Here is a 63,721-nt window from a genome sequence, read left to right on the forward strand (position 1 = left end):
TACTCATAAAAAATGCCCAATGAGTAATAGCTCAAATGTCATAGTCTCCCCATACTCAATTAAAAAGTTGCGGGTTCGAGTCTTCTATTTTTGGTAAAAAAAAAAAAGTACTCATAAAGAATGAAAGGTAAGGTTTAAAATGAGATCTAAATTTTATGCTTTTAATTCCTTATACATGATTACGTGTAAAATTTATATACGTAATTTAGAGTTGAGATGAAGAACAAACAAATTTTTATGTTTATATACGTAATTTAGAGTTGAGATGAAGAACAAACAAATTTTTATGTAACCACTTGCAACGTCTTATATTTTCGTGGCCAAATTTTGTGAAGTTTTTGGACGATTTTGTTTGTTTGTGGCTAACTTGAGATCAGACTCAATGATTATCGTGGCAAAATTGAACGATTTTCACTTCAAAATTTCGCGCTTAATTTGATTTTTTTCCTTGTCACTCTCGAAATATTTGTATGCGGTTTATACTTTTTCCAAATTTAAACCCTAACCTAAGATAAATTCAATTTACCAGGGTGCAGACTTTTCCAATTCTTTAATTGTTGGTTTCTTCTCCCTCCTTTTGAGTGCTGCCACTGTAACATTAATAAAGTATTATTCTTAAATTCGATCATATTTTTGAATCATGTGTTTTTTTTACTTAGTACTAACTATGCGCTAATTTGATTAATTTCTCCTATTTGATTTAACAGTAGTTTTTTAATGCGGTTCTGTTATTCATTACTTGTATAAAAATAAGATTGTAATGCAACCAAGGAGACTAAATTGTATACATACAATTTTAATATTTATATTTTTTAGTTACATTTCTTTGTGCGTGTTCTTTTTGGTCAAATACAGTTTTGTATCCAATTTTACCCCTATACATTAATTTATAGGCTTTGGTGATAGAATAAAATGATTCAACTAAAATTGAATGTTAAAATTATAAAAAGAGTACAAAAAAATACAAAGAGTATATTTTTATCTTTGATAAAATAACTCTAACTAATTTTAGAAAGTAAAGAATACTAACTATCATTGATTGAAATAATAACTAATTTAATTACTCATTATTTAATTACTAACTATTACTCAGAATATTAGTTTTATACTTATATTTTATTAATTTAATTTAAAAAATAAATTAAAATTAATTTTATGAGAGTTTATTTTTTAACTATGTACACATTTTTTTTAATTTAAAGGTATCAAATTCTTAAATTTTAAGTTTATTTATTTTAATTTTTACTGATGTCATTTTTTTAAATTCAACGAGTAAAAATTCTAAATTCTAATTAGTATGTGAAATTTTTGAAATATAGTTTAAAGTTATAAATTTTACAATTTAATATTTTTTATTAAAATTAAGTTTTACTCTAAATTAGAAAGTGATAGTTACTTCACTAAACAAAATTTAAATTAACATCTATAATAAGATGAATGAAATTTTGAGCGGCAATGTTAAGCGCAACTTTTATTTAGTAGTCCACTCATCCGGTCTTAACAATAACTCCCTCCCATTGTTCCCCAAATCCCTGTTTGTTAGCTCCTGCAATTGATTCAAGTTTGATAACATGCAGCCAACCCCTCTTGCTAATAACATTTTCTTCAGCTTCTCCAGATCGTAATTTCTTAGCTCCTGCACTTAGATCAAGCCAGCTAACCTTCAGAGCAAATCCGTTTAGCTCAAGACGTTTCTGTTTAGGTTATGGGTAAGATCACACCGGACGTTTTGTGAAAGAGTAGGGACCATAATTTGCAGTTCGAGTACCGCCTAATTTGAGTCGCCGAAGAAGCAAGCAAAATCAGTGGAATCGGATTCTATCGGTAAACCGAATCGCGAACAAGATTTTCATGGCATCATTTTGCTTTTTATATTTCTTTTCAACAATGAAAGTTAATTTTAGACTTTTTTTTTTGTTATTCTAACATGCATTCTTTCTTTTGTGACTGATTACAGATAGATTCTAAATTACCAATTGGTATTTTGAAAGATGTTATGCAATTAACAATTGAAGCCTGCAAAGCAGCTACAAATTACATCCGAAAAGTAAGTATTGTACCTTAATTTTTTTATCATCTTCGAAGGAGTCAAATCATGCCTTATTAATTTTTTTTAACTTAATTCTTGATCTCTATTTTGCTTAGCAGATTTGATTGGAGTACACAAAGCAACTAGAGTATCGAGGCGGGGTGTATAATTCTGTAACATAATAGAGTTTGTTTTTTGTATAGCTGTCAAGTTGGTTAGTTTGTTAGACATAATTATAGCACTATTAGTTAGTAATTTATTTTCCCTTTTGCTATATATATTGTAATTGGTACTCAATACTCTGTGGTGGTTCTTTTAATCAATTATTCTCTCTTTTCACTTCTTTCTAATTCTTCTTCCATTACTTTAAATTTCAATGACCTGAGAGTACATCACCAACCTTCTTATTTTCTTATAATTATTTTTGTAATTCACTTGAATTTTAAGCTTGGTATCATTTTACATGGTATCAGAGCGAGAAGATCCAACTATGGCAGATAATTTAGCTAATCCGAATGCAAGCCCTTCATCAAATTTCGCTGCAGATTTTGAGAATTTCACCGCTTTCATGCGTCAATTCTCTCAATTCCAGGCACATCTTGGCAGATCTAGTTCCTCTTCTGCAATTTCTGATCCGATTAGCCCTTATTTTCTTCATCCAGGAGAAAGTCCTGGTTTGGCTCTAATTTCGCTTAAATTGACACTTCAAAATTATTATCAGTGGTCGCACGATATGTGGAGAGCACTCAGATCGAAGAATAAGGTGAAATTCCTCGATGGATCCATTCTAAAACCAGGTGAAGGTGATCTTAATTTTGAAGCATGGGATAGGTGTAACAATTTTCTCCTCTCCTGGATCAACCTCTCTCTCAGCCCTGAAATCGCTAAGAGCGTGATGTGGATTAGCTCAGCTCCAGACTTGTGGAATGATTTAAAACGTCGTTACTCACAGGGAGATGTCTTTCGAGTTGGTGCGTTAAAAGAAGAATTTTATGTATTCAAACAATGTGATCTTACTGTTACCTCTTACTTTGCTATGTTGAAAGCTATTTGGGAAGAATTAGAAAATTTACGTGCTATTCCTAGTTGTGTTGCTTGTGTTAATGGATGTTCATGTGGATCACGAATTGTTCGAGACTATGCTTCTGAGGAATATGTTGTCAAATTCTTAAAAGGATTGAATGAGCAATATTCAAATGTTAAATCACAAATCATACTAATGAAGCCGTTACCTGAAATCAACACAGTACTATCTATGTTAACCCAACAAGAGCAAGAATTGAATTGTGACCCGTCAAATAGCAACATAGTGACTAACTCTTTAGAGGTGCAAACCTCAACTGGAAGCGGTTCATTTTCTGGAAGAGGCAGAGGCCGTGGACGAAATTCAGGCAGACGAAGAAATCAAAAATCTTATAGTCGAGGCTACACTTCAAAGTTTTGTAGCTACTGTAATCGAATTGATCATTTAGCAGAGACATGCTATAAGAAAAATGGCTTTCCTACTCACCAAAAGCAGCGAGTAGCCAATCAACTTAGCACTGACGAGATAGTTGAAAATTCTAGTGCTGAGATTGCTGATTCTAACCAGGATAAAAAGAGCGATGATACAGTACTTGTGTTGACTCCAGATCAGAAGGAAACCTTACTAGCACTCCTTCAACAACCACGCATGCCAACTTCAAATAGTGTAAACCACATTACTTCTTCCGCCACCCTTACTCAACCAAAAGGTAGGCATTGCTTGAGTGTATCATCAAATTTTACTAAAACTTCTTGGATACTTGACAGTGGAGCTACTGATCATGCATCCTATATTCAAGAGTCTTTCAAAACTTTTCATTATATGAGATCAGTTTTGGTAAATCTACCTGATGGTTCTACCACTACAACAAACATTTGTGGCACTGTGCAACTCTCTAAACATTTGATTCTTACCAATGTTTTATTCATACCTCACTTTAAATATAATTTGATTTCAGTGTCTAAACTCACAAAGTCATTACATTGTGAATTAAAATTTACTGATTCTTTTTGTGAGATACAGGTACTCCCATCATTGAAGATGATTGGACAAGCTAAAGTCATTGGTGATCTTTATGTGATGGATGTTCAACCTTGGAAACTAACTACACCAGAAGTTAACACACATTCTGTAAATGTCACAGTGCAGCAAGATTTAGGAACTCTATGGCATGCTAGACTAGGTCATTTACCATCCAAAAGAATGTCAATCATGAAAAATACATTTCCATTTATTGAATGCATTTCATCATCTCATGTTTGTGATTCTTACCACTTGGCTAGACAAAAGAAATTGTCTTTTCCCATTAGTAATACACAATCAGAATATATTTTTGATTTGTTACATATAGATATTTGGGGACCACTCTCACTTTTATCTACTGCTGGCCATAAATATTTTCTTACAATTGTGGAAGATAAAACGAGGTTTACTTGGATTTATTGCATGAAACTAAAATCCGAAACTAGAGTGTTAGTAGAAAATTTTGTTCAAATGGTGCAAACTCAATTTCATAAAGTTGTGAAACAAATTAGAACAGATAATGGGATGGAATTTAAAATGAACTCTTTCTATAACTCAAAAGGAATATTACATCAAACATCTTGTGTTGAAACTCCTCAACAAAATGGAATTGTTGAGAGGAAGCATCAACATATACTGAATATTGCAAGAGCACTTTTGTTTCATTCTAATGTGCCAAAATGTTTTTGGCACTATGCTATGCACCATTCAGTACATTTAATAAATAGACTACCAAGCACCTTCTTGAATCATCAAACGCCTTATGAGGCACTTTTCAAGAATAAACTAGATTTGACTCATCTCAAGGTGTTTGGTTGTCTTGTTTTTGCTACCGCTTTGAGTACTAATAGAAGAAAATTAGATCCTAGAGCTAGAAAATGTATTTTTCTTGGTTATCAATCAGGAACAAAATGGTCCATTTTGTTTGATTTAAAATCCAAAGAAATTTTTATATCAAGAAACACTGAATTTTATGAACACTATTTCCCATTCAAACAAATACCAAGCACTGATTTTTCTATAGATCAACCTTCAATTGAATCATTCAATTTTGACCCTTTTGCATTCTTTTATAATAACTCTGCACATACTTCTTCATATGAGCATACTCATGGCATAATTGCACCTCACACCATACACACTACACCTGATTTATCTGCCACTTCTACATCACCCATGGCATCTCTTCATGATATAACAGATTCTGCATCACCCGCCACCTTAGACTCAGCATCTGCATTGGCACCATTGGAACATTCATCCATTCATATTGAGTCACAATCTGCTGCACCAGTTTTGAGAAGGTCTGAACGAGAAAGAAAAACACCCTCTTATCTTAAAGATTTTCATTGTTTCCATATTTCATTACATAGAGATCCAATCAATGCGGCCCAATTACCTTCAACATGTAAGTATCCCCTTTCTCACCATTTGTCATATTCATTGTTTACTCCCAAGCACCAGGCCTTCACTTTTGCTCTCATAAATAACTCGGACCCCAAACACTATTCTGAGGCTGTTATGCATGATTGTTGGAGGAAGGCTATTGAGGCAGAACTCACTGCTCTTGAGCAAAACAAAACCTAGATCATCACTTCTCTTCCTCCTGGAAAGAATGCAGTTGGTTGTAAGTGGATTTTTCGCACAAAATTCCACCCAGATGGCACTATCGAGAGGCATAAGGCACGTCTTGTTGCCCAAGGTTTCACTCAAATTCCTGGAGTCGATTACATTGACACCTTTAGTCCCGTTGTGAAAATGAGCACTGTGCGTGTTCTTCTTACCGTTGCAGCAGCAAAGAATTGGCATCTTCATCAACTTGATGTGAATACAGCTTTTCTCCATGGAGACCTACATGAGGACGTTTATATGAAACTTCCAAAGGGGTTACAGTGTTCCAATCCAAACTTAGTCTGCAAGTTGACAAAATCTTTGTACGGTTTGAAACAAACTAGTCGCCAATGGAACATCAAGTTGTCTGCTGCACTTGCTGATCTGGGGTTTACTCCATCTGAAAATGATCACTCGCTTTTTACCAAATCCACAGGTACAACTTTCACAGCTATTCTTGTTTATGTTGATGATCTTGTGTTAGCTGGAGATGATTTGAGTGAAATTCAAGCTGTCAAAATATTTTTGGATGATAAGTTAAAATTAAAGACCTTGGCCTTCTTAAGTTCTTTATTGGGATGGAGGTAGCACGAAGCAATGCTGGTATTGCACTGTATCAAAGAAAGTATGCATTGGATTTGATCACAGACTGCGGTTTGCTTGGTGCAAAACCAGCATCTACTCCTATGGAGTACACTACTTCTCTGTCTAAGGCTTCAGGCTCCCCTCTTCCTGATGCAACCATCTATCGTAGATTGGTGGGCAGACTTCTGTACCTTACTAACACAAGACCAGATCTCAGCTACTCTGTTGGATGCCTATCTCAGTTCATGGATTCACCAACTGATGCCCACTTGAAGGCTGCCTATATGATCATCCGGTATCTAAAACAATCACCAGCTTATTTTTCTCTGTCAACAATTCTTTCACACTATCTGATTACACTGATTCTGATTGGGGGCTTGTAAAGACACTCGAAAATCCATCAGTGGTTATTGTTTCTTCTTTGACCAAACTCTTATTTCTTGGAAGAGTAAGAAGCAGGCTACAGTTTCAAGGTCGTCCTCAGACAGAATATCGCGCCCTTGTTAATGGCACTTGTGAACTCGTTTGGTTACTCAAACTACTAAAGGAATTCAACATTCTTCCTCCTCTTCCGGTTGATATCTTCTGTGATAATAAATCAGCTATCTATATTGCTTCAAATCCTGTCTTTCATGAAAGAACCAAGCATGTTGAGGTTGATTGTCATGTGGCTCGAAACAAGTTCAAAGAAGGGGTTTCTAATCTTAGGCACGTTGTCTCCGGTGAACAACCGGCTGATCTATTCACTAAATCCCTTCCTCCAGGACCATTCTCTCATTTGCTTTCCAAGCTGGGATTACTTGATTTGCACAAACCACGTAATACCAGCTTGCGGGGGATGTAACATAATAGAGTTTATTTTTTGTATAGCTGTCAAGTTGGTTAGTTTGTTAGACATAATTATAGCACTATTAGTTAGTAATTTATTTTTCCTTTTGCTATATATATTGTAATTGGTACTCAGTACTCTGTGGTGGTTCTTTTAATCAATTATTCTCTCTTTTCACTTCTTTCTAATTCTTCTTCCATTACTTTAAATTTCAATGACCTGAGAGTACATCACCAACCTTCTTATTTTCTTATAATTATTTTTGTAATTCACTTGAATTTTAAGCTTGGTATCATTTTACAAATTCAGTGGTGTATAATTTAGTGGCGGAAGTTATGTGTATTTTTTGCTATTTATCTGAAAATATTTTTGCATGTGGATTGTCCGTGTAACAAGAAATGAAGAGCTTGATAAATTCATTATTTTGGTACTTTCAAGATTTCAGTTTTCTGAATCATTTTAGCAAAGTTTGATATTTATTTTGTAATAGTTTTATTTGGATAGTTTTTTAACATTAAATCCATTAATCTAGGATATTTGCTTTTCAATACTAAGTATTTGTTAATTTTATATTTTTATACTATGGATAATACGTATATGAATGTGATTAATTTTTTTAATATTATATGATGTAATTTTATATTAAAAAATATTTTTATTATAATTTTTTTAATTTAACTTTTATCATTAGCCACGGAAAAAGTGTAGCAAAAAAGTCCGGCCTGGTCAATTTTGTCACAGATAAAGTGTGGCATGCATCATTTTATTTTGCCACGAAAAAGAGTATGTCTAAACGTGCTAAAGTTGTGGCTAACAAAATGTTTCCACGGATATTAAAACCGTGGCTATTGGAGTAAAAAAGTGGCTAATTAAAAACGTGTCGTCCCCTTTAGCCACAAATGTTCATTTGTTACCAAAGCATAATTGCCATAGTTATTTGGAGTTTAGCCACGGATTTTTTCCATGACTAAACCCCTTGTTTTTGGTAGTGATATACGTGAGAGCGGTGAATGAAATGCAGAATATTAAAGATTGAGATAAAGTATGCCCCTGATAATAACATGTGTTACATACTTACATATTTGACTATATCTAACCATTTATTGTATAAATATTATGACATCCAACTCACTTGTGGTATCAGACAAATTAAACCTCATATATAAAATCATCTCTATTATTTTTTTCATAAATTACATTATCTTAAAATATTGCTTTATGATAATTCTTGAGTAATATGCTTTCAAAATTATGTTTACTTAATTTATAATTTAAAATTTTAAAAAAATATATAATAATTACTAAATACAATCTAATTTATTTTTAAATACTTTTTATTTTTATTTTTATATTTTAAAAAAATGCATATAGATTTATTATTAATTAATAAATTTAAATAATTTTTTAATTTTAATATTTTTTATTGTTCATATATTTTTTTAATTTGTCCTAAAACTTAAATATTTAGTTTTATTGATTATTGTTGTATATTATTGTTAAATAACTGCATTATCATACATAGCAATTAAAAATAAAAATAAAAACATAAACATTTTATGTTCTTTTAAGAACTTAATACTAAAAATTATATAATTTATTAGAAGAATTAAAATTTAAAAAATATATAATTTAAAAGAACTAAAACTTATTTAATTTAATAGAATATTTTTAATATTTATTATTAAATAATTGCACTTTGATTGCATATAATAAGATATGCATAACATAATTTATTATACACTGTTGGAGTACTACTCTTTTATTTTAATTTTTAAGGTTAAAAGGCAAGTACTCATCAAGAATAATAGGTAAGGTTTAAAATGGGATCTAAATTCTATGTTTTCATTCTTTATACATAATTACGTGCAAAATTTATATTGATTGAATGACAGTTGCTCGTTTGAGAGAATGACACAGACGTGATTTAGAGTTGAGATGAAGAACAAGCTGTGATAAAAACCAGCTATTTATAATTTAGTAACACATATACGTCAGAGTAACGAGCAGTGAGTGAAAATTGTCAACAGAATATTAAAGATTGAGATGAAGTATGCCCCTGATAATAACAACATGTGTTACATACTTACATATTTGACTATATCTGACTATTTATTATACAAATACTATGACATCCAACTCACGGCTAACTCACCTGTCGTATCAGACAAATTAAACCTTACATATATGAAATCAACTCAATTGTTTTTTTTTTTTCATAAATTACATTATCCTAAAATATTATTATAAAATTTTAACTTTGAATATATTTTATAAAAAATTACTATTGAGTACACGAGTGAATCAGTAAATATTTTAAAAGTTAGAAAATTTTATTAAAAAAAATGTAAAAAAAATATTTATTGATTTTAAAATAGATGTCCAAAACTAATACTCATATATAAAATTAAAAATAATAAAAGTTAATCATTTTTGTTTAATTATCACAATTTAATTAATGTAACATAAAAAAAATTAGTTGATTTAAATAGATTTAACACCATTAAAAATAATCTCTATTAAAACCTTTACATTATACTACTAATTTTAAATAGTTGATAATAAAAAATATTTTTGTCCATGTATATAATTATTTAGGATATATAATTATTTAGCGTATATAATTGTTCTCGTTAAATTTGTATTTGGGTATCAAAAATTATTAAATGTTAATATTAGTTATTAGTTTTAATAGAATAAGTATAGTCAAATATTTTTATTTTTCTCGTAAAATATCATATAAGAATCTTATGTGAGTTAATCTATATATGCCTACATGTTGTACTAAAGTTAAATATCTCATTATTCTTGCTAATAATAATTAGTTTTTCTCATACAATCATAGTGTTAGGTAAAAAAACATTGAAACTATTGTCATGAGCTAGTTTTCACTCTAAGTAACAATACAAAAATCTCCAGATTAATTAATCACCATTTTTTTCAATGAGATTTAGGATGTCTTCTCTCTCAACTTGGGTATATATTTTGTCTTTCATTATCCATTTTTTAAATAATATATATTGTGAGATTGTTGAACTTTTATTGGAGAAAAGTAAACTAAACTAGTTATGTTGTATTAATTAGATGGTATAAGATAAAAAAGAATTAGGTAAAAGGAAAAATGATTGCTGTATTAAAAATGGTAGAAAAAAAAAAGTAACTTACAAGATTTTTTAAGTAAGGATTTTAGAAGTTCTAAATTTCAAAGGACTCTCCGAACAAATTATAAATAGCAACATTTTTTGTAAGAAATCATGCCATCAACACTTTTTCAAGTTTTATCATTATAGTACACTCTCTTTTTCTTTGTTTTTATTATTCTTCTACTCTTTCATATTTTGTTCATACTCACTCATTTACTACTCATCATCATTTACTACTCTTTGATAGATGATGATCGTTTCGGTAATGTTTTTTAAAATCCTTATTTTAAATGTATTTTTTAGAAATTAATTTTCTCTTTTTATTGTATCATATAGAGAAGCCTAAAACTTATTTTTTATTATTGTAATAACTGTTTCATTCATTTAAATGTTGAGTATTTAAGTATTAAAATAATAAATAAAAAAAGTGATTTGTAGATAAATTAAAAATAAATAACTGTTATTTATTTATTTTAAATTCCTTTTTTCAAGTTTAAAATAAACCGAATTTTTTACTATTCTCGTTATTTTATATTGATCTTAGTGCATTCCTATCTATATTAAACTTTGTTTTTTTCAAAAAAAAGGGAAATATAACGGTTAGATAGTGTGGGTAACTATGTCGGTTTTTTTTTTTAAATTATTTTTTTAGTTATTAGTTTATTCTAAAATTACAGGGAATGATGAAGAAGAAAAGATGGCACCCATAGATGAGAAAGAACTTGCGTTGGACCGTGGATTTGTGGTGCCACATTTCAACTCATTTGGCCACAGATTTCGGTTCACTTCTTCATATAATTATAATTATAATCATTATTGTTATTTTCACTGTTTGTGCGCGATTCACCCATTATAATTTATAGCCATCAAGGATCATATTAATCAGAGTACCAGATATTAAACTTAATATTCTTTTATAAAATATTTGGAATTTTAACATATTATAGGAACAATTTTCAGTCACCAAAAAAATATTATAGGAACAATAGTTTTAATATTTATGTTCTCAAAGATGCTTTGTCCAAATTCTTTTAGTTAAATTAAATTTAAATTGACACACAAAAAAGTGTTAAATTGACTCTCTACTTTAACATTTTCTTTTATATTTCTCAATATGTATTTTTTGGGCCAATTTTGTTTTTTCAATAAGGGATTAAACTTTTTAGTCTTTCGTTAGGCCAATTATTCATTTGTTAATATTTAGCCCAGGCCCATCAAATCACAAATTTTGGAATTCTTATATGATATATAGAATTGTGTTTTGTGTACATAAAAAAATGATTGTGGAAATGAAAAACATTCCAAACAAATTAAAAATAAAGTTGTGAATCAAAGAAAAGAAAAAAAATGTGAAAGCTAAAAGGAAAAAAGAAATCATAAATTGGTGCCTTCTTGAGGCCTGACAAGTATTTTTTGTATCATTTTATCACAATTATAAAGTAAATAAAAGGGTACAAATATTAAATTGAAACTTCAGTCTTTTAATTTAATTGTTGTAGAATAACGCCATGGTAGTTGGTACGCCCCCAATTTCATTTGCACTTGGTACACATAAAATAAATCATATTTTTGGCTCTTAGAAGGTCTAAACATGGTTAAATTATTATTATTATTATTATTATTATTATTATTATGTACAAAGTATGAGACAAGAAGGAGTGGAGAACTTCTACAGAAAAAACCATACTTATTGTTACCCTAGGTAACCAGAGATTAATGGGCTGGATGGCGTTGGTTGGCCCAATCGTTTGGGGGAGGAAGCCTTTGAGAGGGTCTGCACCTTGAAGGCCTCCGTCCGACTTGTGAGTATGGATGAATGGGGGGTGGTACCTGCAAGGACACTCCGATGCCTAAGTCAGCAAGAGTGTTAGCAGGTCTAGAGAGTATTGGGACTTAGAGATACCTGAAAGGTGTCAGTGTATTTATAGTGGTGATCCAATAACCACCGTTGGAGTAGTGCCACTTTTCTAGGGTGTTAACCGTCCCTTTATCTTAGGGAAGTTAAGATATGACTCGTGGAAGTGGTTAGAGAGATTCTAGGGGCAGTTACTCATTCAAATGAGTGCTTATCTGCCAGCTAACCCTCGTTCCCGACTTCTTTAGAGCAAGTCGAGACGGGTACCAACTTCGTAGTGGCTGATCTGGTGAAAGGTGAGGTCAACCCTTTGGGTTGGGCCTTTTTACTTGGACCCTGGGTCTTAATCGTTGGGCCAGGATATGAACAGTGCCCCACTCGAGCCCAATTTCTCTTTAAGATTTGGGTTCGAGTATACTACTCGGGGTTGTGACCGACGTGATGTTTCGAAACCGACGTGACTTTTGTGACCTTTTGGTTCTGACAGTTACGTCTAATCAAGCGTCGTGTCTGTTAGGGATGTGCGTAGGGATTGATGGTCTTGGTAACGGTGCATTTTCATTAATGACTGCCCTGTTTTTACCATTGTGCCCCTAACGTACTTATAAATACTTTCCCTCTCTTTCATTGTTTCGTTTCTGCGATTTTTCAAATTTCCCCTTCATTCGTTCGTGCTGCATTTTTGCATTTTCGAAGGCTTTCGTTTTCTCCAACCCTCATTTTCGGATAAAGGTTAGTTCTTTTCGTAACATGCTTTTCTATTTGCATGCCTTCATTTTGTAGATAGGTTGGTTTGTAGACTTCAGTTCCGTATTTCCTCCTTTAGAGACCGTGTTTTTTATTTTCTTTTTCTTTTTCCCTTGTAGGTTTTTTGCTACCTTTTTAAGAAAAAGAAATGGCTTCCGTAGATATCCTTTTTCAATGGGTTGATGTCACGGTCCTAGGGGAGGAACCCTCGGTCGATACTAAGTTTATCACCAACCTTCGCACTCACTACAGAATTTGTACTTCTGAGGATGACGAGCCGAAGTATGAATTGGTAGTCCCGGGTCCTGAAGACCGGGTTTGCTTTGGGAGGGTCAATGAGGCAGCCCCTCATTTTTTCTTTATGTATGAGTGTATGATCACCCGTTTGGGTGTTTTTCTTCCTTTTTCAAACTTTGAGATATCTGTTTTGCATCACTGCCGAGTTGCCCCTACCCAGCTTCACCCCAACTCTTGGGGTTTTTTGAAAATTTATCAATTTATTAGCCAAGCTTTGGAGTTCTCGACTTCTTTGAAGATTTTTTTCTATCTCTTCCATATGACCAAACCCTTCAGTGGGCTAAACAATAAGCAACAATGGGTGTCTTTCCGAGCCATATAGGGTCGGAGAGTTTTTACCCTTTTTGACGAATCCTTCCATGACTTTAAAAATTATTTTTTCAAAGTTCAAGCCGTAGAGGGTCACCATCCCTTTTTTCTGGATGATAATTCTTCTCCCCGATTTCCTTTATACTGGCTGGAGGCCTTCCCCTGCGAGAAATATGGTCTGGATGACCTGGATGAGGTAGAAGCAGCCATTGTGGGGTTCCTCCGAGAAGTGTGGGGGAGGGCCCCATACTTGGACACAAAAAAGTTTCTCCAGGGGTCTCCGACCTTTGTCTAGGCACAGCTAGGTAGCTTTTATTTGTTTGTTAGATTTCCGACTTGTTTGACTGACCTTTCCAACTTGTCTGATCTATCTGTTATTGTCTTTTCAGAGATGGCAAAGGCAAACGCTCAGGAGTCTTACCAAAGGGTCCAGGAGGCTAAAGCAAGGTCTCGCGCCAGGACTGGTGGCGCCAGGGCGGTTATCTATCCTCCTCCTCCTCCTCGGAACGTTGGGACTCCCTCTCAGCCCATTGTGATTTCTTCTTCAACTTTCTCTCAGCCGCCCCCCTCTGCCCGACCTTCTCCTGAGCCAGAGAATAAGAAGCGCAAGACCTTAGAGTCTGACTCTTCTGGTGAGGTGAAGGCGGATGCTCTTGCATTCGTCCGAAACAACATCTACCCCCAAGCTCGTATAAGCATGGATGATGTGTCTGTTCGTCACCACCTTACCACTCTGATTGAAGAGAGTCTCAAGGCGGCGGGAGTTTGTGGCAAACTCTTGGATATTTTTGAGAAGGCTCCTCTCAGCTCTTTAGGGATGACCTCGAGGGTCGAGGAGCTGGAAGGAAGGCTTCGTATATATCAAGAGCATGAGAGGGAGTTGAAGGAGGAAGTCGCCAAGCTGAAGGAGGAGAGAGATAACCTCCGGGAGAAGGGGAGGAAGTTGCAAGCCCAATGCAACATGGAGGTGGACTTGAGGAAAACAGCGCAGGGCAGCTATCAAAAGTTATTTGAAGATCTTGTGGCTGCGAAGAATGATCTGCTGAATTCTCGGAAGGCCTATGCCGAGTTGGAGGACTCTATCGCTGATGGCGCCGAGGAGGCTTGGAGGGTCTTTAAGGAGCAGGTCGGAGTCATTGCTCCTGACTTGGACCTTTCTCCTTTAGATCCCGACAAAGTCGTCATCGACGGTGCCATTGTGGATCCTCCTACCCCTATGATTGTTTCCGAGTCAGAATTGAAGACTCGGGGGCAGAGGATCATAGAGTCCCCTCCTCGTCCTAAGGACGCTCCGAGCTCTTCTACTGTTCCTCCGACTTCCTCTCCTATGGATGCCTCTCTTCCTGGTCCTGGCGGCGTTCTTCCCGACTCTGGTGGTGGTGATCCGTCTACTCTTCTTTCTAAAAAGTAATTTGTTGGCTATTTTGGGGGCCCGGCCTGTGGGTCCCCCCTTTTTTAAACTTCTTTATTTGTGTTGGTGGTGATGTTTTGAACAATTTGCTTTTGGCCTTATAAGGCCGTAAACAAAACATTTAAAATATTCCTTTTTTAATAAGGGTTTAAGTTAAAAATAAGTACCCTTTTTGGATGAGGATTTAAGTTACTTTATACGTGCATGCTTTTCTGATTTCGTTTTTTTTTTTTTTCGAATTCCCCTTGATCTTTTCTGGAAAACCTTTTCTTTGGCTTGTCTGTCTTTCTGAACCTTTTAGTTTCAAGGATCTTTAGAACAGCCTTTTAATTTTTCTTGGGTTTTTTCCTATCTCTTTCGTTATTCCTAGTACTCAATTTTGTTTTATTGAGTTTTTATGACTTATGTTATTTTTGCGATTCGTTTTCTGTTTCTACTCGGTCTTTTCATTCCGACTTGTGAGTCGGAACGTTTCTGAGTTTCTTACGATCACCTTTTATAACCTCTTTACACCGACTTGTACCTCGTCGTTTTATCCTGACGACCATCTAGGTCGGTTCATGGGATTTTCATGTTTTGTCGAGCTTAAGTCGGCGCGTTTCGTAGAAAGAGAAAACAACAAAGGAATTTAAGAGATATTTGTAAGATAAAAAGATCTTTATTAATTGGGGAGGTGCTTTATTGCTACTAAGGGTTTTTGACAGTCTATTTCCCTTAGCCTCTACTATGATGCCTCGTTAAAAACCCTTCTCTAGAAAAAACCCTTTGGTTTTGGGAAAAAATCATGAAGTTGGGAAAAGAGTACATCAGGGAGTAGAGTTCGCTTTTAGCTATAGTGCCTTTTCATATTACAAGCATGCCACGACCTTGGTAACTCGGTGTCGTCCAAGTCGGTTACTTTATAATAGCCCTTTCCTAAGACCTCATTGATTTTGTATGGTCCTTTCCAGTTTGCAGCGAGCTTTCCTTCTCCTGATTTGTTGACTCCAATGTCGTTTCTGATCAAGACTAAGTCACTTGGGGTGAATGCTCTTCGAATGGCTTTTTTGTTGTATCTTGTAGTCATCCTTTGTTTTAACGCTGCTTCTCTTATCTGGGCTTCTTCTCGAACCTCGGGAAGCAAGTCGAGCTCCTCTTTATGCCCCTGTATATTTCCGATCTCGTCATGGAGAATCACTCTTGGGCTTTGTTCGTTGACTTCTATTGGGATCATGGCTTCTACGCCATAGACTAGTCGGAAGGGTGTTTCTCCAGTGGCGGATTGGGGGTTGTCCTGTAAGCCCATAGCACTTGTGGGAGCTCTTTGGCCCAGGCTCCTTTTGCATCTTGTAATCTTTTCTTTAGCCCTGCCAGTATGACTTTGTTGGCTGCTTCGGCTTGCCCGTTGGCTTGCGGGTGTTCCACCGAGGTGAACTGGTGTTTGATCTTCATACTGGCTATTAGGCTTCTAAAGGTAGAGTCGGTGAATTATGTTCCATTATCTGTAGTAATGGAATGAGGTATCCCATATCTTGTGATGATATTTTTGTAGAGGAACCTCCGACTTCTTTGTGCGGTGATGGTGGCCAGTGGTTCTGCTTCTATCCACTTTGTGAAATAATCTATTCCCACAATCAGGTATCTGACTTGTCCTGGCGCCTGGGGAAAAGGTCCTAACAAATCCATTCCCCATTTTGCAAAAGGCCATGGAGAAGTGATACTGATGAGCTCCTCCGGGGGAGCCACATGAAAATTTGCATGCATCTGGCATGGTTGGCACCTTTTCACAAATTCTATGGCATCTTTTTGCAAGGTCGGCCAGTAGAATCCAGCTCGGATCACTTTCCTGGCTAGTGACTTTGCTCCGAGATGATTTTCGCAGATCCCACTGTGGACTTCTTCCAACACTTCGGTGGTTTTTGAGGTCGGTACACACTTTAATAATGGTGTTGATATCCCCCTTCTGTAGAGGATATTTCTCACCAAAGTGTAATGTTGTGCTTTCCTTCGGATCTTCTTAGCCTCTTTCTCCTCCTTGGGGAGGATGTCGAATTTCATGTATTCGACCAAGGGGTTCATCCAACCGAGGTTTAATCCGACTATCTCAAGGACCTCTTGTTTGTCTTCTACTTTTACCACGGAGGGTTTCTGGAGAGTTTCTTGGATCAGGCTTCTGTTATTCCCTCCTGGCTTGGTACTTGCCAACTTGGATAGGGTGTCTGCTCTGCTATTTAGATCCCGAGTTATGTGTTTGACCTCGGTTTCTGCAAAGCGCCCAAGATGTTCCAGAGTTTTTTCCAAGTACCTTTTCATATTTGTGTCCTTCGCCTGATACTCTCCACTTATCTGGGAGGTTACTACTTGCGAATCGCTGTATATCATCACTTTTGTAGCACCGACTTCTTCCGCCAGCTTCAATCCAGCAATCAAGGCTTCATACTCTGCTTGATTATTTGAAGCTGAGAATTCAAATTTGAGGGAAACCTCTATTTGGGTCCCTCTTTCGTCCACCAATATTATGCCTGCACCGCTCCCTGTTTTGTTTGAGGAGCCATCTACATAGAGTTTCCATGTAGTTGGTCTTTCCTCTTGTTCTCCCGCGTATTCCGCAATGAAGTCGGTAAGGCACTGGGCTTTAATCGCCGTCCGAGTTTCATACTTCAAGTCGAACTCAGAGAGTTCTATTGCCCACTGAACCATTCTCCCTGCAACATCCGTCTTTTGGAGGATTTGCTTCATGGGTTGGTTCGTGCGAACTCTTATTGTGTGAGCTTGAAAGTAAGGCCGTAGCCTTCGTGAGGCTACTACTAAGGAGTAGGCAAACTTCTCTAGTTTGTGGTACCTTAGCTCAGGGCCTTGTCTGCTACAGATAAGTATAGGACGAGGTCTTCCCCAGCTATGGGTCGGGTCAGAATAGGAGGTTGGCTCAAGAATCTTTTGAACTCTTGGAACGCCTCCTCGCATTCCGGAGTCCATTCGAATTGACATCCCTTTCTCAATAAGGAGAACAATGGAAGGGATTTTAGTGCTGATCCTGCCAAGAATCTGGAGAGGGCTGCAAGTCGGCCGTTCAGCTGCTGGACCTCTCTTAAACAGGTCGGGCTTTTCATCTCCAGGATAGCTCTACACTTGTCGGGATTAGCTTCAATCCCTCTTTGTGTTAGCATAAACCCTAGGAATTTTTCTGCCTCTACTGCGAAGGCACACTTTGAGGGATTTAGTCTCATCCCGTGTAACCTTATGGTGTCGAAGACTTGTGAGAGGTCTGCCAAGAGATTGACTTCTTTCTTGGTCTTTACCAGCATGTCGTCGACGTATACTTCCATTAAGCTTCCAAGGTGAGAGGCAAACACCTTATTCATCAGCCTCTGGTATGTGGCCCCTGCATTCTTTAATCCAAACGGCATGACCACGTAGCAAAAATTAGCTCTGGGCGTGATGAATGATGTTTTTTCCTGGTCTGGCTCATGCATCGGGATTTGGTTATACCCCGAGTAGGCGTCCATGAATGACAAGTATTGATACCCTGAGCTGGAGTCTACCAGGGTGTCAATACTTGGCAGTGGATAGGGGTCCTTGGGACAGGCCTTATTTAAGTCGGTATAGTCGACACACATTCTCCATTTACCATTTTATTTTTTGACTAGCACTACATTGGCTAGCCATGTTGGATACTTGACTTCTCTGATGAAGCCGGCTTCTAAGAGCGCTTGTACTTGCTCTTCTACTATTAGGGCTCGTTCTGGGCCGAGCTTGCGTCTTCTTTGTTGTACAGGTCGGGACCCCGGGTAAACCGAGAGCTTATGGGACATGAGCTTGGGGTCTATCCCAGGCATGTCGGAGGCTTTCCAGGCGAAGAGATCGGAGTTATCTCTTAGGAGCTTAGTCAACCCTTGTTTTAGGGTTTCCCCTAGGTTGGCCCCTATGTGAGTATTTTTTCCCTCCTCTTTGCCGACCTGTATCTCCTCTGTTCTTCCTCCCGGTTGTGGACGCAGCTCTTCTTTGGCCCTTGTGCCTCCGAGCTCTACTGTGTAAACTTCTCTGCCTTTTCCTCTCAGGTTTAGGCTTTCATTGTAGTATTTCCTTGCCAATTTCTGATCTCCCCTTACCGTTGCTATCCCCGCTGAGGTCGGAAATTTCATACAGAGGTGAGGAGTGGATACCACCGCTCTGAGTCGATTAAGGGTAGCTCTGCCAATTAAAGCATTATATGCTGACCCTACATTGATGACTATGAAGTCTATGCTCAGAGTTTTTGATTTTTTTCCTTTTCCAAAGGTGGTGTAGAGGGGCAAAAATTCTAGTGGCTTTATTGGCGTGTCACCTAGTCCATATAAGGTGTCGGGGTAGGCTCTTAATTCTTTCTCATCCAACCCTAGTTTGTCGAAAGCGGGCTTAAAAAGAATGTCCGCTGAGCTTCCTTGGTCTACTAGGGTTCTGTGGAGATGAGCATTTTCTAGGATCATAGTTATTACCACTGGATCATTGTGTCCAGGGATTATTCCTTGCCCATCTTCTTTTGTGAATGAAATGGTGGGGAGGTCGGGTGACTCTCCTCCAACCTGGTAGATTCTCTTGAGATGTCTTTTGCGAGAGGATTTGGTGAGTCCCCCTCCCGCGAACCCTCCTGAGATCATATGGATATGTCTCTCCGGGGTTTGTGGTGGTGGGTCTCTTCTGTCCACATCGTCTCGCTTTCTCTTCCCATGGCCGTCCGACCTTTCTATGAGATATCTGTCAAGCCGACCTTCTCTAGCCAGCTTTTCTATCACATTTTTGAGGTCGTAACAGTCATTTGTGGGATGACCATATATTTTATGGTACTCACAGTAGTCGCTGCGGCTCCCCCCTTTTTTATTTTTAATGGGTCTGGGGGGTGGCAGCCTTTCGGTGTTACAAATCTCTCTGTATACATCCACTATGGAAACTTTCAGAGGAGTATAAGAGTGATATTTTCTTGGTCTATCGAGACCGAGTTCTTCCTTCTTCTTGGTTTCCCTCTCCCTCTCTTTTGTTGAGGGAGGGTGTCCAGGTCGCCAGCTCAGGTCTCTCAACTTGGCATTTTCCTCCATGTTGATGTACTTTTCAGCTCTTTCCTGTACATCACTTAGAGAGATGGGGTGTCTTTTGGATATGGACTGTGAGAAGGGACCTTCTTTGAGCCCATTGACTAACCCCATTATGACTGCCTCGGTAGGCAGGTCTTGAATCTCTAAACATGCTTTGTTGAACCTTTCCATATAGGCTCGTAAGGATTCTCCGACCTCCTGTTTTATTACCAGGAGGCTTGGTGCATGTTTTACTTTGTCTTTCTGGATAGAGAACCTCATCAAGAATTTCCTTGAGAGGTCTTCAAAACTGGTAACCGACCTCGAGGGGAGGCTGTCAAACCACTTCATCGCTGCTTTTGACAAGGTTGTCGGAAAAGCTTTGCATCGCGTAGCATCAGAAGCGTCAGCCAGATACATCCGACTTTTAAAGTTGCTCAGATGATGCTTTGGATTAGTGGTTCCGTCGTAGAGGTCCATATCGGGGCTTCTAAAGTTTCTCGAAACTTTTGCCCTCATTATGTCCTCACTAAAAGGATATTCCCCTCCTAGGGGCGACTCTTCTCTACTATCACGGGAGTTCCGACCTTTGAGGGAGGATTCTAGCTTTAAGAGTTTTTCCTCTAACTCTTTTCGTCGATCCATCTCCTCTCTTAGGTGCTTTTCTATCTCCCTTTGTCGCTCCCGTTCCTGTTCTAGTTGTTCCAAACGATTTTGGTGGACATGGACTAATCCCATAAGCTCAGTTGCATGGGACTGTCCATCCTTCTCTGACTCACGGCCTTCTGAGGAATTCACCTTCGGGGTTTTGACTCCGGAGGTTCCTTCTTTGTGTTGATCGTTGGTTTCCTGATGGAGGGTTAGGTCCGCGTCATTATTTCCGGTATCCATATTCTCTTGTTCAGAATCTGTTTCCACATGACCCTCCTCGGGGGATCTGTCCGCCATCACTGGTTGATCTCTCGAGTCCCCGGCAACGGCACCAATGTTACGGTAAGTAACCGGAGATTAATGGGCTGGATGGCGTTGGTTGGCCCAATCGTTTGGGGGAGGAAGCCTTTGAGAGGGTCTGCGCCTTGAAGGCCTCCGTCCGACTTGTGAGTATGGATGAATGGGGGGTGGTACCTGCAAGGACACTCCGATGCCTAAGTCAGCAAGAGTGTTAGCAGGTCTAGAGAGTATTGGGACTTAGAGATACCTGAAGGTGTCAGTGTATTTATAGTGGTGATCCAATAACCACCGTTAGAGTAGTGCCACTTTTCTAGGGTGTTAACCGTCCCTTTATCTTAGGAAAGTTAAGATATGACTCGTGGAAGTGGTTAGAGAGATTCTAGGGGCAGTTACTCATTCAAATGAGTGCTTATCTGCCAGTTAACCCTCGTTCCCGACTTCTTTAGAGCAAGTCGAGACGGGTACCGAATTCGTAGTGGCTGATCTGGTGAAAGGTGAGGTCAACCCTTTGGGTTGGGCCTTTTTACTTAGACCCTGGGCCTTAATCGTTGGGCCAGGATATGAACACTTATCAATGCTATGATTTCGTAAGCGTCTATAAAAAATTCTTGATCACATGTTTAACTTTAATTTCAAATATTAAAATTTAAATTTTTTATATACAAGTGAAGAAAATAAGAGAGGAGTATGAAAAATTGAATAAGGCAGAGATGAGCATATGGAAATGTTGTGAACTTCTTGATAAAATAGTGGATGAAAGTGATCCTGATTTAGATGAATGTCAAATTTAACATTTATTGGAAATAGCTGAAGCTATAAGAAAGGATTACTCTGATGAAGATTGGCTTCACTTAACTGGCTTTATCCATGGTACACTTTAATATAATTGATTTTAAAAATTAATTTATAATGTTGTACTTGCATTGTTAATTAATTATTATGCCACAATTAATTTAATCAATTTGTTTGGATATAGATCTTGACAAGGTGCTTCTGTTTTCTAGTTTTGGAGAACTTCCACAATGGGCTATTGTAGGTCAGTGATCTTTTATCATGATATATATAAGATTTAATAAGAATTGAATTTATTTTTAGATATAAAATTAATTTCATTAAAAAATTAAAAAAAGATTTGAATAAGTTTTTCTAAAAAGATAAGGCTTATTTTTCATAATAATAATAATAATAATAATAATAATAATAAATTTTTTATTTAAAATATCTTATTTAATCTATACTCACCAATCATGTACAGGTGATATATTTCCAATAGGTTGCAGATTTGATGAATCCAATGTCCATCACAAGGTAAAAATCTATCCAAATTTTGTTTTCTTTAATTTTAGTTAGGGTGCAGAGAAACTAAGATTATGAAAATTAATTTTACAAACTAACATATATTTATTTATATGTTGAATTTTTTTATAATTCAGTATTTCAAAGAAAATCCAGAACACTAAATATGGGATTTATTCTGAGAAATGTGGACTTAACAATGTGATGATGTGATGGGGACATGATGATCATCTTGTAAGCATCCCATCAAATCTTAAATCATATAATTTAATTATTTCACATATAAATTTCAAATAAATTAAAGGTTTGAAATTTGGGTGTTGTCTATATACATAGGTGGCAAAGGGGAACAAGACTACTCTGCCCTCAGTTGCTTTGTTCATTATTAGATACCATTCATTCTATGGTAAGTGCCCAATTAGAAACTAATTAAAGTTAAAATTTTGTAAATTCATATAACTAATTATTCAAATGATTAATTCATAATTCATAATTTTACTATTTGGTAGATTATGATTTATTTTGCAGCATTACATAAGGAAGGAGCATATAAGAACGTGATGAATGATGAGGTTGAGACTCGAAAAATATTATTTATTTATTAGTGTCTCTTTTTTTGAAGTTAGCTTTAATTTTGTCCGTAGCAGCTGCATCAGTTGAAAGAACTTTTTTTACTATGAATGTCATAAAGAGTCGGCTTCGTAACCGTATAGGAGATAAATTTTTAAATGATTGTTTAGTGACATATATAGAAAGAGAGACATTTGATTGTATTGACTCAATCTTTTCAAAATATGAAATCTAGAAGAATGGTGTAACACCCTACCACACAAACCTTTACGCATAGGACGTAAATCAGAGGTGGCGAGATGTTACGACCTCTAAAAATAAAAATAATTATATAATATAGTTGGAAGAAGTTGTAACTAGGAGCCTTGAAAAAGGGAGCTAAACAAAAGCATAACAAAAATCGCGTCGCACTCGAACGGTTAAGCTTAAAATAGATATGCAAGATTGAAAGGAAGGATAAACTATATATATTGAACGGAATTCCAAAAGATACAATTATCAAGCTCATGACTCGACCTGCAAAGTTAAAGTCGGCCAAAGTATATATATATATATATATATATATATATATATATATATATATATATATATATATATATATATATATATATATATATATATATATATATATATATATAACCCCCAAACAGCCCAAGGGACATGATACATACACCTATTTCTCCAAGTCGACCTTTAGGAGGGAGAAACATAAAATATAAGCAGAGAAGAATCTATATACATATATACAAAGCATAAAACAAAATACAATAATTCCAAAATAACCAACTTCGCTTGCAGAGAAAACTCCAGACGCTTACCGAGGTGCCTTTCGACCTGTATCTGAAAACAACAATATATGTATGGAATGAGAACCGGAAGTTCTCAGTATGGTAAATATGCCAACGTACATAATATATAAGGTTCCGAGAAAGCCAGAGGCAATCTTAGAACTCCGACACTCAGATTTAAAACTTAGAGTTATACATTAAACAAAAAATCAGGTAAACTATCTAAGGTACTTAGGTTCTAATCCAAATATAACCTAACACTTCAATCTCACTCTCCTCCAACCCTCCGAATCACCGGTGGAATAAGCCTCGTCACACCTTCACCCACGAGGGATCTCTCAGTTGCAGAGACATACAATACAGACAAGCAAAATAAAGATAGGATATTACAACAAATAGCTTAGATAACAATTAATAACAGTTAAGCAATTAGGCAAACCAAAATAATGCACACTCAAATAAATCATACAAATGCACATGATGCATGCCTGTCCTACTGGCCGTGAGCTCAGGCGTCGATTAAACTGCCAGAACCAAACAGATCTGGTAACTAGTCTGGATATTGTCTCTAGGTTGCGCATCCCCAAGAGGAACACAAACGAAGGAGAGTGTCTTTCCACCTTCTCCTAGAGGAATTACGAAGGAGAATTCCTTTTCACATCGAAGGAGTGTGCCTTTCTACCTTGCAACGAGAGAAAAACTTGGGAGAACAATACGAAGGAGAGTGCCTTTCCACCTTTCCTATATCCACATCAAAATAAGAGAGGGAATCTTTTATCTTCAACTTGCCAACCTCGTGAGTGGGATGAAATCTCCGACCTCATCGCAGGTGGGATAAAACTATTACCCTCACGAATTCATGATGCACCAAGCAAGCGGGACTACATTACCGTCCTTGCCAGGAAATCAATAAACTTTAAATTCACAGTAACAAATCATACCCCATCATTTTCATTAGAATCAACCATCATAGTTTTCCATACATAATACAATCACAATTCATTATCATTCTCACCATCTTTATCAATCCCTCTCTCTTTCACCATTACTATTATCTCATTGCTTAGTTATTCACTCTGCCATTCCTCCTCAATATCTCCTCAACCTATTCGACATATTCACCTTCATTCTAATGCTTAAAAACTCGCTATCAAACCCTAAATGGATATTAAAGAGGTTTGGAAAATCATAGGAATGGTTGATAGTTCAAAAATGGTAAATTTCCATAAAACAGTTATTTTGAAGGTTTACAAGCTTGTCGGGAAGGTCGAACAGTGAAAAACAGAGTTTTAGTCTAAAACAGGGTGTTGTGCGTACACATCATTGATGTGCGTACGCACGCACCAGAAGAACTTTCCAGCCTATGCGTACGTACAACTAGCAAAATCCTCAGAGTGTGCATACGCACACCCCCTCGTGTGTACGTGATAGTGAAAGAATTGTCGTGTTGTTCTAGAATTTCTCTTATAGAAATAAGAACTTCGTTGTAAGCATAGCTCCAAACCAACAAATAATTCTCACATAAAAAATTTGAGTTGTCACAAGTACAAACCTCAATAAAAATTAACTGAAGTATTTAAACCTCGGGTTGTCTCACAAGAAATTACAATGAAGTGATCAATTATTGGCTATGAAGAACAAGGTGGTTTGATTTTCAATTGACAAGAAAATATAATAACAAGAAAGTAAATGACAAGAAGTAATGAAAGAAAGGAAAGAACCCTTGGCTAGATTTAGATAATTGAGATTACCATCCTTGTCTACAAACCAAATATTGACAATTACGAGAGACCAACCCATTAAGTCTACTCCTATGCTTGAAATAAGTATAATGTCTACCTCAATGCATTAAGTACATCAGATAGGCTTGATCAACATCAATCCATAAGTCTTAACCTAGCTACTAATTGACTTAGTAGTAGGCTAGAGTCAATGGTAATCAAATTGACCACATAAGGTTCTCAAATCACAAATTCAATGAGATCCAATGACTCAAGGTCACCCAATTCCCTTAGCCTAGGACAAGAGTAAAGAGAACTACTCAAAAATTAGAGGAAATATTTTATCAAACATTTAGAGTGCAATAAAAGTAAACATCATCAAATGCAAGAATTAATAATAATCATAACTAACAAAAGCAAGAACTCAATAATGGCAACTAAGGTTAACACCAAAAGAACATCAAATATCAATTTGCATTAAAAGAGATCCAAATCCAACAAGAGTTCATTAACATAAAAGAGGCATAAAGGAGAAATTAACACGAGACTAAGAAGATTAAACTATTATAGCATGAAAATGTAAAGGAAACAAGATGAGAACAATAAATTGAACCTAGATCTAAGATGGAAATAAGCCTAAGAACCCTAATTCTAGAGAGAAGAGGGAGCTTCTCTCTCTAGAAACTAAACTACATGATGCCAAGCTACAACTAAGTGCTCCACCTTTGCTCAATCTTCAATTCTGCATGAAATACCCTCATAAACGAATTGGACTTGGGCCTGGACAGCTCAGAAATCGCCCCCAACAATTTCATTTTAAGTGAGTCACGTGCCAAGCGTCACGCGTACGCGTGGGTGACGCGTGCGCGTGGCATGCAAATCTTCAACGCACGCGTACGCATGAATAACGCGTGCGCGTGGCCCTCAATTCTCCAAATGCTCATTTCTTCATGAATTCTCTATTTTGCATGTTTTTCTCTTCATTTCTTCCATCCAATATTTGCCTTATGAACCTTAAATCACTCAACAATCACATCAAGGCATCGAATGGAATTAAAGTGAATTAAAATCACCAATTTAAGGGCCTAAAAAGCATGTTTTTACACTTAAGCACAAATTAAGGGAGAATTATAAAACCATGCTATTTCATTGAATAAAGGTGAGAAAATGTGATAAAATTCCCTAAATTAAGCACAAGATAAACCACAAAATTGGGGTTTATCAAACCTCCCCACACTTAAACTAAGTATGTTCTCATGCTAAACTCAAGAAAGAAACAAAGGGTATCAACATTTATTCAATGTAAACTACCTAAATGCAACTACCTATATGCAATCTATCTAAATGAATGCAAGTACTTGGTCAAAATAAATCAATTCCCAAGAAAGCATATACAAGTACAAGGGCTAAAGCAATAGCAATCAAAGCAAACCCACAATTGAATTGAGTTATTGAAATATTTTTCAAACTTGCAAGAAAAGATGGTCATGGGTGGAAGCATGTAATTGAGTGATCGAACCCTCACTGGATGTGTATCCGCTCTAGTCACTCAAGTGTATGGGGTTGATTCACTCAATTCTCCCATAATCATGCTTTCTAATATTTGTTTTTCATCTAACAATCAACAATTATTTTATGCATGCATACAAATATCATGAGGTCTTTCCATAGGTTGTAATGGGGTTAGGGTCAAGGTAAGATGCATATGGTCAAGTGGACTAGAATTTGAATCTTTGATAAGCTTAAACTTCCCACCTAACCTATATAACAACCTATACAATTTCGAAGCTAACCTAGCTACCCATTCTTCACTTTTTCACATACTCATGCATTCTCTTTTTGATCACCACACCTATGCATTGATTTTTATTGAACTTCATTTTAGGGCATTTTATCCCCCTTTTTATTGCTTTTCTTTTTCTTTCTTTTCTCTATTTTTTTTCTTTTCTTTTTATTTTCATTAATTTTTTTCAAACTAAACTATATATATACAAAAGCATCAATACATATGATTTAACATTTAATTGATACATGAGTATGCACCCAATTCCTGTAATTTTCAACAAAATCGTAAAATACACTTTTATCTCTACCCAATGTTCCCAACTCTCCCAAAATCAAATGATAAATACTATCACTAGCCTAAGCTAATCAAAGATCCAAACAAGGGACATTTATTGTTTTTTGCTTAAAGGCTTGTAATGTGCTAAAATTAAGAACAAATGGGTTTAGCATAGGCTCAAAGTTGGCTAACAATGGAAGATAAAAGGTAGGCTATTAGGTAAGTGAGCTATTTAAAACAATGGCCTCAATCATATAAGTGCATTCATATACAAAATAATGGACATAAATAATCAAACAAACTAAAGATTACAATCATAGAAAGAGAATAATGCACACAAGAATGAAAATAAGTGGTTATATAACGTAACCACACAATTAGGCTCAAATCTCATATGCTTGTGTTCTTAGCTCAAAGACATGATCCAAAATGTATGTAATTCAAGTAAGTTCTAAATTTTTTTTTCAATCAATTGGGGTGCCCTATAGATAAATTCCTTGAAAATTTTCATTATTTTGACTAAGCTTATTATATATATATGCAAAACAAGAAAATGCAACTAAAAATCCTAGAAGACCTAAAAATGAAATGTAAAAGTGTTGGCATTAGAAACTTGTCACCCAAAAACGCCGATTGATCGGACGACCTCCCCACACTTACAAGTTTGCACCGTCCTCGGTGCACTCAAAGATGAGCAAGGGGGTATGGCGACTTCCCGAGTTGCCACCTTTAGCTGGTGGATCAACCGGTTGCTGCGTGTTCTCCCGCTTCTATTTTTTTGCTTATGGTGCATCAGTCATGAAAAATGGAGAATAACACCGTAAGATGAAAAAAAATACAAAAGCAAGAAAGCATAAATTATTGGAATGAGGTAAATCACTAGAATGAAGTGAGTGAATTAGTGTGACATTAATGAGAAAATAGGTGTGTGAATTCTAAATTAGGCGCCCTTTAGAACACATACACTATCATAGAGATCTATGTCACAATTACACAAAGAAAGTATGCACGTCACTCATTCTAGTGTGATTGAAATACTTTAAAAGACTTGTAGGTTAAGGCAACCAAACAAGTAGTGAAGAAGCATAAAAGCATTCAAGCGAAGTCAAGCAATTGTGAAATTGGATAATGAATGGATATTGATTGATGTGCAAGGTAACTTTAATGAACAAGATGGAATGTGAAACTTACACATCAAACAATGACACATATTGAAGTTTATTTGTAACACCTAAGTGACATAGAGGTGGAGCACATGGGTGCTATGGAACTTAGAAAAAAGAAGATAGAAGTGAAAATCAATCACATAGCAAGCATGGTCCACAAAGCTTGAAAAGCTCAAAAATATGTCCCTAGATAAGCTTTCGATCCAATTCCACAATCTCAATGCATGAAATAGATGGTATGAATAAGGGGCAATCCTAAACAAGCATCACCTAACAAAAAAATGCATTGATAATGTACAATTGCCTAACAATGGATGATGAATGCATGGCGGCCAAAACATGCAATTCAAAAGATTTAAGATACTTGGAGGTAATGTACAAGTACTTGGTATTCAAAACATTAAGCATTAAGAACTCGAAACCAAGTAACAAAATTTTACCCTCAACAAAGAATCCAACAATGAATATCAAAAATAGTTATGCTAAAATAGCATTCAGTTAATAATAAGCAGCAATAAACAGTAAACAAGATTAATAATCCAACACTTATAATGAAACAGAAAAAATAAACATGAAACAAACTAACTAAATAATTAACTAATCAACTAACTAAAAGAAATTGTGTTATATGGTGTTTGGTAGTGTTGGGTGATGGTTGAAGGGTGGAAAGAAGAGAAGAGAAGAGAGAAGAAGGAAAGGAATGGAAAGAAGAGAAGAAAAGAAGATCGGTGATGCAGGGCATCCCACGTGTACGCGTGGAGTGACGCGTGCGCGTAGTGAGGTGAAATGGGAGCGACGCATACGCGTGGATCACGTGTACGCATGGGTGAGGCGTACGCGTGGGTTGGCTTGTGCAAAAGGCATAAATCTAGCCTATTTTACGCACAACTCTCGGGTTTTTGGCTGGGAGGTGAAAATTTGGGATCCACGCGTACGCGTAGACGATGCGTGCGCGTGGATGGTTGAAAAACTTGGTGTCACGCGTACGTGTGGATGGTGCATTGTCTTTCAAAATTTTTCTATCTTTTTGCACCAAACTAAGCATTTCAAGCCTCCAAACAGCTACCAAAATACCATAAAACTTTATTTAACATACTAGACTCCCAAATAAACTCGACTAACTAAGCAAAACATGAAATTAAACTAATTTTTACCAATATTTACAAAAAGAGAGAAAGGGAAAGATGTTACCATGGTGGGGTGTCTCCCACCTAGCACTTTTGTTTATTGTCCTTAAGTTGGACTTATGGGGGGCTCTTAATTAGGGTGGCTTATGTTTGAATCCATCCTTGAACATCCACCAATGCTTGGACTTCCAGTAAGCTCCATCATTCAAAATTGATATCTCCAAGCCTTGAGGGAGTTCTCCACAAACCATGAGCTCCCAAAATTGATCCTCCTCTAGTAATCCGGGATCCCACACTTTGTTTTTACACCCGTCTTCAAATTGATCATGGTGATTCCCTCCGGGTGGTAGAAAAGTTGAATTCTTACTAAGGCACCAAGTAATCCCCCTAGACCCATCAAATTGAGAACTACACCAAGTCATGCTCCTCAACTTTGAGCTTCCAACCATAATGAGCCTAGATTTACAACGCCAACCACTAAACATCCTCCTCTTACGTTTAATTCCACAAAGCGCCCTAAGTTGGCCATCCGTCTCAAGAATACCATATTCAAGTGGGATAATAAAGCTAAGAGTTAGAAGTTTTACCCACTCAAATGAAGGATTGGATGGCAACCTAGGTGGAGGAGTTCCAAATGATCTTGATAAAGCGTGTTCCACTCATATCCATCCTCTTCTAGAGGCTTCCACCACTGGCAAGGCTCTTCAAGCTCTACCTCTTGCCAAGCTTCCTCAAGTTTAAGCTCTTCCTCACCAATGTCTTCTAGCTCTTCCCCATCACTCAAATCATAGATAGGAGGTTTAATGAAATCTACCTCATCATCAATTCCAAGCATAGTGGGGAAGGATTCATCAAGCTCAAAAAGATCATATGTTGATGCGGAATCATCATATATAGGAGGACTTGTTGCTTGCCTAACTTCTTCTAAACCTTCTTCTTGGTAGCTTTCTTCCAATTCCATCTCATCTTCATTGCTTACCAAGGGCATGGGAGGTTGTGCATCTTCTTCTTTAATCTCAATTTCAAGCTCAATGAAAGAGGATTCAATTATAGATAAGAAATTTGCAATGATTGAATCCATCTCCTGATCAACTCCTTCAAAGTCTTCAACCATGATATGACTTGGAGGGTGTACACTCTCCTCCTCAACACCAATTTCATACTTCATGGCAGAAGGCTCTTCAACTTGTGATTCTTCCATGTACTCAACATATCCTAAATCTCCAACCACTACTTCCTCTTGTTCAATAATCTCTACCTCCTCCTCTTGTTGCACTTCTTGTCTCAACTCCTCTTCTCCACCTTGAAATTCTAAATTCACTCCCTCACTAAGCTCTTTGGTTGCTTCTCCACATTCAACAATAAGAGTGTCTTGATCGTGTAGGCTTAGGCGGGCTGAGACCATGTTGCTGACGGCTTCCATCACAATAGCAATCTTGGTTTCTATCTCCTTGAACGCTTTTTCCGTCTCCTCTTGTTGCCTTAGGATACAAGATCTAAAGTCTCCTTGTTCTAGAATGAGGACATGGAGACCTTCGTTCATTAGGGGCGGTGGTTGGAGAGAGGGTTCATTGTTTGAAGGAAAGGTATTGTGGTTGGAAGATGGTTCATATTGGTGAATGTCTTGAGGCGGTGTATAGGAAAATTGTGGTTCTTGGGAGTATTGGTGTTGGAATGGTGGTGGCTCTAAATATGGTGATTGGTATGGTGGATATGGGATAGGATTATATAGGGGTGAATGGTGGTATGAGGCTTGTGAGTATGGTGGATGGCTATATTGAGGAGTGGGATCATATGCATATGATGATTGTGGTTGACAATCGCAATAAGGGTCATCACACACATTAGATTGATATGCATCTTCGGCTGGTTCTTGCTCATAATACATTGGTGGGGGTTGTTGCCATGAAGTTTGATTAAATGCTTGAGGCTCTTTCCACCTTTGATTGTCACATCCTTGATGCATGTCACCATTGTAATTTCTATCTCTTACAACATAGTTGTAACCACACTCATAGCCAAAGTGATGAGAATTCATAGTATAAGGAGAAAATAAGAACAAAAACTAACAAGAAACAAAGAGAACAAAATCCTACAACTAGCAAAAACTAACAAGCAAACCAAAATTCAAGCTATTCACAATATATACAATAGCCAATAACATAGCACCATTACAAATCCCCGGCAACGGCGCCATTTTAAAAGTGAAAGAATTGTCGTGTCGGTCTAGAATTTCTCTTATAGAAATAAGAATTTCATTGTAAGCATAGCTCCAAACCAACAAACAATTCTCACATAAAAACTTTGAGTTGTCACAAGTACAAATCCCAATAAAAATTAACCGAAGTATTTAAACCTCGGGTCGTCTCACAAGGAATTGCAATGAAGTGATCAATTATTGGCTATAAAGAACAAGGGAGTTTGATTTTCAATTGACAAGAAAATATAATAACAAGAAAGTAAATGACAAGAAGTAATGAAAGAAAGGAAAGAACCCTTGGCTAGACTTAGATAATTGAGATCACCATCCTTGTCTACAAACCAAATATTGACAATTACGAGAGACCAACCCATTAAGTCTACTCCTATGCTTGAAATAAGTATAATGTATACCTCAATGCATTAAGTACGTCAAATAGGCTTGATCAACATCAATCCATAAGTCCTAACTTAGCTACTAATTGACTTAGTAGTAGGCTAGAGTCAATGGTTATCAAATTGACCACATAGGGTTCTCAAATCACCAATTCATTGAGACACAATGACTCAAGGTCACCCAATTTCCTTAGCCTAGGCCAAGAGTAAAGAGAACTACTCAAAAACTAGAGGAAACATTTTATCAAACATTTAGAGTGAAATAAAAGTAAACATCATCAAATGCAAGAATTAATAACAATCATAACTAACAAGAGCAAGAACTCAATAATGGCAACTAAGGTTAACACCAAAAGAACATCAAATATCAATTTGCATTAAAAGAGATCCAAATCCAACAAGAGTTCATTAACATAAAAGAGGCATAAAGGGGAAATTAACATGAGACTAAGAGGATTAAACTACTAGAGCATGAAAATGTAAAGGAAACAATATGAGAACAATAAATTGAACCTAGATCTAAGATGGAAATAAGCCTAAGAACCCTAATTCTAGAGAGAAGAGGGAGCTTCTCTCTCTAGAAACTAAACTACATGATGCCATGCTACAACTAAGTGCTCCACCTTTGCTCAATCTTCAATTCTGCATGAAATACCCTCAAAAACGAGTTGGACTTGGACTTGGGCCTGGGCAGCTCAGAAATCGCCCCCAGCGATTTCACTTTAAGTGAGTCACGTGCCAAGCGTCACGCGTACGCGTGGGTGACGCGTGCGCGTCGCTGACCAAAACTCCTACTTACGCGTACGCGTGGCATGCAAATCTTCAACGCACGCATACGCGTGGATGACGTGTGCGCGTGGCCCTCAATTCTCCAAATGCTCATTTCTTCATGAATTCTCCATTTTGCATGCTTTTCTCTTCATTTCTTCCATCCAATACTTGCCTTATGAACCTAAAATCACTCAGCAATCACATCAAGGCATCGAATGGAATTAAAGTGAATTAAAATCACCAATTTAAGGGCCTAAAAAGCATGTTTTTATACTTAAGCACAAATTAAGAGAGAATTACAAAACCATGCTATTTCATTGAATAAATGTGAGAAAAGGTTATAAAATCCCCTAAATTAAGCACAAGATAAACAAAAAAATTGGGGTTTATCAATACGCACGAGCAAAAACACACTTGCTGGTCCGTGCGCGCACACACTAGCGTACGTACGCACGCTCACCAGAAATCCTATTTTTTGCAACTTAGGAAAAATTCAGTTTTCTACACCTAACTTCCAACATCCATAACTTTCTCTACAAAACTCCAATTTCTACAAACTTTATAATGTTATAAAGCTCTTGAAATTATCTTAATTTTGAAATAAAATTCACTCAAATCCAAAATATGAAACTCAAATTATGTACCGCCAAATTTGGTTAAAAATCAAATTTTACTAAAAATCACCAAACCTCCTCTTTTACCAAATTCTCAATCCTAAACCAAAATTTAATAACCCAGAACAATATCAAACAAACTCAAAGCAATTCCATATCCATCTCATTCCCTTCCACAACATTCCAATACTCAATTTTACCAATTGTAACCTAACAATTAATAGCCAACACAATATAATTCATCAATAAATCATTGCAAAATTCATAATCATTCATCAATTCTCATCAATCACCACAATCATTAATTATCACACATTTACATAAGTAGATTTAATATATCCATCAATTCACTAAACCTTAACGAGTTCACATAGTTCAACTTATCATACGGTCAACTACGAGAAACTAAAACTATATCTTGGTTGATTTCTTCCTAAGATCGGAGCACCTTAAAATGACCTCTACCACAAGTTCCAAATCTCCAACTCCTTACCAAGTGAAATAACCGCTTCTAAGGTTCAAGTCAAGCATCCCACCACCACCAATTTGATTCTAAGTCATACAATTTAATCTAACATCATTTAATTTTATTATAATCAACGTAGAGTTTATGAATATCAATAATTTACAAGAGTTCAAAGATTCTTTACCATTAATAATCAAAACAATACTAATATATACTAATTAAATAACAATATATTTTTTTTTAAAAAAAAATTGAGAGGGAGAAGGCATGGTCATTATAGATCTTTTATAAATTGATAAGAACCTACCTAATAATTTGGTAAAATTATAAATATCAATCAAATAATTAAACCTAAAATATATTCACTAATATAGTAATGTGTCAACTGAAAGCATCCATATACCTTGAGTAATTGAACAACAACGTACTCTACTAACTCGTGAATAATTATGATGCAAAAAAGTTTTTTATTTTTATGAAAATTAAATTTCTATGTTAAACATAAAAGAAAAAATTATTGTTCTAAGAAGTTATGAAGCTTACTTCAAATCGAAACATAGTTAACTACTAAATCCTTCTTGTTAAAGTATATTTAGAGATATCATATTTGTTTATTTTTATTTATAATAAATAAAATATAATAAAAAATTAATTATAAATATGCTTAAAATATATACCAAATTAATAATATTTTGAGAACATTATCTAACTAAGTTATACATTATTTGATTAGCAGTAAATAATATTTTACTAATTCTTATTGTAATGACAAACTTAAAATTTGCTGGCAACTAATTAAACGTTATTTTACTTATTTCTAATTTATCTAGAAAACTTAAAAAACCTTTTTAATTAAAGTTTTCACTTTATTATAATTCTTGAGTAATATACTTTTAAGTTATATTTACTTAATTTATAATTTAAAATTAAAAAAAAGAAAATATAATAATCACTTAATATAGTCTAATTTATTTTTTAAATACTTTTCATTTTCCTTTTAAATTTTTAAAAAAATGCATATAGAGTTTTTATTAATTAAATAAATTTAAATAAGTTTTTAATTTTAATATTTTTAAAATTTTTTATTATTCATATATATATTGTTTAATTTGTCCCAAAACTTAAATATTTGATTTTATTGGTTATTGTTGTGTATTATTGTTAAATAATTACATTATCATACATAGCAATTAAAACTAAGAATGAAAACATAAACATTTTAAGTTTTTTTAAGAACTTAATATTAAAAATGATACAATTTATTAGAAGAATTAAAATTTAAAAAATATATAATTTTAAAGGACTAAAACTTATTTAATTCAATAGAATACTCTTAGTATTTATTATTAAATAATTGCACTTTTATGGCATATAATAAGATATGCATAACATAACTTATTATACACTGTTAGAGTACTATTCTTTTATTTTAATTATTAAGGTTAAAAGGCAAGTACTCATAAAGAATAATAGGTAATGTTTAAAAATGGGATCTAAATTCTATGCTTTTAATTCCTTATACATGATTACGTGTAAAATTTATATGGATTGAATGCTAGGTGCTGGTTTGAGAGGATGACACAGACATAATTTAGGGTTGAAATGAAGAACAAGCGGTGATAAAAACTAGTTATTTATAATTTAGTAACACATATACGAAAATAACGAGCGGTGAGTGAAAACTGTCAACAGAATAATAAAGATTGAAATGAAGTATGCTCCTAATAAGAACATGTGTTACATATTACATATTTGGCTATATCTGACCATCTGCTATACAAATATTATGACATCCAACTCACAGCTAACTCACTTATAGTATCAGACAAATTAAATCTCACATATGAAATCAACTCAATTGTTTTTTTTCATAAATTACATTATCCTAAGATATTATTATAAAATTTTAACTTTATATATATTTTATAAAGAATTGCAATTGAGTACATGAGTGAATCAATAAATATTTTAAAAGTTAGAAAATTTTATAAAAAAAATAAAAAAAAATATTTCTTCATTTTAAAATAGATGTCCAAAATTAATATTCATATATAAAAATTAAAAATAATAAAAGTTAATCATTTTTTTAATTATCACAATTTAGTTAATGTAACATAAAAAAAATTAGTTGATTTAAATAGATTTAACACAATTAAAAATAATCTATATTAAAGCCTTTACAATTATACTACTAATTTTAAATAGTTGATCATAAAAATATATTTGTCAGTGTATATAATTATTCAGAATATATAATTATTTAGCGTATATAATTGTTCTCATTAAATTTGGATTTGGGTATAAAAAATTATTAAGGTTAATATTAATTATTAGTTTTAATAGAATAAGTATGCTCAAATATTTTTATTTTTCTCAATTAAATATTATACAAGAATCTCATGTGAGTTAATCTATATATACGCCTACATGTTGTACTAAAATCAAATATCTCATTCTTCTTTGCTAATAATAATTAGTTTTTCTCATACAATCATAGTGTTAGGTAAAAAAACATTGAAACTATTGTCATGAGTTAGTTTTCACTCTAAGTAACAATACAAAAATTTTCAGACTAATTAATCACCATTTTTTTCGATGTGATTTAGATAATCTTCTCGTTTTAATTTGAGTGTATACTTTTTCTTTTATTATTCATTTTTTAAATATTATATATCGTGAGATTATTGAACTTTTTCTGGAGAAAAATAGTTTTATTAATTTGATGGTATAAGATCAAAAGGAATTAAGTAAAAAAAAAATGATTGTCATATTAAAAATGATAGAAAAAAAAAAAAAGTAACTTATAAGATTTTTCATGTAAGGACTTTAGAAGTTTTAAATCTCAGGAAAGGACTCTCCCAACAAATTATAAATAACAACACTTTTTTTTAAGAAATCATGCTATCAACACTTTTCAAGTTTTATCATCATATTCCACTCTTTTTTCTTTATTATTATTATTCTTCTATTCTTTCATATTTTGCTTATACTCACTTACTCATTACTCATCATCATGACGACTGTTCTCGGTGAGCAACAAGATGATGATCGATATGGTAATGTTTTTTAAAATCTTTATTTTAGATGTATTTTTTGGGAATTAATTTTCTCTCTTTATTATATCATATAAAAAGAAGCCTAAAACTTATTTTTTATTATTGTAATAACTGCTTTATTCATTTAAATGTTGAGTATTTAAGTATTAAAATAATAAATAAAAGAAAAAAGTGATTTGTAGATAGGTTAAAAATAAATAACTGTTATTTATTTAATTATTTTAAATTTCTTTTTTCAAGTTTAAAATAAACCGAATTTTTTACTATTCTATATTAAATTTTGTTTTTTTTTTTTCAAAAAAAAAAGGAAAATACACGGTTAGATAGTGTGGGTAAATATATGTCAGTTTTTTTTTTTGTTATTTTTTTTAATTATTAGTCTATTCTAAAATTACAGGGAACGATGAAGAAGAAAATATGGCACCGAAAGATGAGAAAGAACTTGCGTTGGACAGTGGATTTGTGGTGCCACATTTCAACTCATTTGGCCACAGATTTAGGTTCATTTCTTCATATAAGTGTAATTATAATAATTATTGTTATTTTTACTGTTTGTGCCCGATTCACCCATTATAATTTATAGCCATCAAGGATCATATTAATCAGAGTACGAGATATTAAACTTAATATTCTTTTATAAAATATTTGGAATTTTAACATATTATAGGAACAATAGTTTTAATATTTATGTTCTCAAAGATGCTTCGTCCAAATTCTTTTAGTTAAATTAAATTTAAATTGACAAACAAAAAAGTGTTAAATTGACTCTTTACTTTAATATTTTTTTTTGTCAAGTGAATTGGACAATTTCTAATCCTAAATATTACACCCATGTACTATACACTCACACATACTATAATCTTAAATATTACATTCATGTACTACACACTCACACACACTATATAAATTTCAAGATGAGGATTTGAACCCAGTGCAGCTCTATATAAGACAAACAATATTATCATCTGACTCAGGATTCAACTGCTAACATTTTTCTTTATTTTTCTCAATATGTATTTTTGGGCCAATTTTTTTTTTCCAATAAGGGATTAAACTTTTTAGTCTTTCGTTAGGCCAATTATTCATTTGTTAATATTTAGCCCAGGCCCATCAAATCACAAATTTTGGAATTCTTATATGATATATAGAATTGTGTTTTGTGTACATAAAAAAATGATTGTGGAAATGAAAAACATTCCAAACAAATTAAAAATAAAGTTGTGAATCAAAGAAAAGAAAAAAAATGTGAAAGCTAAAAGGAAAAAAGAAATCATAAATTGGTGCCTTCTTGAGGCCTGACAAGTATTTTTTGTATCATTTTATCACAATTATAAAGTAAATAAAAGGGTACAAATATTAAATTGAAACTTCAGTCTTTTAATTTAATTGTTGTAGAATAACGCCATGGTAGTTGGTACGCCCCCAATTTCATTTGCACTTGGTACACATAAAATAAATCATATTTTTGGCTCTTAGAAGGTCTAAACATGGTTAAATTATTATTATTATTATTATTATTATTATTATTATTATTATTATTATTATTATTATTAAAGTTTTCTGTTTGAAATATCTTATTTAATCTATACTCACCAATCATGTACAGATGATATATTTCCAATAGGTTGCGGATTTGATGAATCCAATGTCCATCACAAGGTAAAAATCTATCCAAATTTTGTTTTCTTTAATTTTAGTTAGGGTGGAGAGAAAACAAGATTATGAAAATTAATTTTACAAACTAACATATATTTATTTATATGTTGAATTTTTTCATGATTCAGTATTTCAAAGAAAATCCAAACTATAACAATCCTGCATTCAACACTAAATATGAAATTTATTCTGAGAAATGTGGACTTAATAATGTGATAATGTCATGGGGACATGATTATTATATGTATCTTGTAAGCACCCTATCAAATTTTAAATCATATAATTTAATTATTTCATATATAAATTTTAAATAAATTAGATACCATTCCTTCTATGGTAAGTGCCCAATTAGGAACTAATTAAAGTTAAAATTTTGTAAATTCATATGACTAATTATTCAAATGATTAATTCATAATTCATAATCTTACTATTTGGTACATTATGATTTATTTTGCAGCATTACATAAGAAAGGAGCATATAAGCACTTGATGAATAATGAGGATGTTGAGAATCTGAAATAAGTTCACATTTTTAAGTATATTATAACATTATTACATATATTTTATTTTATTTTAATTATTTATCTATGAATAATGGTGGTTATTACTAATTAATTTTTGTATTATGTAGCAAATATGGCCTATACAGCAAGAGCAAAGTTCGAATTGATGTTGAAAAGGTCAAACCATACTATCTCTCCCTCGTTGAGAAGGTAATAATCAACAAAAATATTAGGGGTGTCCGCGGATCGGATATGGCCGAAAATTCGATTTGATCCGCACAATTTTCATCGGATCGGATCGAATATGATATCCGCGTTTTTTAGTGCCATATCCAATCCAATCCGATCCGCAAATGTGCGGATCGGATATCGGATATATCCGCATAGTTAAACCTTCTCTTTTTAATCATATTTCTATGTAAAAAAATTCAATAAAAATATTTTTTTATATTTTTAAATTTATTTATTCCTAAAATATTTTTAATCAAACTCTTTTTAAATAACAAAAATAAAATAATATAATATATGAATAATAATTACTAACTAAAACATACAAACAAGTAAATATAATACAAAACATATATATTTATTTATTTTTAATTATTATTGTGTGGATCTGCGGATCCGCGGATTAGATACGCTGATGTAGAGTAGATATCCGCGATCCGATCCGTAAAGGGTGCGAATCGGATCCGATCCGATCAATTTGTGGATCGGATCGTATCCGCAATTTTCGGATCAAATGCGGATATTTACCGCGAATCTGCGGATACGATCCGATCCATGAACACCCCTAAAAAATAATATGCAAGAAATTAAACCTTTTATTTCCTAATAAATTCAATAAAAAATATTGTTTTTAACTTAAAATTAACACTTATGTGTCTTCTATTTTTTGTGTGCAGTATTTTCCTACTACAAAGCTGAGGTGGTGAAATGTTGAATTGAAGCTATAAATATTGCTTAAAGTCCCAATAATAATTTAGTATGATAATGTATCATAGTGTGTATGAAGAAGAGGTAATAAATTATATATTCATATGTGTTTGTATTTGATGCTAAATAATTAAAGGGTAAAGTATATTTTTTGTCTTTGAAGTTTAACAAAATTTTTTAAAATATCCCTAAGTTTTATTTTGTTTCAATTTTGTTCTAAAAGTTTTCGATTTGCATCAAATATATCCATAATGGCTAATTTTTCAAAAAATTTAAAATCAATTCAACAACAATTTTATAAGAACAACCCTCAACACATGCAAATCAAGTATGATTTTCGTATATTATTATTAGATTGGTCTTAAATTTTTTGAAAATTTAGCCGTCGAAGGTATATTTGATGCAAATTAAAAACTTTTGGGACAAAATTGAAACAAAATATAACTTAGAGGTATTTTTAAAACTTTTGCCAAACTTTAGAGACAAAAAATATACTTTACCCATAATTAAAATATTATTGTATTTGTATTTGGTGCTAAATACTTAAATATCGTTGTTGTATGAAATAATTATATTAAGGTTTTTTTATTTTCTCTTCTTAAATTCTCTTCTCTAGTTTGGTCAGATTTTCAATAGTAAAGTGCTTTGCGTTACAATATATGTCATGATAATATTCGATATTTATAAAAAATTATATTGACTACTATCATAAATCCTAAACTACTAACAATCAACTACATCATAAATAGTTAAGTTGCATCATAAATATTTAAGCTTTTAATATTCTAATATTCTCTAATATTAATAAAAGATGTAATTATATTATTTGTTAAAAATATATAAAATAGACCTTTTAATATTATATAATAATATATATAAAAAAGAGTACAATAATCATGATTAGAGTTATTAATTATAGAAAAAAGTTCTACATTCATGTAAAAATACATGGATGTTATCCAGGTAACGTCCTCCACACGCGCCTTCTCCCACCTCACAGTTACGCACCTCATATAATGTATATAACGTAAACCTTTTGCTGCGAGATAAACCTTTCTCAACGTAAACCTTGTTCTTCTCTCCCGTTTTCTTTCTTCTTCTTCAACTTAATAAAATTCGTTATTCTCCTCTGTTCGCGTTTTTTTCTTTGCATTATTGATCTGAATTGACTTCAACGTAATTAGCTTTGTCGTTCTTCTTCTTACTCGTTTTCTTTTTCGATCTGGACTTCTGAATTGAAACAATGAATGAATCAACTTCAAACCAGTTGAATGAGTGCGATCTGGATTATTCTTCCGAAACCAGTTTGGAACTTTTGATTATTGAATTTTGAATCGAATTCAATGGAATGCAATTGCTAATTTTATTTGAATTGAATTGAATGGACGGAGGTGATCTGAATCTGAATTGAATTGAATTGAATTGATAATGTCTAAATTGTAGATAGAGTTGTTTCGAATTTGATTTTGTATAATGGATTATCTTTCATTCACTGTGAGTAACTGTTCGGTTCGGTAAGTATTATAGAGTTGTTTCACCATGAGCATGTGTTCGGTTTGGTATGCAGAAAGGAGTCTATAAAAAAAATTAGAGAAAAAAGTTTGTTATCCCACGAAGAAGTGACGTTGAGCGATGTGAACGACCTTCAAATCCCACCACGCATCAAAACAAGAGGCCGACCCAAGAATAGACTTGGATCAAACTTGGAAAAAAATATTTCAAATGCCATGAAGAAAAAGAAAAAGACAGCTCCAAGTGAGGTAAAATTGACTTGCTTTCAATTAGGTAAAAATTCAGTTGTGCATTTTGCTAATATACAATTAATTATATCTTTTTTGTAGTTGAACCATTTAGACGCTGGATCATCGATTCAGTCAAGCTCCAGTCTTTACAATGCACCAGATATAAATTATCCAAGAGAGGATTATACGAGTTTTAGTTTTTATTAATAGATATTTCTGTTCACCCATGAGCACATTTCGGTTCGACAAGTGTATTAATTTCGGTTCACCGAGGTTATAGGTGGGTTAATTTCTGACTGTTGTTAGTCTTTAATAAATAGTCACTTTTTTTGTGAAATTCTTTATTCTAAAAGTCAATTTTTTCTTTATTGTGCTATGTCATAGAGTTTAGGTGTTTATGAAACTGGATACTGATAGAAATATTTTTTTTATAATTAGCTCTCCAAATTTCTGTACAGTGTGTTTGTAATTTTTGGTTCGGCCAGTGTATTAATTTCGGTCACTGTATTTTTTGGTGTTCTTAATATATTGGTAAATACACTGATTCTAATCACTAAAAAACCTGGAACAAAACAGCAGCCAGACAGTTCCAACAGACAGGACAAGGAGTAATCCATCTTGAATCAGATATAAATATTAACATTTGATATATACATTGATATTAAGAATATATATATACATTAACATTTACATTAATATTGACATATATACATTTGAAAGAAGCATTGCTTGCTTTTTTTAAACAAGTTAAACAAAATATTGTTAATTACAACCAGTTAATCATAGTATGTTCTATTTACTATCTAAATCCCAATATGAGAATTTATAATAAGGGCTGGAGAGGACAGCAGATGGCTTCACGAGTCTTATTGCTTTAAATTCCCGAATCAGTTAATGTGCTTATGTTATAGTGCGGCTTCTCCTTCATTGTCACCATTGTCTTGTTCTGTTTTGCTGTAATGAAAAAATTTGGTCAATACTTCACTCAATACACCAATAAGCACAAGCATGTATATCTTAATCAAGTCAATTAAAATGTCACAGGCCACCGAACCGAAACTCATTCATGCACAGAATGAAACATGATAAATAATGAAACAGCTAGGAAATGATTGCTGCATGCTATCACAATAATCTTAAACACTGAAAAAATTTGGTCAATACTTCACTCAATACACCGATAAGCACAAGCATGTATATCTTAATTAAGTCTATTAAAATGCCATAGGCCACCGAACCAAAACTCATTCATGTACAGAATCAAACATTATAAATAATGAAAATACTAAGAAATAATTCTTGCATGCTATCACAATAATGTTAAACACTGAACAAAGTAAAAGGAGGCCACCGAACCGAACAACATTCATTTGGTGAATAAAAATCACAAAGGCCACCGAACTGAACAACGTTCATGTGGTGAATAAATGGTGATCAACTTTCAATCAACAAGAATAGTATTTCTTCATGCAAAAGAAGTACTAAACAGAGTAACAACCAATTTCAAAGTCCTAATTAAACTATCCACTTAATTGAATGAAAATAACAACAAATTTCATTCAAAGCCCTAGTTATACTGTAAAAATTTAATCACAGTAATCCTAAACCCTGAACAAAGAAAAAGAATGCCACCAAACCGAACAGTGTTCATGTGAAGAATAATCGTTTTCAACTTTTAATTATCAAGAATAGTATTTCTCCATGCAAAAGAAGTACTGAACAGAGTAACAACCAATTTCAAAGCCCTAGTTACACTATTCATTGAACTGAATGAAAACAACAACAAATTTCATTCCAAGCTCTAGTTATACTGTAAAAATGCATTCACAATAGTTCGATCTACTAAACGACGCAAATCAATCTAGTAAACCTAAAATACAACTAGGAGAAACGTGACATTACAAGATTTCAAATGAACAGTAGTTTTTCTCATACATTTGGTAGTCTGTGTTGATGTTTTTGTTTGTAGGTGGTTGTTCCTTGCCAAATCTTCTCGCGATTCTTCTGCAGTAGTAGTTTTCACAGAGAACGTGACTAAAGTTTGAGTGATTCTTAGAGAGATTCAAAGAGAAGGAGCGGTTTCGTGCGTTTTAAAGAAGAAGGAACGTTTTTTCATAATGAAGCGCGAATGAATATAGTGGTTTCTTGTGTATAGGACGCGTGAAAGTCACATTTATTTAATGAGATTGGAAGCGCGTGACTTATTTTGTGTTTGGGCCAACTTAGTTACATGGTTACATGGATGTGTAGCATCCCTGTTAATTATATGTATATGTTAATAATCACTTAAATTGTTTATTAATTGTTTGTTCATATAAATAGGTTTCATAGGGTAGCTTGGGCATAATTCTACTCGACTTGATACATGAACAATAAAGTTCTTTACATGTTATATGAAATGAGAGATTAACTAACCTCCTTTTATTATATTGATGTTTAATCATATTACAAAAAGTAAATATTTAAAATTTGGAACCATTTTTAGCGCACATTTTAACTCAAAAAAGTTAAATAAGTAAATGAATGTGTCAATATATAAGATCAACTATTGAGATTGTTCCTTCTATATATTAATAGACTATAGTCATTCAATATTTAGATGATCTCTTTTTATTTGTATAATTATTTCAACTTAATATTTAATACATATTTAATTCATTTGTTAATATTTCATTAAACACAATTCTTTTCTTGATGAGTGACAATAATATAGAGTATAGAAAATAATCAAATAGCAATTTTTTTTAAAAAAAATATTATTTATTAAAAAATACCTTAATATCATAACACCAAGTGAACATTTTTTCATCCATGATGTATTGGTGTATAATCTAATTAGTCCACTCATCATTATTTTAGCAATTATGTATTATTTTTTAATAAATAGAATTTTTTCATTATATAAAATTCAGTCAAAAGAACACATATTATTTAAGATTTTAAATTTTGTTTATTATTCGTGTTATTTCTTTAAGAAAAACTTTAATAATTTGCCAAAATTATTATTTGATGCCTTTGTTTGTTTTATTAATAAAACAAAAAAAAAAAGAATAAAGTATATGCAATTAAAAACTAATACGTTTCTCTATTAATTGTTTTAACTATTTTAAATTCTAAAAACTCAATAATATTTGAAAATGAAATTATGAAAATAATCTATGGTTTTTGATATGTAAATATATGGATTCATGGAAACAAAAAGTCAAAGAGTTGTCCTCAATCTTCTATTACTTTTATAGGTCCAATAAGATATACAAAACCATAACCTTCAAACGCATATTATCAATCGAACCTAAACACAATATACATATTAGTATATTTCTATCATTGTAATCGAACATAACCATTTTATTATCATCTATCTTCTATGTATCACAATCTTCTACTTTTGTACCATTCTCTGATTGAACTTTGTCTATCATCATATGAAGATTATATCGTTTTACAATATTTGATAGACATAACATAAGTAATACCAAAGTTTTGTTTTTGCAATGTGCTAAAATTTTAAATAATATGCAAACAAACCATCAAAGCATAAGATAACTACATAAGAACTATATCTACTGAGTAAGAAAACATCACATACCATATACAGAAGAATATCCTTCACTGCAGCACCTGTTTCACATACAGCAAGTGGCACTGCCAAAATAACTATAATTATTATATTATAATTCTAATTATCTTTTTGCACTCTTTACTTTTCCATAGCATTAGCCTAATAGGAGTTCTAAATCACCATAAAATGAATAAATTTTGAAGAACTTGAAATCCAAAAATATTTTTGGCTTAAATAAATTCTTGTTTTTATAAATTAATGATTTTTTATTTTTGCTTTAACTATTTTAGTAGTATATCCAACTCTTTAAATTTAAAAGAGACCAAAGTTAAAAAGACATTTTATAGTAGTATTTTCTTCAACCTACAATCAACAGGAAATAAACAAACCATTATACAAAATAAGAGCAAACATTATTGTCAAAAGCAACCTTTTTTTCTTGTTTTCTTTGTTAACCAAAATCAGAAAATTATGTGATTATCTATAACGGAATATCATAAATAATATTATCAAAAGTAATTATCATAAGAATTGGCGAGTTAGTGATGGATCCAATATCCGAATCTTCAGCAACCCTTAGCTTGCTCCTCCACATCTTTATGTTGTTTCTTCATCTAAAACTTCCAATCTACAGAATCAACCACTATTGATAGTCAATGATTTAACACTTTCTAATAGTCAGTGGAATTAAACTCTAATTAGAATCATTTTTTCTGAGGGCACTAGTCAGTGTATGCTAGCAACAACAATTGGAGGTGGAGAAGATAAAATTTATTGGGCCCTTAATAAAAGTGGTTTGTATAAAGTGAGTACTGGGTACCGTATGACTTATGAGTTCTCGTATCCTCCCATTAAATTTTGCCCAGAGATTATAAGACAATGAAATTTGTGGCGAAAACTGTGGAAGCTAAAAATCCCAGCGAAGATTAAGATTTTTCTCTAGAGGGACTTCCATGAAAAGCTTCCAGTGCTGCAAAAGCTTAATCACCGCATCCCATCGATTCAACCTACCTGTCAAAGATGCCTACAATTTCCAGAAACAATCAATCATTGCATCTTCCATTGTGTAAAATCAAAGGAAATTTAGTCAAAAATGGACTTACCAGCTACTAGAAGGAGCACCGAAGACTCTGATTTCTATGTTGAGTGGAACTTGAGAATGTGAGTCTTGCGTGCCCAATCTAATAGCTCCTCTCAGAGAATGATGATGGTGATTTTGAGCTGGTCCTTATGGAAGACTAGAAACAAGTTCATCTTTAATAATGTATCAACTAGTATGGAAGAGATAATGGCGTCGACTTTGAAGCTACAGAAAGAGCTTCAACAAATTCTTACTTCCTAATTGATGAGAACTTTACTTTTTTATTTCTCTTATTAGATTATTATATGATGTTACCTTTATAGTAGAGCGTTGGGAATCTCCCATTTCTTTTATTTATCCCATATATGGACACCTATATGTTTCTTTCATTTCATGAATGTAATGATCTTACTTTGGAAAAAAAATTAACATAAGAATTGATTGGTAAAATATGAAAAGAACCAAATAACAATACACGACCTTACCCTAGTTCAAAAATAACGAAACAAAAATTATTAACACATATATAAAATCAGAAATTTGAGCAATATAGAAAAAGGAATTAGCCAAATGACATTCAAATAGAAATAATAATTATAAAAATGAAGCAAATTTAGATTAAAGAGAAAAAAAATCAGCATACACAGTCAAGCAAAATCACCTAACAATACAGTTAGGCAAGCTTATATTTCCATTTGGCAAACTGGTTGAGCAAGATCTGCTCCCGTTCAGCCTTCTTCTGTTCCATGGCTACATACATAATTTTTGCACTTGCTTATGAGTCATCACAAATCAAAACCAGCAAATATACACAGGATCAACATAAAGAAAAATCATCTTAAACCTGTTAAATTTAGTGGAGAGGTTTACTTGAATTACTTTTGTCTTTCCTTTTAAAAAATCTTCTAACTGCAGGACAGTGACACAATGAAATAATATAAATGGGAATGTTAATTTATGCAACTATAGCCTACTATTCTGAAAAATAAATTTAATATTTTTTACAGACATTGATAAGCTAAATAGTTTCTAGTTTTCGCACATGATTTATGCACATAAAGATGCCAAGAATACAATCCAACAGATGCAACCAAATAACTGACCTTCGATTTCATCTATAACATCTGAAAAGTTATCAAGTATTGTACGCTTTCCAAATTAAAAGCACAATTGAAAAAAAATAAGCTGTCTTCAAGTCCGTTTCAGCTGGTTCAGGATTTCTTGTCCTTTGATGTGCAAACCACACTGCATTTTTCAATAATTGATTCCTGAAGACAATATTTGGAGAGGAGAGGTATGAACCCAAAAAGAAATAGATTATTCCCTCAACCATATGGTGGCACTTAATGGCAGGCACAATCACAGGTGTTGGCTGCAATACAATCACAGTAGTGGCAAGATCAGAGACAACAATGAACGTAACAGGAGTCGCCACTTGAAGCTTTCAACTGCCGCGACAGCAACAACCGGTGAAAGGAGAGGGAAAAAATGAAAAAATGAGAGCAAGAGAAATTGAAATGATAGATTCAAAAGATTTTTGTGAAAATTTTTCACTCAGCCAATTTCAAATTTCAAATTTTGTTTGTCATAACAGCAAGCAAAAAGCTGCTAACACATGGCACAACTCGAACTTCCTTTTTTTAATCTTTAGACATCATTTGTACACTTTTTGATCTATTAAATACCACATTTGTTAAACAATTAAATGAGACACTTGTCAAGAATATATTCATTTATACTGCTCTCCTATTATATATAGAGAAATATATTATCTCTAGATATAAACTTGTACAAGATATTGAATGTATATATTTTGAAATTTGTTCACATTCTTGAATATGTTATAACTATAGTTGAAAGAGGAATTATTCAATGGGTTTGATATATAATACCTATATTTAATCGATTAAGTTTTTAAGAGAGATAATATTATAAGATAGTATTAAAATCTTTATAATTAATTAGAGTTCAATATTTATTATTTTATATTTTAAACAAAAATAGAATTTTAGTAAACCTATATAAATTCATGTTTGTTTTTATGAAAAAAACTTTTATGAAATTGTAAATAATTTTAGAAATTGTTGTCTTATACTTCACCAATTATATTGTAACTCAAAGACCAGACATATGCCAAATATTCATGGATCTAAAAGAATATGTCCTTATTAGATGTAGAGTTTCATAAAAATAAGACATTTTTTGAGACATATTTTTTTATTCTTTATTAGTATTTAGCTTATAGCCTAAAAATGCAGTTTTTGACTCTATTTTTGTTTACATATTTCCTATTTAAAATTAACGTGGAGGTAAAAGCTAAGCAGCCAAAGCTGTTTAAGTGGGTCATTTTAGGAGTAACTAAACGAAATCATATATGGTGACTGATTTTACAAAACATACAATTTGATGTAGAATGAGATTGGTTTGAAAAGAAATAGTAATCGTAGACTCTGGTCCATTATTTTATCTAGCACTTTTAATAGTTTTTTTTTTTTTTTCAAATTGACTTCTTACATATGAAATGAAATTTTGAAGAAGTGTTAAAACTTCATACTTAAATTTTATACAATTAATCCAAGTAAACCTATTTTTATTGTCAATTATATAATGAGAAAATAATTGAAGCTAACAATAGAATTTATTGAAAAATGACTCTATTTTTCACTCAATATTAAGAGTATTTTTAAATTAGTCTTTGAGGTTGATAGAAACAAGAGAATAATCTTAAAGAAAGTGATTGTGTGTTATTGAGTGTATTTTCAATGATACAATATACAAAAGTATATATATATATATATATATATATATATATATATATATATATATATATATATATATATATATATGCTAAAAGCATCAAAACAATAAAAGTATAATATCCTACAATAAACATACAAATATGCTAAATAAATATAATTGATGCTAAATTATATTGATTCTAATTATACTCTAACATCCTCCTTCAAACTCAAGTGGGAGCTAAGGATACCATCTTAAGTTTGGATACTAGAGTCCGAAAACGAGTAGGATATAATGAGTCTTCGTGAAGATATCAGCAATTTGATGCAGAGTCCCAATAGCTATGAGACTAACAGCATCAATAAGGAGACGTTGTCGGACAAAGTGAGAATCAATCTCAATGTGTTTGGTGCGTTCATGAAAAATATCATTATGGGCAATTTGAATAGCATTGCGGTTGTCACAAAAAATATCAGTTGGAGATGACTGAGGAGCACCCAAGTCTTCGAGAAGCCAATGAATCGAGACAACCTCAGCAATGGTGTAAGCGAGAGCACGGTATTCAGCTTCGGTGCTTGATCGAGCAGTGAACGTTTGCTTCTTGGCGCCAGGAAATGAGAGACCCAAGAAACAAACAATAACCAGTAGTAGAACGACGATCAGTGGGATCACCAGTCCAATCAGCATCTAAGTACGCTTGAAGGGTTAAAGATGAATGGATAGAAAAACGAAGGCCATGAAATAGAGTACCTTTGATGTAGCGAAGAATGTAAAGAACTGCCGCATAGTGAGTAGTACGAGGAGCTGACAAGAACTGGCTAAGAACATAAACTGGATCGGCAATGTCTGGTCATGCGATAGTCAACTAGACGAGACCTCCAACTAACTGTCGATAAAGAGTATGATTATCCAAAATAATGTCATCCATAAGAGTAAACCAGACATTAGGTTTAAGAGGAGTAAACTCAATACGACTTTCTGTAATTTCAGCTCAAGCAAGAAGATCAAAAGCATACTTAGCTTGAGAAAGATAGATACCATCATTTGAGGATATGACTTCAAGGCCAAGAAAATAACTGAGAGAACCAAGATCTTTCATCTCAAAAGTGTGGTGAAGGGATGCTTTAAGATTAGAGATACCTGGTGTGCAAAATCGTGATCTTTACTTCCCCGGCAATGGCGCCAAAAACTTGGTACGCACGTTCATGTTCTTAATTCTGTTTCACAACTTCGTACAACTAACCAGCAAGTGCACTGGGTTGTCCAAGTAATAAAACCTTACGTGAGTAACGGTCGATCCCACGGAGATTGTTGGTATGAAGCAAGCTATGGTCATCTTGTAAATCTCAGTCAGGCGGATATCAAATGGTTATGGAGTTTTCGAATAATAATAATAAATAAACAGAAAATAAAGATAGAAATACTTATGTAATTTATTGGTGAGAATTTCAGATAAGCGTATAGAGATGCTTTCGTTCCTCTGAACCTCTGCTTTCCTGCTGTCTTCATCCAATCAATCCTACTCCTTTCCATGGCAAGCTTTATATAGGGCATCACCGTTGTCAATGGCTACATCCCATCCTCTCTGTGAAAAAGGTCCAAATGCTCTGTCACGGCACGGCTAATCATCTAGAGGTTCTCGATCATACTGGAATAGGATTCACCCTCCTTTTGCGTCTGTCACTACGCCCAGCACTCGCGAGTTTGAAGTTCGTCACAGCCATCCCTTCCCAGATCCTACTCGGAATATCACAGACAAGATTTAGACTTTTCGGATCTCAAGAATGGCCATCCATGGGTTCTAAATTATACCACGAAGATTCTAATATCTCGGACTCGGTCCCCTGTATTAATAATCTAAGAGATATTCATTCTGCCTTGTTTGCATGTAGAACAGAAGTGTTTGTCAGGCACGCGTTCATAAGTGAGAATGATGATGAGCGTCACATAATCATCACATTCATCATGTTCTTGGGTGCGAATGGATATCTTAGAAGCGGAATAAGTTGAATTGAATATAAAACAGTAGTACTTTGCATTAATTCATGAGGAACAGCAGAGCTCCACACCTTAATCTATGGAGTGCAGAAACTCTACCGTTGAAAAATACATAAGTGAAAGGTTCAGGCATGGCCGAATGGCCAGCCCCCAAACGTGATCAATAGATCAAAAGATAATCCAAAGATGTCAATACAATAGTAAAAAGTCCTATTTATACTAAACTAGCTACTAGGGTTTACAGAAGTAAGTAATTGATGCATAAATCTACTTCCGGGGCCCACTTGGTGTGTGCTTGGGCTGAGCTTGTAGTTTACACATGCAGAGGCTTCTTTTGGAGTTGAACGCCAAGTTGTAACGTGTTTTTGGCGTTCAACTCTGGTTCGTGACGTGTTTCTGGCGTTTAACTCCAGACTGCAGCATAGAACTGGCGTTCAACACCCTTTTGCGTCATCTAAACTCGGCCAAAGTATGGACTATTATATATTGCTGGAAATTCCTGGATGTCTACTTTCCAACGCAATTGGAAGCGCGCCAGTTTGAGTTCTGTAGCTCCAGAAAATCCACTTTGAGTGCAGGGAGGTCAGAATCCAACAGCATCAGCAGTCCTTTTTCAACCTCTGAATCTGATTTTTGCTCAAGTCCCTCAATTTCAGCCAGAAAATACCTGAAATCATAGAAAAATATACAAACTCATAGTAAAGTCCAGAAATGTGAATTTAACATAAAAACTAATAAAAACATCCCTAAAAGTAACTAGATCCTACTAAAAACATACTAAAAACAATGCCAAAAAGCGTATAAATTATCCGCTCATCAATACCATCAACATCATCTCTAATAATGGTCATGTCATCGACATACAAAAGTAGAAGAAAAACCCCCCGTTCATTATTACGAATAAAGAGAGCATTCTCATGAGAGTTGCAAGTGAAACCGAGATTGCATATAATAGTGTTGAACTTTTCAAACCATTCGCGAGGAGCTTGCTTAAGACCATAAAGTTCCTTACAAAGGAGATAAACTTTACTAGAAGGACAGGGATATCCCGGGGGTGGTTTCATATAGACCTTTTTCAAATCCCATTAAGAACCGCATTCTTCACATCCATCTAATTGAGAGACCATTTTTTTATCGCAATAATGGCAAGGAGAGCGCGAACAAATGTGAGACAAGCAATAGGAGCAAAAGTCTCTTTATAATCAATACCACATTCTTGTGTACATCCTTGAGCAACCAATCGTGTCTTATAACGGTTAATAGAACCATCAGAGTGAGTCTTGATCTTGTATACCCATCTACTATCCACATCTTCCTAATCAGAAGAAGGATCATCCAAGTCCCAAGTGTGTGCTTTTTCAAGTGCCTAAATTTTTTTCTATATTGTTTACTGCCAATTTGGATTTGTGGAGGCTTCTCGGAATGGCTTAGGTTCATGGTGATGAAGAATAGTAGAAAAATAATGATAATAAAAAAGATCAAAAGGTGAATTTCTTACTCTAGAAAAATGAGTGGAGGGAGGTGGCATGATAACAAGAGCAGGATCATCGTCCGGTCTGGAATCATCAGAAGATGGAGAAAGCAAAAGAGTAGGAGGCTCGAGAGATTAACTTGAGATAGAACCGGTAGTATCATCACTAGGAAAAAGATCAACATTGGGGTTAGTGAAAAATGATGACTGGGTAGAAAGAATGGACTCAAAAGAGGAGAAACTAGAGAACATGTGATACTCCCGAAATACAACATGACGAGATATATGAATACGTCGAAACATAGGATCCCAACAACAATAACCCTTATGTTCAATGCCATAACCAAGAAAACAACATATGTGATCCCGAGGTTCAAGTTTATTATGTTCATGAGGTTGAAGAAGCGCAAAACAAATAAAACCAAAAACACAAAGAGAGCTGTAATCTGAAGAAGTATGAAAAGACGCTCAAAGGAAGTAGTGTTACCAAGGACAGAAGAAGAGAGTCTATTGATAACATGAACAGTAGTGAGAAAAGCTTCACCCCAAGTACACTCGGGACATGAGAAAGAAATAAGCATTGCACGAACAAAGTTAAGAATATGACGGTGTTTGCATTCAGCTCTTCCATTTTGTTGACAAGTACCAGGACAAGAAAACTCATGCAAAGTACCTTGTTCAGCGAGAAAATTTAAAAGTATAGAGTCATGATATTCCATAGCATTATCGCGCCAGAAGATTTTAATGAACTTGAAAATTGAGTTTTAATCATAGTGGCAAAGTTAATATAAAGTTGAGGCAGCTCATGATGATTAGTCATCAAATAAACCCAAGTAAAACGTTAATAATCATCAATAAATACTACAAAGTATCGAGCCCCCTCCCATAGAAACGATGGGAGTGAAGCCCCAAACATCACAGTGAATAAGATCAAAAGGAGAGCAAGCAAGAGATAAATTATTATGACAAGATAAAGCTGGTTGTTTTGTAGTTTAACAAAAAATGCAATCAAAAGACTTATTATTAACTTGACCTAAAACACCCGTAGACATAAGATGATGCAATTTTGCTAAGTAGCTGTGGACAAGATGGTGATGCCACAAGTGAAGTGTAGATGAAGAAGAAACAGCATAGAGATTCGACGTAGAAGGAACATGAAGATTCTCAAGTTCAAATAATTTTCTGACCTTACATCCAGTCCCAATCATCTATCCCATCCAACGATCTTGCACATGACAACCAGAAATAGAAAAATTAGCATCAAAATCGAGATCAACAAGTTGACCAACAGAGATAAGATTAAAGTTTAATTTTGGAATAAAATAATAAAATAAGTATCAAGGAGATTAAGATTTGACTGTGAAATAAAACCCTTATGTGTTGCATGCAAGAGGAAACCATCAGCAATGTTGACAGAAATGCATTTGTAGTGGTAGACAAAGATGAGAAAAGATGATGCAAAGGAGACATGTGATTAAAGCAACCAGAATCAAAATACCATTTACAGTTACCTACAGGAGTGGAAAGAGCAGCAGAGGTATTACCAGAAAAGGAGAGAAGTTGCTTAAGAAGAGACTTAATGTCAAATAGAGCGACAAAAGGTGGGTTGAGAAAAGCAGAGTTGGTGGATTCAGTAGTAGCAGCAGCAGTAGTAAAAGCAGGCAAATTCTTAGAGTAGTTGGGATGAGATTGATACTTGTTTTGATATGAATGTGGTGGATGAGTAAGACAGGTAGTAATCAAGTGTCCCAAAAGCTTGCAATAATGGCATAATAGTTTTGGACAATTAGAGCCAATGTGACTTTTCTGTTTTTATTTTCGACATTCAATAGAAAGATAGTCTGAGAAGAGATACCCAAAACAGTTACAGTTTCGACAAAATTTACCATTTCTGTTTCTGTCTACAAAGACAGTTTCACTCTTAGAGCGAGTCAACCCCAGGCGCATTTCTTCAAACTTAAGACGAGGAAGTGCATCTTCAAGGCTAGGCAAGGGTTTTGATGAAGAGGAGAAGCTCTAACCGATTCGTAGTCATCAGTAAGAGCCATGAGAAACTGTATGAGACACGTTCTGTTGCGATAATTCTCACATGCCTTAGTATCAGTTACATATTTAAGAACATGCTCATATGAGGTCAATTGATCCTAAATAATTTTCATTTGAGTGAAAAAAAAATTAAAAACTGCTTGTCCACATTCTTGCTTAAAACTATGAAGCTTCTTTAGCAGTTAGTAGTGATGAGAGAGGTTAGAAATGGTGTAACATTTTGCCAAATGATCCCATACCTCTTTCGAAAATTTAAAAGGCCCAACCTGTAGATGAATGCCTAGAGCAAAAGTGTTGCGGAACCAAGTGATAATATGATACTTTTACTATCCCAATCATCTATTTTTTCCTGCAAAATCTTTATTGGCATCTTCCTTGGATTGGGAAGTCCCATCCTTTGATTTTTCAGTCACAGGTGTCTTAACAGGACAAACAATATCACCCGTCACATAGCGCCATAATTTTTGCCCTTTAAGAAATTCTCTCAGCTTTAACCCAATGAGCATAGTTGGAGCCATTAAGAATAATAGGAATAAGCTGAAAAATATTTAGTTTTTTCATAATAGCAGAGACAAGGACAAAAGAGAGAAGAAACTACAAAATCAGGGCAGAAATTGAGAAAATAGAAGGCAAAATCGGAAAAAGCTCACCAAAAAACCTTAGGGAGGGTCCCACTGTCTGCCACATCAGCAGAGGAGGACATATAGCGATGCGTGAGAGGAAGAGGAAGACACGTTAACGTTGTTGTGGTGAGGAGCTAGCGCGCGAGTCAGGAGGCGGGTTGGGAAGGGTTGACACGCGGGCTAGATGCGAGTCGACGGGGATCACAGGTCTGCGACATGTGGAGGAGTCTGCACCGTTGATTGTGGACGTTGATCAACGGTGCTAAATGCGTCTAGAAGGAGAAGAAAAGGGAGGCGGGCAGCGATCTTCCGACGACGCGTTTGGAGGAGTTCGGCGACGTGGTTAGGCTCGTTGGACTCAAAGCAACAAGACGAAGATGATGGTATGGTCATTGATGAAGAACAACGTTGGAAATGGAATTGAAAACACGTACAAAAAAGGTTGTCGAAAGAAGAAAATATGAAAGGCTATGAACTAGTTTCCGTGGAAAAAAATAACCCATGCTCTTGACACTATGTTAGAAACAAGAGAGTAATATGAAGAAAGTCATTGTGTATTATTGAGTGTGTTCTCATGATACAATATACATGGAGATATATAGGTGTTAGAAGAATCATAGCAATAAAAGCATAATATCCTACAATAAATATACGGATATGCTAAATAAATATAATTGATGCTAACTTATCTTAACTGATCCTAATTATACTCTAACAGAGATTTTCAATATCGAACACTTTAGTCTTTGGATTGCAAAATACACAAAATAATATCTAACATTTACTTCCATCAGATAATACCATCTCTGTCCAATTGTTTCACTTTTTTAATTATTTTTAGGGACTATTTTGAAATTTTTATTTTTTAAATTTCAGTGATTGTTTTGTACTTTATTCTTTGAATCAAATCCGAATGAGTGTGTATTGTCTAACAATAACAAACGTGGTGCATTATTTTGTGTATTTTGAAATGGTTTAATTACTCTGTTGGTCCCTATAATTTTGCGAAATTTTCAATTAGGTCTCTATACTTTTTTCTTTTTAATTGGGTCCTTGCACCATTTTTTTCAATTAAGTTCCTCTTGATAGTAATTGGCTTAATTGTATAGGAGCTCAACTAAAAAAAAATTGGTGTAGGGACCCAAATAAAAGAAAAAAAAAGTGTAAGAACCGAATTAAAAAAAATTAGTGTAAGGACTCAATTAAAAGAAAAAAATATAGGAACCTAATTAAAAATTTCGTGAAACTATAGGGACCAACAGAGTAATTAAACCTTTTGAAATTTATCAAACTAAAATATATAATTTTAAAAACTTTAGAGACTTATTTAGATAATTGCTCCAATATTAATTAGTCAATTTTTTTAAATTATCATTTTACTCTAATTATAAATTTTAAATCTTAATTCTAAAAATTAAATCTTAATCCTAATTTTTTCAAAAAACAAGATGTTAAAAAGATAATTTTATAATAAAAAATTAACTAATATTCACCGTTTAAAAAGCTTTTTATATTTATTCATATCGAAATTCACTAAATCAAACATTTCATTAGAAACTATTGACTCAATTCTAAATTTCTAATACTAATGACTTTCTAATACTAATAAACAACTTGAAATCAAGGTGGATCAACGTTTGCTTTTTAAGTAACCCTGACTACCCAAAAAAAAAAATCAAAAATCAAATTCCTCTTAATGTTATGAGTTTAAATAATACTCCTAAATTTATATCTCTTATTTAAATTTAAATTCTTTAAAATAAAAAATTAATAAAATAATAAAATAAAAAATTAATCACATTAATTTTATAATTTTATAATAGGGATGCTACACATCTATGTAACCATGTAACCAAGTTGGCCCAACACCAAAAAAACCCAATACCATTAAATGAAACGTGAAATACACGCGCCCAACACATACGAAATCGCTCTTGCCCAATGCTTCTTCTCCCCCACGCTTCTTCTTCTTCTTCTTCTTCTTCTTCTTCTTCTTCTTCTTCTTTTCACACTCGTTTACGCACGAAGCGTCTTCTTCTTCTTCGCCTTCTTCTTCGCGTTCCTCCTTCTCCTCCTTTTTCGCGTTCTTTCTTCTTCACGTGTTTTCTCCTTATCGTCATTTTTTTGTTGTTGTTGCTGCTGTATTTTTTTGTCTTTTCCTCCTTCTCTCTCTGGTAAAGAAGGAGTAGAAGGTGAGGAAGAAGAGTTTTGAATAGTGCAGAATGAACCGAACACAGTACTCATGGTGAACCAAACACAATACAATTGTATAGTACTGAGTGAACGAAACATAATCCATTATATAAAATCAAATTCAAACAGCTTTCTGCAGAATGAACCAAACACAGTACTCATAGTGAACCGAACACAGTACTCATGGTGAAACAATTGTATAGTACTGAGTGAACGAAACATAATCTATTATATAAAATCAAATTCAAATAACTCTGCCTACAATTTACATATTATCAATTCAATTCAGTACACCTCCATCCATTTAATTCAATTCAAATTAGCAATTGCATTCCATTCAATTCGATTTAAAATTGAATAATCCAAACTTTTTCAGTTTGATTCGTTGCAGAAGAGTAATCCAAATCGCTCTCTTGTTTACCAAAAAATTATGAAACCCTAAACACTAAACCCTAAACCCTAAACCCTAAACACTAAAACCAGAACCCTGAACACTGAACCCTAAACCCATAAACCCTAAATTCCTAAAACCCTAAAACCTAAACCCTAAACCCTAAACCATGAACTCTGAACTTTGAACCTTGAACGCTAAACCCTAAATCCTAAATCCTAAACCCTGAACTCGAACCCTAAACACTGAACTCTGAACCCTGAATGTTAAACCCTAAACCCTAAACCCTAAATCCTAAACCCTAAACCCTGAACCTACTGTAAACCCTAAACCCCTAAAACTCTGAACCGTGAATCCTAAACCCTAGACCCCTAAACCCTAAACCCTCAACCATGAACACGGTGAACCAAAATTAATACACAGGACGAACCAAAAGTTTGAAACACACTGAACCCCTGTACACTGAACCCTAAACCCATAAACCTTAAACCCTAAAACCCTGAAACCCTATCGTCATTCTTTTGTTGTTGTTGCTGCTGTATTTTTTTTGTCTTTCCCTTCTTTTCTCTCTGGTGAAGAAGCAGTAGAAGGTGAGGAAGAAGAGTTTTGAATAGTGCATAATAAACCAAACACAGTACTCATGGTGAATCGAACACAGTACTCATGGTGAACCGAATATAGTACTCATAGTGAACCGAACACAATACAATTGTATAGTATTGAGTGAACGAAATATAATCCATTATATAAAATCAAATTCAAACAGTGTTCATACCCTGGGTCAAGTTATCCGACCCGGGCAGCGACCGACCTCTTCAGGATGGGTCACCTCGACCTCTTCTCAAAAGAGTTCGGCCAAATTGCCATGAGAGGCCCAAGCCGGCCCAAACGAAGGGACACAGCCCAATCTAAAGGCAGCCAAAGCTTAGAAAGATAAAGGCGGTTCTCCTTAAAGATAAGATAAGATAACTAACTTATCTCAAAGAGAGGACACTCCACACTACTATAAATACACTGGAGCACCCAGGTATAACTTATACTCTGATTCTACTAAAAAACCTGCTTAAAGCCCATGCTAACTTAAGCATTGGAGTCTCTTGCAGGTACCACCACCCTCCGGTGATCAAGGATCAGCAGCACCACCAGATCCAACAAGTCGAACACGACAGCTCCGGCCACCACAGCAGATCTCATCCGAGATCGACCTTCAGTTTCAGGTAACCCTCAGAACATTGGCACCATTGCCGGGGAACCTGGAAGTCATCCCATCATCATGGTGGACAACCTTGACAACGACCACAATTCTGATTTGGAAAACAGGACGCCGCATAAGAACGCGGACATCACACCAAAAGATACACTCAACCAAACGGAGACAAGCATTCGCCAAACACAGAAATCTTAGAGGCCCTACAAGCTCAACAGGATCATCTCAAATAGCTCGAAAAAGAGGCCAAGCATCAACGAGAGGCCGAGAGGGACCTCCGAAGAGAAACTAGGCGACGCCGTGAGCTAGAAGACAAACTCTTAAAGCTCGAGGCTGATCTCATAGCTAAAACCGTTCAGTCCAGTCACGATGACAGCTCCCACAAGGACCAAGATCCCTTCACCAAAGAGATCATGACAGCAAAAGTTCCAAAGAATTTTAAAGCTCCCGACATGACCTCATACGATGGTACATCTGACCCCAGCCATCATCTCAGCAATTTCAGAAGCAGAATGTATCTCACTGACGCCTTGGACGCCGTTCGATGCAAAGCCTTCCCAACTACCCTGACAAAGACAGCAATAAAGTGGTTCGACAGTTTGCCTCTTAGATCCATCACAAGTTTTGATGACTTAGCCAAAAAATTCCTAGACAAATTTTCCATCCAGAAGGACAAAGCCAAATACGTCCCGAGCCTATTAGGGATCAAGCAAGGAGATCGGAAAAGTCTTCGCAACTACATGGAAAGATTCAACAAAGCATATCTAGACATACAAAGTCTGCCAACAGAAGCAGCCATCATGGGTCTCATCAATGGCCTGCGAAAAGGACCTTTTAGTCACTCCATATCTAAAAAGCATTCAACATCTCTGAACAAGGTACAAGAACGGGTAGAAAAGTATATTAACATGGAGGAGAATTCTCGATTAGGAGAAACCTCAAAACCTAGATTCTCCTACCCCTCTCGGGACAAGGATAAAGAGTCCAAGAAAAAAGAAGATCAACCCAGTGAGAAGTCTAGAAAATATCACAATTACACCCCTCTTCGCGTGTCTCTTGTGAATGTTTACTAAGAAATATGCAACACTGAGAAGATCCCACCACCCCGCCCAATCAAAAGCAAAAGAGGAGGGGGAAGTCGGACAGAGTACTGCGAATACCACCGAATTTACGGACATCCTACTAACGAGTGCTTTGACCTAAAGAATGTCATAGAGAAATTGGCAAGAGAAGGGCGACTAGATCAGTACTTAGCCAACAAAGCGGATGAACCGAGAAAAAGAAGAAGGGACGAAGAGGTCGTACGTGTTGAACGACCACCCCACACTCCTGAGAGACATGTTCATATGATAAATGGAGGATTTGTAGGAGGAAAGATCTCTAAATCATCTCGCAAAAGACACCTTAAAGAGGTATATCATGTCGGGGAAGGAGAGAGGTCATCCGACCTCCCCACTATTACCTTTACCCAAGAAGATGCAACAGGCGTCATCCCGGGACATGATGATCCCATGGTCATCACTATCATATTGGCCAACGCTAATCTCCACAGAACACTGGTAGACCAAGGAAGCTCCGCGAATATCTTGTTTAAATCCACCTTCGACAAATTTGATTTGCAAGATAAAGAGCTCCGAGCATATCCGAATAACTTGTTCGGACTGGGAGACACTCCAATCCAACCACTTGGATATATCCCACTACACACAACCTTTGGAAAGGAAACCCGATCAAGGACACTCAATATAGACTACATCGTAGTCGACGTGAGCTCAGCTTACAACGCCTTAATAGGTCGGACAACACTGAACCAGCTCGCTGCAGTGGTCTCAACTCCATATCTATGCATGAAGTTCCCAACTCCGGAAGGGATCGCCACGATAAAAGGAGACCAAAAAAATTACGCGACGCTATTACAATGAAAGTCTGAACCTTAAAGGCAACCCAAAAGGAGGGAAAGTCAACACTATCGAACTTGGGGGAGTACGAGCTCGCGAGGAGCTTCGTCCACAACCTGAAGGTGAGACTGAAGAAGTCCAAATCGGCGATGCCCAGAATAAGACAACAAACATAGGGGCAACCTTAAAGGGAGGCTTAAAGGAGCCTCTGATACAGCTCCTAAAGGATAACGCCGACCTCTTTGCATGGAAGGTCGCAGACATGTCGGGCATAGACCCCGAACTAATGTGCCACAAACTGGCGGTATACCCAGGATCTCGGCCAGTACAACAGAAGCGTAGGAAGCTCGGACCGGAAAGGTCTCAAGCTGTGGAAGAGCAGGTGCAAGCCTTACTGGAGGCAGGATTCATAAGGGAGGTTAAGTACCCACTATGGCTAGCCAACATTGTCTTGGTAAAAAAGTCAAATGGGAAGTGGCAGATGTGTACTGACTACACCGATCTCAATAAAGCCTGTCAAAAAGATCCCTACCCACTCCCAAGTATAGACACTCTAGTGGATGCCTCTTCCAGATACAAGTACCTCTCCTTCGTAGATGCTTATTCAGGATACAATCAAATCTCGATGTATCCACCCGACCAAGAAAAGACCTCGTTCCTAATCCCAAAAACAAATTACTACTATATCGTCATGCCATTCGGGCTCAAAAATGCAGGAGCTACCTACCAAAGATTGATGAACAAAGTCTTTACAGACCACATTGGGAAACTAATGGAGGTTTACGTAGACGATATGCTGGTAAAAACATAAAGTAAGAAATTCTTGTTGCTCGACCTTGCCAAAGTGTTCGACACCATCCGAAAGCATGGTATGCGACTTAATCCCGCAAAATGCATCTTTGCGGTAGAAGCTGGCAAATTCTTGGGCTTCATGCTCACACAAAGAGGAATTGAGGCAAACCTAGATAAATGATGGGCTATACTCGACATGAAAAGTCCGACTTGCGTCAAAGAGGTACAACAGCTCAATGGAAGACTGGCAGCCCTATCCAGATTTCTAGCCGGGTCAGCCATAAGATCACTCTCCTTTTACGCCACATTAAGGAAATGAAAAAGGTTTGAATGGACCACAGAGTGCGAGCAAGCCTTCCAAGATTTCAAAAAATTCTTGGGGCAACCACCCATTCTTACCTGACCACGGGAGGGAGAAGCACTCATATTATACCTCGCAGTAGGAAATCGGGCAATAGCCTCAACACTAGTTAGAGAGGACGAAAGTGGGCAACAACCCATCTACTTCATCAGCAAAGCTTTACAAGGGGCCGAGCTAAACTATCAAAAGATAGAAAAGTTTGCCTACGCTCTCATACTCACTTCTCGACGACTTCGCCCGTACTTTCAAGCGCACACTATCAAGGTTCGAACCAGCCAGCCCATAAAAGGCATCCTACAGAAGACAGACTTAGCTGGAAGAATCCTGCAGTGGGCAGTCGAGTTGTCCGAATTCGATCTTCAATATGAAGCTCGGATAGCCATCAAATCACAGTATCTGACCGACTTCATTGCTGAGTACACTGATGCCCCGGGAATTCCCACAAAATGGAATCTCTACGTGAAAGGTTCTTCAAACAAAACCGGGAGTGGCGCAGGTGTGATAATAAAAAGCGATCAAAGAACCCAAATTGAACTCTCACTAAAGTTCAAATTTCCTGCTTCAAATAATCAAGCTAAATACGAGGCATTACTGGCTGGTTTGAGGCTGGCTAAGGAGGTAGGAGTTCAAAAGCTCACCATCTTCAGCGATTCACAAGTAGTTACCTCACAAATAGAAGGGAGCTACCAAGCAAAGGATCCCACCATGAAAAAATATCTGGACAAAACCAGAGAACAGCTCGAACAACTCGGGGAATATGAGGTCCAACATATACCTCGGGAACAGAATGCTCGAGCAGATGCACTCTCAAAACTAGCCAGCACCAAACCAGGGGACAATAATAGAAGCCTCATCCAGGAAACAATGCAAAGCCCATCAATCTCAGAGGAAGAAAAGGTCCTAATCATATTAGGTCAGGATCAAGGATGGATGACCCCCATAATCAAATACCTCAAAGCAGAGACACTCCCCACAGATAAGAAGGAGGCAAAGTGGCTAATACAAGAAGCACAGTACTACACTATAGTGGGTGACATCTTATATAGGAGAGGGATCTTAATGTCCCACAAAATTGCCTGATTTAGAAGGGTAAGCACTCATATGTATATATTCTTGTCTATATGCCTATTTTCTACTTGAATAAAGTTTTTCAGATTCCCTAAAAAGTTTCCTACCAAGATGCATTAATCTAAGCGCAAAAATTCATTGTCCGATCATAAAGAGGTCAGCAAGGTGAAAGCGATAAAAATAGATTAATGCAAGAAGTTATAAAAAGTAATCCATAAAAAGTAGCCTGATGAGGTCTGACTAAAAATAGACTACTAAAAATAACTTAGCTTGGACCGACAAGAGAAGTCGGACCAACAAAAACTTAAGAAGGAACGGCAAGAGAAATTGAACTGACAAAAGAAGCCGGACCTAACTTAGCTTGGACCGACAAAAGAAGTCAG

General features: G+C 34.7%; 1 long non-coding RNA gene and 1 pseudogene across 5 annotated transcripts; one reads left to right on the forward strand and one right to left on the reverse strand.

Moving 5' to 3' along the window:
- The first annotated feature begins 2,492 nt into the window (after positions 1-2,492).
- On the forward strand, positions 2,493-40,761 carry LOC112778088 (uncharacterized; annotated as a pseudogene).
- A 1,837-nt stretch (positions 40,762-42,598) lies between these two features.
- LOC112779743 (uncharacterized) lies at positions 42,599-48,180 on the reverse strand. 5 transcript variants are annotated; one of them, XR_011877858.1, is made up of 6 exons: positions 47,655-48,180; positions 47,396-47,460; positions 47,213-47,301; positions 46,574-46,708; positions 46,291-46,494; positions 42,599-46,098 (listed from the first exon to the last, which is right to left on the reverse strand). It is a non-coding gene; the product is annotated as an uncharacterized lncRNA (long non-coding RNA). The 5 variants fall into 5 exon arrangements; XR_011877857.1 differs by having other exon boundaries at positions 47,213-47,460; XR_011877856.1 differs by having other exon boundaries at positions 42,603-46,098; positions 46,574-47,301.
- Positions 48,181-63,721: the final 15,541 nt, after the last annotated feature.

Source organism: Arachis hypogaea, chromosome 19 (genome assembly GCF_003086295.3).
Source record: "Arachis hypogaea cultivar Tifrunner chromosome 19, arahy.Tifrunner.gnm2.J5K5, whole genome shotgun sequence".
In the NCBI taxonomy this organism is placed as follows: Eukaryota; Viridiplantae; Streptophyta; class Magnoliopsida; order Fabales; family Fabaceae; genus Arachis; species Arachis hypogaea.